We start from the raw sequence: 72,089 nt of genomic DNA, 5'->3' as shown, positions 1-72,089 counted from the left end.
TTTGACTATAGGTGTTTGTCAGCGTTTGTTATTCCAAATCAGCCAATTTATCCGGTGACCATATCACTCAGGCTGGTATGGTCGAATCATGTAACAACATGTCGACCAAACTATCTTGCTCTGTCTCCCCTAGTGAATTGTAAAAGTTAATAGATGTTCATGTTGGAGACACGAGGAGACATTATTAATTGATCATCATCGTTCCCGAGTGAATGCATCTTTCCAATGATTTATTAATCCAATAAATATCATAATTTAGCTGGCTAATGGTTCATTAATCTATCCCCTAATCCATTTGAAAACACTTGTACAAAGAAAGAGCACAAGGGGAGTAATGGAGAACAATGAAGGAGGCAAGGGGAGTAATGAAAGAGTCACCGAGAGACTCTGCCAAGCTGCCATATCTGTCGAGCTTTTCAACCTACTAGACGAGAAGATTCACATGGACACTACAGAGGGCGAGGCCATGAGGAAAGCGGTATAGATCGCGGGACTCCAAGCTCGCGCGCTGAACTGGACAAGAAGACCGAGCTGTTGAAGACCAAGTCCAAACTCGCCAAGATAGGGAAGAAGGCTGACCAGGAGGAGAACTCTGGGTTAGCTTGATTAATATTGTAATGTAGTAGTATATAACTAATCGTATTGTATTGATTAGTATATATTCCCATGTTCCTTTGTATTTATCGCGGTTGACTTTTTGTTGCAACTTTGACAACTAATATTTTTTTGAAGACTAGACTATAATGAACCAAAGTTTAATACTTATGTTTCGTACTCCCTATGTTAAAAAATACAAGGATCTAAATTATTTAAATCTTGTTCAACGCTATAAGGATTTCTATCACCATTTATAATACTACTTGTCCCATTAATCACCCTCTATATAAATTTCTAACTATTTTACCCTCAACTACTATCTCATCTCTAAATATTTCTCATTAAATAAGAGACACATACTCCCTCCATCCAAATAAACCAACCTAAGTAAGGATATGACACAACAACAAATCTAGACAGAATATCTAGATTGATTGTACTATGCTGTGTCACTCTTATCTAGGTTGATTTATTTTATGATAAAGAAAGTAAGTATTTTCATTTTTATCTTAATATCTATGATCTTCGTTCCAAAATATTACAATATAGGAGGATTTGATCTGTCTTAGAACGATGAGTCTTCTGTCCAGGATGCAACATGTTGGGATGGAGGAATTACTAGATACTCCCTCTATCCTATAATATAAGGCACGGTTAAAGTTAGCACGGTCTCCAAAATTAATCTATAACATATAATTTCTCATGTACTATAATATTTGTAGCAACAAAATTATAACCATATAAAAGTAAATTTAAATCTCAATCTAATGATATAATTTTTAACAAATAAAATTTCTTTTATATTATACTAAGTGTTGGTCAAATGTTTTAAATGTTAAATCTTGAAATATGTGCACGCCATATATTATGGGATGGAGGGAGTAGCATATAAATGTTTATATTTTGTAAGTCATGTGACCATGGCTACTATGGATATAACAATTGCTCACATCATGGATCAACAAGAAGACATAAAGATCAAGTCCTCCAAGTGCAGGAATTCGACTCGGCCACTTACTACATTGCTGACTTCAAACAGCCGCCAAATATGCATACGAGCTCCGTTTTGGGTCCACGAGTACTAGATGGAAAGCTCTTGGAGTCGTCTTTTCAACGGATCTAACCTCATTACGAAATTCCATCTTAGTGAGCCGCAATTGAAGAAACAATATGCTGCGTTACCTGTAATGGGCCTATGGGCTTATAACTTTGTCTGGGACCCCGGCCTAAGTGAGGCCCATGTGGGGTGCGTCCCAACCTAGTGGAGAACGAACCTACGGCACCGTTGGTCATCCTCCCACACTATAAATAGCTAGGTAACCCTTCAGGATTTCTTGGGTTTTTGTTTAGATTAAATTTTAGTTTTGCAACTGTGCCGTGAAATCCCGTGATCGGTTAGATCGCCGGTTTGCTAGTTATGCAACCCTAACTTATCATTTGTATTCAATTCCTATCTGTAATTCAGATTGCTTTTATCTTGTTTTTACTTATTTCTTCGATTTGCTTGAAGGAATAAGTTTGATCTGCACCGGCAAGATCAACAACCCACGGAGAGGTGTATCGATCGCTAAGGTGCAACACAACAACGTTTAGTATGGTTGTAGTCGGGTCGTTAACATTTCTCGTAAATCGTAGTTATCATCAACTCACCGAAAGATCGGGCCAACAACAGCCTTGGGTGTCTCGAGTGGAGCTCAGGGTTCATCCGTAAGGGATTGAGTATATAATACATTTTAGTAATTATAGCATCTATTTAAGTATTTAAAAATAAATTGTAAAAATGATGAATGGTAAAGGTCATTGCTCGATGACAAATCTCTACGAGTGAACGGTAAAAACCTGTTTGATCTAAGTAAGCGAAAAAAAAAAAACATGGACCATGACATACACACACGCATAAGTGTTAAACATAAGTTGAATGTGGTACGTATCACTCGTTAGAAAGATTAAATATTAGTCAGCTAGGCGCTATCACTACTAAAAAAATATCCATTAGTGTCGGTTCTTAAGGCCTAATAGGTGTCGGTTTTAGGCCCGACACCTTTTGGTCGGCACCAATGATTTTTAATCATTGGTGCCAGTTCTACCATCAGAACCGACACCTATATAGTATTATAGGTGTCGGTTCCTATAAATAACCGGCACCTATAAGGGGTAAAGGCCGATACTTGTACTCACCATATAGGTGTTGGTTCTTTATAAGAACCGGCACCTATAATAATAATAGAAGCCAAAAAAACGGCGCAATAGAAATATATCCTAAAACACAAAAAAGACAATATTATATTCGCATCCTCCACATCCACATCCTCCACACAAATCACGGAATATTAAATTCACATCTTGCACATCCACATCCTCCACATTTTTCAGATTTCAGATTACATCACAAAATAAATACGGGGCAGCTGTCCAACTGTCATTCAGAAAAAACATACCCTATTCTATGATTCTAAAAACTGCAATCAAGTAATATTGCTATTTGTAACAGGTCTACATCATGAAAAGAATATTTCCAGATTTACTGCATTCTAGCATCCTCATATTGTTTCAGATTCATGGAATATACAGGTTCATGGCATATACAGAACTGCACCATAGTTCAGATTTCAGATTGCATCGAGTTCTATATTAACTTTCCCAAAGCTACACAAAAGCACTTTAACCCCTCCTCTCCAGTGACTCATTTCTATTAATACTAATAGGATATTCACAACTCATCTTCTGCTACTCCTATCCATTAACACAACAACTCATAATTTACAATTAATCTTTCCTGAAAAGATCAAGTTCAGCATACATTTCAGAACAAAAATTTACCGAAATTTCCCATTTCAAAACACACACATATCAAATGATCAAAGAGTGGCTCCCCAATTAATCTGGGCCTCAAAGATCGTTCAGCCAGGCAAGCATATGTTATAATACATAATTACAGCATCAGGCAAGATCGATCACCTTGTGTTGGTTACCGGAGTCGACACAGAGGAACACAACGGTGTTGGTGACCAGGAGAGGGGGTGGATAGCGGGAGGAGGACGTCGTCGGCTCTGACGGGCGGGTGCTGGAGGGCAACGGCGGTGGAGGACTGTGTTGATGCAGAAGATAGGCCAATCAAAAAGAATGCAAAAGAGGGGTCAATTATCCTACAACAAATTATTCCTAGAACAGCTGCTACCAATAATTCGTGAGCTAGATTTGCAAAATTATTCTTAAATTGCATCAACATTTCATCCTAAATGACCAAATGCTAATTTATAGACATCACAATGCTCAGAATCTTGGGGCAATTAAATATTTGCTCATAATTTGAGACATTTCAAAGCTTGTAGGGGAGGGGAGAGGAGAGGGGAACTGTTAGGGTTACGGATAAGGTATACCCTCTATCCTTAGATATACGTTGTATACTGATACGGTATACTCGCGCGTATACGGGTAGTTCCTGTATACGTTAAGGAAATCTATCATGTGATAGAAATAGAATCCACAGATGGAAAGAGTCCTACTCGGACAAGACCGGGTCGTTACCATATCGTGAGGGGTCCGATATCGCTGAGTCCTACTTGGAGATCAACTGACCCGCGGTATAAAAGGGACCTCCTGGGCAGGACCTAAGGCATCGAATCTCACCGCCAACACATCCACCACAGCCTACGAAGTCGGAGTCTACAGGAGCCAAATCCCCGGGTGATCTAGTCGAACCAACTCGACTATGGTCTCGTCGGTATCATCGAGTTCCACTATTCCCTTTGTAATATGTGGTTTCCATCATATAATCCTATACCAACTGGATTAGGGCTATTACCTAACAAGGGACCTGAACTAGTATAATCCTTGTCTTTTGTTTGCTTGATGTCGTATTACGTAGATCCTCGTTCCAACGTACCCCAATACCCTCTATATCCGGTCTACGGGGATCCCCCGTCGACAGTGGCGCGCTAGGTAGGAGGACTTGGTGCTCAAGGTTCTACTACTATGACTTCAAGCCTCCTCGATGACAGCGTCAACCTCCGCATCAACCAAGGAGCTTCAACTTCAACGATGCTGGTGTGGACTCAAGTCGGCGAAATCGTCTTCCCGGTCTACACCACGATGCCGATCTCGACTGGCCCAGTAATCACCGGGAGCGAGAACGACGTGGTTACGACCCCGGTCGACTCCATGTTGAAAGATCCTCCTGCAGGAGCGGAGAACGGAACATCGACAACGTCTGCGCCCGAGAAGGATTCTAACGCGGCCAGTTCTTGTCTTTCCGACAAGAAGCACGAGCCGAACAACTTCCGAGGCAACAAGGACCTGGTGTCCTATTCACAAGACCAAAGGGCACGACTTGCAAGCTTGCTCGGTTTTTCTCGACGTACAAGCTGAAATCCGTGCCTGTAGGGAGCGTGGAATTCAACGTGCTTCTCCCACTCATGATGTTCATTGTCCCATTCACAAGACAAGGACTCACAACCTCTCGAGCTGTAAGGTCTTTCTCAATTCCATGAGGACGTCACATCCTAAGGTCCAACAGTCACAAATCTCTCCTAGAGATGCGGACAAGGAACGAGGAGCGGCGACTATCTCAGATCGATTCGTCGAGGTAATCGATATCGATCCCCACGAGCCATCTGTCTTACATCTGCTCGAAGATCAGGCCTCATCATCAACAAGTACACCACGCAATGTATACGCCATCGGTGGGACCAGCACGTCTGCAGGCGGCAACACGGAAGCAGAGGATCAATTGGCTACGCCGGCCCAGCACATCAGGACCATCAACGCATTACTGAGGGAAACCCCTTATCATCCCATCCTGAATGCTGACCTTGATCAGTGGACAGAACGATTACAGGTATCAGTGGCCAACCTTAGTAACGCGTACGAGGAGTCCGCTGCCAGGGCACCACCAGAACAACCACCGAGCGGCAGCGCTAATGGGGAACAGCGGACGCCGCCTCGTCAAACCACCCCTCCGCCTCACAGCACCAGTGATCTCCGCGACCATCTGAATGGTCACCGAGAAGTGCGACGCACGCGAGACAACGAAAATCATTCCCGACATTGCGTCTCTTCGTGACGTCGCGAGAACGAAGAACAAGGAGGACATCCGAGCGAGAACCGACACCGTGATGATCGCCACAACCACCGAGAACGCACTAGTCGTGAACAGTGGCTGCCGGGCAATACAAGTCGAGGTCGACGCCACGATGACGACGACGATGGACATCAACGTCGACAAAACAACGATGGGCGATGACGAGGTTCATGAGAACCCGAGCGTCATCCTCGGAACCCTGCCCCGGAACCGAGTGATTCGTCATCATCCTCATCGTCTTCATCATCTTCCTCATCGGACCGACATCCACGACGAGCACATGATCGCCGACAACCCACCGCTCCTGGCGGCGGGTGCAGAGCTTTCACTCGTTCTCTACGAGAGGTTCGTTGGCCTAAAAAATTTCGACCGGCAGCAGTAGAGAAATACGACGGAAGCACCGACCCTGAGGAGTTCCTTCAGGTCTATTCCACAATACTCTATGCTGCCGGAGCAGACGACAACGCATTGGCGAATTATTTGCCGGCAGCGTTTAAAGGATCTGCACGTTCATGGCTAGTTCACCTCCCGCCCTACTCGATTTCTTCATGGGCAGATCTGTGGCAGTAGTTCGTCGCCAACTTCCAAGGAACATACAAGCACCATGCGATCGAGGACGACCTACATGCTTTGACACAGAATCCAGGCGAATCATTGAGGGACTATATTCGGCTCTTTAATGAGTGCAAAAAATACGATCCCCGGGATCACCGATGCTTCTGTAATCCGCGCGTTAAAGTCCAGTGTCCGAGATCGCTACACCACCCAGGAGTTGGCGATAAGACGGATCACAACTGCTCGTAAGCTATTCGAGATTGTCGATCGATGTGCTCACGCGGACGACGCCCTGAGACGCAAGAACGACAAGCCGAAGACAGGAGGAGAGAAGTAACCAGCCAAGGATGCACCTGAGTCAAGCAAGAAGAAGAGTCGTAGGAGTAGAAAAACGAAAGCTCAAACAGAGGTCCTCGCAGAAGAGTATGCGGACCCACCCAAACACCTAGACCCACAAGGCGACGACACGAAGAAAATATGGTGCCCTATACACAAGTCGGAGACGCACACTTTGGAGACTTGTTTCGTTTTCAAAAAGGCGCTCACGAAGCAACTGGCGTTGGAGAAGGGCAAGCGAGTACGTGTAATCGAGAAGGCCGCAGAAGCAGCTACTCAGGACTCAGTCTCAGCCTACCCAGACTCCGACCTCCATGTTTCGAACATCTTTGGAGGTTCCATGGCGTACTCCTCAAAACGAGAATACAAGAAAGTGGAGCGCGAAGTATGTTCGACATGGCAGAGGGCTGCATCCAAGATGAAGTGGTTAGGGCAGAAGGTCGAATTCTTAGATGCAGACCACCACAAAACTGCTGTTACTCAAGGGCGATATCCGATCGTGGTCGAACCCACTATTCGGAACATCAATGTCGCACGGGTCCTCGTTGATGGCGGCAGCTCTATTAACCTACTCTTCGCCAGCACCTTGGACGCAATGGGGATCCCACGAGGCGAGTTGACACCCACTGATCAACCCTTCCACGGAATTACTCCTCAGTCATCGTCCAAGCCATTGGGCAAGATTACGCTGCCTGTGACTTTCGGCCAAGCAAACAACTTCCGAATATAGCAGATCACCTTTGATGTTGCTGAGTTTGACACGGCATATAATGCCATCATTGGGAGAACTGCACTCGCGAAGTTCATGGCCGCATCTCACTACGTGTATCAAGTGCTCAAGATGCCTGGGCCGAAGGAAACAATCACTATTCAGGGAAACGCGAAGCTAGCGGTGCAGTGCGACAAGCGGAGCCTCAACATGGTCGAGCAAACTCCCAACCCGCCCGCCGCAGCTGAGCCGCCCAAGAAAGTGAGCAAAACTAGCAAGACGCCGAAGCCAGATGGCGCAATCAAAATCGTTCCGCTCTCCAGTTTCAACCCCCACAAGACTGTCAAGATCGCGGTGTCACTGGATGAAAAATAGGAACTCGCGCTCATCACCTTCCTCCGTGACGATGCAGACGTGTTCGCTTGGCAGCCGTCCGACATGCCGGGGGTCCCCAGGGAGGTGATTGAGCACAAACTCATGGTGCGACCCGATGCCAAGCCAGTAAAGCAAAAACTGCGGAGATTCGCACCAGATCGGAAACAAGCCATACGAGAAGAGCTCGATAAGCTTCTCAAAGCTGGTTTCATCCGAGAAGTTCTCCATCCAGAGTGGCTAGCCAATCCAGACATGGTACACAAGGCCAACGGGAAGTGGAGAATTTGTGTCGATTTCACCGACCTCAACAAGGCATGTCCCAAAGATCACTTCCCTCTTCCTCGAATAGACCAATTGGTGGACTCAACAGCTGGTTGTGAGTTGTTAAGTTTTCTTGACGCTTACTCTGGGTACCACCAGTTCAGCGTGACGAAAGAGGACGAGGAGAAGACAGCATTCATCACGCCATTCGGTGTATTCTGCTACGTTAAGATGCCATTTGGACTGATAACTGCAGGAAACACCTTCCAGCGCACGGTCCAAGGGGCACTTAACGACCAGCTTGGGATCAATGTCGAGGCCTACGTCGATGACATTGTTGTCAAGACCAAGACAAGTGACTCATTGATCGATGACCTTCGGGAAACATTCGACAACCTCCGACGATATCGTCTCATGCTCAACCCAGAGAAGTGCACGTTCGGAATACCATCGGCCAAGCTCCTCGGATTTCTTTTCTCCGGCAGAGGGATCGAAGTAAATCCCAAGAAGATCAAGGCAATCGAGAATATGAAGTCGTCCACAAGACTCAAGGAAGTCCAGAAGCTAACTGGATGCATGGCGGCATTGAGCAGATTCGTCGCTAGGATGGGAGAACGAGGACAACCCTTCTTCGCTCTGCTGAAGAAACAAGACAAATTTGTGTGGACTCAGGAAGCCGAAGATGCGTTCATCGCACTCAAACGCTACCTGTCAAATCCCCCTGTACTTGTTGCTCCCCAACCTAACGAAGAATTATTCCTCTATATTGCCGCCACGCCATATTCTGTGAGTACCATCATTGTTGTCGAGAGAGAGAAGGTGCAAAGACCAGTTTACTACATTAGCGAAGCTCTCCACGACGCGAAGACAAGATACCCACAGATCCAAAAGCTGCTCTATGCAGTAATTATGACATCAAGAAAGCTACGCCACTACTTCTAAGCACACAGAGTCACAGTTGTTTCCTCCTTCCCCTCAGAGAAGTCATGAGAAACAAAGACGTCGTCGGCCGCATTACGAAATGGATAATCGAGCTAAGCCAATTTGATGTTTACTTTGTGCGACAAACAGCCATCAAGTCCTAGGTCCTCGCCGATTTTGTTGCTAACTGGACTATGCCTAACAACAAATCAGATAGTCAGACCGATAACGAGACATGGACAATGGCGTTCGACGGTGCACTCAATAGCCAAGGAGCAGGGGCAGGGTTTATCTTGACATCACCTTCGGGAGATCAGTTCAAGCATGCAATTCACCTCAACTTCAGGGCGACCAACAACACAGCCAAGTACGAAGGACTACTCGTTGGGATAAGAGCAGCAGCCGCACTAGGAGTCAGGCGACAAATTGTGAAAGGGGATTCCAAACTAGTCGCGAAACAGGTGCACAAAGACTACAAGTGCTCTAGCCCCGAGTTATCCAAGTACCTTGCAGAAGTCAGGAAGCTGGAGAAAAGGTTTGATGGGATCGAGGTCCGACACGTATACCGCAAGGACAACATCGAACCAGACGACCTAGCACGGCGTGCGTCCAGACGACGACCATTCAAACCTGGTACTTTCCTGTACGTCCTGACAAAGCCATCGGTGAAAGGGGCAAACGACGAAGATAGCACAGTCGTCCCTGACATCAACTCGGGGGCTACAGAGGCAGAACACATTGTTGCCGACATCGAGACCACAGACGACCGGCGGACCCCACTCATCAAGTTCCTGAGTAGCGACGAGTTGCCCGAGGATGATGCAGAAGCCGAGAAAATAACCCGACAAGCCAAGATCTACTGTATGATCGGCAACGATCTATACAAAAAGGAGCCAAACAGGGTACTTCTCAAATGCATTTCATTCGACGACGGTAAACATCTCCTCCTGGACATACACAAAGGGATCTGTGGGTCACACGCCGCCGGTCGGATATTGGTCGGAAAAGCTTTCCGATAAGGGTTTTTCTGGCCGACCGCGCTCAAAGACGCTTGCGACATGGTTCAGCGGTGTGAAGCCTGTCAATTCCACAGCAAACACACAAAGCTACCAGCGCAGGCGCTCCAGACTATCCCTCTTACTTGGCCGTTCTCGTGCTGGGGGCTCGACATACTCGGACCATTCCCACGAGGACAGGGCGGCTACAGGTTCCTATTCGTGGCGATTGACAAGTTCACCAAGTGGATTGAAGCGACGCCCACAGGGAAAATCAAGGCCGACAACGCCATCAAGTTTATCAAAGGGATATTCTGCAGATATGGATTGCCTCACCGCATCATAACAGATAATGGCCCCCAGTTCATCAATGTCGACTTACAGGATTACTGCATCGGATTGGGAGTCAAGATCTACTTTGCCTCGGTTTCTCACCCTCAGAGCAATGGACAGGTCAAGAGGGCAAACGGCATAGTACTACAAGGGATCAAGACCCGTGTCTACGATAGACTCATATCACACACAAGATGTGGGTCGAAGAACTCCCCTCTGTCCTTTGGGCCATGCATACCACACCGACAACGTCCAATAAGGAGACACCCTTCTTCCTCGTGTATGGGTCAGAGGCTATGGTCCCCACGGAGCTACGACATCAGAGCACACGAGTACAGAAGTACTCCGACGAGGAGCAAGAGGAGCAACGCAGCGACGATGTGAATCTACTCGAGGAACATCGAGAAAGAATTGCCGTCAGAGCAGCCAGCTACCAGCAGGCCCTTCGCCGATACCACGAGAAACGCATCAGAGCACGTACACTTTCGATCGGCGATTATGTCCTCCGACGGGTTTAAAACCAAGCAGGGCGCAACAAGCTCTCGCCCAAGTGAGAAGGACCATACACGATCACGCAAGTCTTGCGGCCAAGTGCATTCAAGATTGCAGACGGCGATGGTCGTGAGTTAGCAAATTCCTGGAACATTGATCAATTACGTAAAATTTATGTATCTCTACTTCTCTACTTACTTAAAAATTCTGTAGTGGTGGCGGTGACTCCAACCCTGGCAGACACGCGTGGTATTACCCATACGATCTCTGCATCCAGCGATCCAGATCGATCCTCCGCCAAACGCTCCCCTCCCACGCGCTCCTGCCCTTCAATCGCGCTCTTCCCCCTCTTCCAACTGCGGAACGGGCCGCCGCCACTCGTCTCCGCCGCTCACGCGAGATCGCTCTCCCTATCCAACCGCCGCCGCCGCCGCTGGTGCTACGGGGTCATCCGCCGTCGCCGCCGCTAGCGCTGGGAGGTGTTCGCTCCGTTGTCTGCTCTCTCGCTCCATTCCTCCATCCCCTCCACTTCCCCCACCACCACCGCCTCCGTCGAACCGCCACTGGCGCAGGGACGACTCCGCGCGGCAGACTCCAGGAATGCCGCGGCCTTCTCCCTCTCCCGCGCAGACCTTCCCGTCCCTGCCGAATCGCCGTTGACCCCCATTCCCTCAAACAATGCCCTGACCCCGATCCCCCTAAACCGCTCGTCTCCGCCCCTGCTGTGGCGTCGTCGTGTCTCTTCCCTTTCTTACTTTGCCCCGACCAGGCCACGGAGCAGGTGAGCAGCAGCGGCCTAGGGTTTCGCCGCCACGTTCACCCCAACTGGTTGCCGCTATCGAAGCAGGCCGGTGAGTGAATCTACCGCAACAGGTGCCACCATACGGTGTTGCTCGCATCTTCCTAAAAAGTCTGGTTCTTGCGGATTTTGCATTCAAGCTGGATGTTGTTGGTGCAGGTTTGCTCCAGTGGCGAAAGAGATGTTGGCTGCGATGGATGAACTACGTCCTGCCGGCATCAAGCGGGCCAACTTCGTGCCAACGAGGACCTCATCGTTGTCCGCCTCACCTGCCTCTAGGCAAGAGGTAAAAATCCAACCCTTTTTCCTCGTTAGTGATTGAAACGCCTGTGAACTGGTCCTTCGGGGACTACTTCAAGGAGGAGACCGTTGGATTTGCCTATGATTCGTGATGAAATTTTGAATTGTTAGATGGATTTAGGGCCAACTGCAATTTAGACAGAAACTACGATAGTTTTTGTTGTGTTTCTTGGGCCAGCTTGTCCTAGGAAACTTATCTGAAAATATAACTCTTACATTGTTTTGATATATGTGAAGGTATATGCCCGATTTCTCTCCAAGTTTGCCTTAATGGAATCAGCCTGTGATCCAGTAAAATTTAACTATTTACTAATGTTTTGGATTCTAAATGAATCGTCCAGTACAATAGATATTGTTGTTGTCGCCTGAAGAAATTATGTGAAGCATATACCCGTACAAGATGTTTGGCATTAGAGCCTACGCTAACCGCCGGTAGCATAAATCTAGTTATATGGTCAAGCGACTGGACAGCGGGCCTGAGAGTCTCTGGTATCCCAGAACATTTTTATTTTTTGTGAACAACGTGAAATGGATCGACGTGCAGCATACGAGAACACTAATTATTACTGGTAGGATTCTCTAATGACAACTGAATACTGTTGTTTTGTTTTGTCTTCATTCTGTGATGTCAAATAGAAATATCGTATACTCCAATTTGGATGTACATGTACATCGTATCGCATCTGTTTTGTTGACCCATTGCCATCACCTGGCAGAAGTAGAAGCTAGCAACCGAAATTCTGGCAGTCGCTGACACCCTTTATCCTTTAGCACCCGAGGTCCTCTACTCCAGTTTGTAAAGGGAGCCAAGGTAACAACAATTTATACTATTCTTTTTACTGCTTTCTTGAATTTCTGGTGTGCCGAATCCTGGACCGGTTATTAAGCAATTTTTGGTTTGTGATGATATTAAGCAATTTTCTGAAAACAAGCAGTTGAATACAAAGTTTGAATGCTATTTAGTTTTTTTTTTCTTTGCATGGAGTAGCTCAAGTATATAACCAGTGCTTCAGTACTTGGTACCTTCTGCATATTTTCTACATGGTTGGTGAGGTTTGTAATATGGTTCACCAGTGAATGACTATACTTACAGAATAAAAGGACAGCGCAAGAATAGTACTGATATATGTAGCTACTAGCTATTTCCATCAAGCTTCGTACTCAACTGCTTGTTTTCATAAAAGATTCTTAATATCATCGGGATCTAAATAACATTTTTGTACTAATCAGGCCCTTGTCGCCAACCTCAGAAAATTGCTTCTTTTCAAATGTATTTCTGATGGGCCCTTGTAGCTTAGACATTTATATTAAATGGAACAGAGTAATTTATTTTAAATGGAACAGAGTAATATACCTTCGTGGAAATTGTTTTTCCAGGTGTCCATAGCTCATCCTACTGCGTGCATTTTTTTTGCTGCATAGGTTTGTTGAGTATAGTATGCTCTGATATATGATAAGGCATGGATAGATAATTGTGTTATGACATTAAAATTCTTGATGTTTATATTAATTGGTTTGTTGAGCTAGGTTTAGGCTTCCTTTATTTTCCAATATATAATCCTATTGATTTCTACCTTATATGTACTGAAAATTAATAGTCATGTACTTCCATTGTATCTTTGAGGAGTCAAAGCTCATGAGACTTGAATAAACTAAGGTGAGTGAAAATGAGTAGTCATATATCTTACAGCGTGTGTTCTGCCAAGTACATGCCAATTTGCGCTTCTGACTGAACAAGACTTGATTAGTTTTTTACTAGTGTTTGCTAATCATCCATGTGGAGTTATATAATCTATCCCTATTTTCCTTTTTACTATATTTTTGCGACTTATCCTGAGTGATGCTTCAATTGTGAAAAGGCTCATGATTTGATAAGGCTTTTGCAGGTAAGCAACAACAATTAGGGTCTAACCAACTTCCCAGTTGAGGCAGTTCAGGTAGGGTAGTTGGTAACAACAAATTTGAGTTTATTTGATTGATTGACGGATGTAAATGGTTGGCAAAGTGTGGGGAAACTTTATATTTATGCAGAGAGTTTGGCTACTTGGGCGCAGAAGCGCATCTGCACTTTTGGACAATTCAATGTTGACATGGAGTTTACGCTAGATAGGAGTCAGTTTGTTGATAGTTGCAAATCATTGCTTAAAAATTATGTACATTGCTTTCCTGTAAAAGACCGTGGCCATCTGTTCATTGTTTTTTTTTTTTCCATTTTCCCTCTTGAATAAAATGACACAGTTCCTGCCCGTTCACTCGGAAAAAAAATGAGTCAGTTTGTTGTTTGGGGTCTTTACATCAATTGGAATACAAATTAATATATAGTACATATCTGTAGTCCCTGAAATGTTCGTAGAAGACTGTATAAATGATGATGGGGATAGCTTAATTTGTTGTTGAAATATTTGAAACAATAAAAATCTCAGATAATTTATTTTATATTTTATTCCGTTGAGATGTTTGAACTGTGCAAAATCGGACATTATATAAACAAAAATGCCCTACTATATTTATATTCTTATGCTGTATTAAGCTCACAATTTTGTTGTATTAGATTGGATCGTTTGAGAACATCTTCACATTAACCATCAATGATTGGGTAACATATGTTATTAGGTAATTATATCCTATGTAACTCACAGTTGCTCTAATTATATCCTATGTAACTCACAATTGCTCATTCCCGTTGCAACGCACGAGCACTCAACTAGTAAATCAATAGTATCCATATTTGTAAGACATCTTACGATTTCAATAAAGTTGATTTTAGGTAAAGATTACGGTCAAAGTGATCCTTCCTGATGATCCCTTACCACGACGACACCTAGAGTTGAAACCTATCCTCATGTCCCTTTACGCTGTCTTGACAAGGCCTCTGAGGAACTTAAGAGAACTTTGGCTGGGGACGCCCAGAGCGGATAAGGCCTTGTCGGATCATGTAGAGACAAACGACCATGTAAGATCTGGTCATGTAAGAGTTCTCGCCGTGCATATTAACCAAGCCGTGCAATCAGAAATTGAGTTTTCCAACTTGACGGCTGGAGGCTAGGGTCAGTGCTTTTTCAACCAAGGCAGGTCAAGAGTCCAAGAGCCTTATCCTCTGAGAACGATTCTCCGACGACAAGCCTGGGGGCTAAGGAGAATGTATTGCTCAAGCGACTGATCGAAGTTGCAAATTGAGAAAACACTCATACACCACATATCCAGAGTAAGAAAACTTAGTTAGATAGATTCGATTCCCTTTCTATTTCATGAGTATTTCTTACAAGTCATAAATATTCCAAAATATATTATATGTTTTCTTGAGATATTTTCTACAGGATATAAAAACTACCAGGACGGCCAACGCCAATCCATGGACCGAAAAACCTTCTCGGCAAGCGGCGCCATCGACTGCGCCAGACCGTCGATCTCCGCGGGAGTCCTCCGAGAACGCGAGAACCCTTCGTGGAGGAACTCGAGGTGCAGATGCGGGCGGTGATCTCGGATGCAGGCCAGCACATGCCCTCCGGCATAGCGGCTCGCGCGACAATACTCCTGCTTCAGGGCCTCGTCGATGCGCTTGCCGATCCCTTCGAGCTGCGCGCAGGCCCGATTCAACCACAAGATGTATCCGGCCGCTGACTCCTCGGGATTTCCGCGAGGGACTCGGAGCTCCTTGCAGACTCCCGCTATTGCTGTACAGCAGCTCTTGAGGTACGAGTTGAACCACACCTCGTGACCTCAGAGAGTTTCCACAGCCTGGTCCTTCTTCACCTTCACCATGTCCCTCTCGAGTTCGGCCACCTCGAGCTTCATCTTCCAATATTGGATTCGACGATCTCGGTTAGCCAACACATCCACGAGGTCTGCCAGGCACGGAAAAGAGAAAGTCAAGCCACTCTTCTCGTCCGAGAACCCGGCTAATTAAGTCAATCCGAGCACAAGGGGTGAAGAAGACCAAGATGCAAACCTAGGGACGTCATCGCCATGTTCGCCTCCTTGGACGGGCTTTGGCTGACCCCCTCCCGCGGTATATACGACTCGAGCGCAAGTGCCGGGACGATCACCGGCATGTCAGGGTGTCCGCGCTGCTGGACATCCTCGACATCGACATCTCTACAACAACAACAAAGTACTCGGAATCACATGCTAAGAAGACAAGGGAAGCAACTGTATAAACAAAAGCAGTTTGAACCTACAAAGTGTTTTACAGCATGCTGATTAAGGGGTACAAGGGAAACATAATCCTACTCTTCAAAAAGGGGGAGAACGGACTCCCCAGGTCACCGACTTCCTCCATCACGCCCTTGCGCGCGTCATCGGAGGCCCCCTGATCCAGAGCCCTCTTGAGGTCCAGATCGGGATGCGCCAGCCTCACGCACGCAAGGACGTGGCACGCCACGGTGTAGATCCCGTTGGATGTCTCCTTGCCGGTCTTGGCTGCGTGCTTGGAGGGGATCGCCTCCATCGCCGTAGCCAGCTCCACGAGTGACGACGTCAGCGAGAACACGTCCGGATTCGCCGGGATGGTAGTCGTTGTAGGCCGGTGTACGAAACCTGCAACATGCCACGGATCTCCGACAGATTGTTCTCGAGCTCCGACATCCGGCGCTCGAGCCCTTGCCGCTGCCTCTCATTGCCGGCCACCAGCTCCCTCATCTTCAGGAGGTCCTCACGAGCCTCCACCAGGTCGCGCGCTAGCTTGTCGGCGCGCTGGTTTGCCAACGACGCCGATGCCCTGGCCTCCTCGATCTTGCGCCCTACGCCGTGAGCACCAGCCTAGAGGATGCGCTCCATCTCCGCTTGGAGCTCCCCCAGGTGAGGGCATCGGCAAGCGGGCCACGAGCAGGCACAAGGCCGACGGCGGGGCTGCTCGGCGTTGCCTCCCGGTCCTTAGTAGCGACCACGACATCTATCGAGGTCGCTGCAAGGGACGCGTTGGAAGTCGCACCGGTCCCACCTTGCGTCGCCTTCACCCGCGCCGCCCTGCGAAGACTTTCATCTCTCTCATTCAGCTAGGGGATCAAGATTTCGTGAATGAAAAGACATCAAAATCATCTACTTACTTCTCGCCGATCGTCACCAGCCTCTGCCTTCGCTGAGGCGGGGGAGATGCATCCGAGGCCTAAGCAAGATAGGACGGTGTGAGGTCAAAACATTCCGACTACGCGTTAAAAGACAAGAGAGGCTTACCGCCGGGTTTGGCGCCTTCCGACGGGTCCTGAGTACGGAGGAGAATTTCCTCCCCTTCTTCGGAAGGTTACTGCCACTCGTGGTAGCGGCAGCAGCGACGTCGGACGCCTCCTTGGTGACGCCCTCCTTCAATGACGCCGCTGCCTGATGGTCCGCGAGCGGCCCGATGATGTCCGCCAAACGGAGAGCCTGCGTAACATGAAGTCACAATGCGATCCCGGGAAGAAAGATGTAAAGGAGTCATCGAGTACACTCACGTTGATCGTAGCCTCGCGTTCAGCTGGACCCTTCTTGCAAAGGGGGACGGGGATGTCGCTCGCCGTCGCGGGGGCACTGATCATCACCTGGCCGACGCGGCGTGCCACGGTGTTGTAACGGACAATTTACAAGCAAATTAGCAAAGAGGATAAATATCGTACTTACGTGACGACGAACGACTAGTTTCCGAGCAGACTAGCAAAGGATAATCTTCTCGCTTACGTGGAGAAACACGACCGTTTTTCAGCGCAAAACGGCAAAGATCAACAAAATTCTAGGGTTGTTAGAACTCAGCCATGAAAACGAAATAGAAAAGAACTAAAAAAGAAGATGAATAGTAGATTGATAAAATTGTTCGGGGGTATTTTATTGACCGTGCACCTGCATCTATATATACAGTAGTCTAACAGTCCAACACTATAAAATAGCAAGATTTAACTGAAAAGGAAACAAACTGGAAAAATAGGAAATATATATCCTGACCACCGCATGCGCTAATCACGCTTCATCACCTGCCAACCAAACGGCACAGATCAAAGCCATCGATCTTCCATGCACGGGTCCCACATCTCGCTCTATCATTTAATTTGCTCGCAACAGCCTCTCAGAAATTAATCCACGCGCATGAACCCCATCTCTTTGCACTTCCGCATGCATAAACCAGCCTAGGCAGCTTAGCCAGCAACCCAGCATGCATGCAACGTCTCCTCCCTGTACACGTTAATTTGCACACGCTATCTAATGCACTGCTAATTCCTGTGCACATATATTCCAAAGCACTCCCAAGCAAACCACATGATAATCCAGCAAACAATTCTAAATAATTTGGCATGCCCAGATTTACTAACTAAAAGCCAAATTATGATGCAAACACCTCTTGTTGAAGATCGAAACCGATGCAGTTCAACCCGAAAGCAAGAACTCGTCGAAACATAACAAAAGTAAAAAGGGTGGCGATGCGCCGAGATTGTATTGAACGTGTGTTAATTTGATTACATGGGGCTTGGGTCTATTTATACCCGAGAATTACAAGATATGTCTATATCGAACACGACTCTTATCCCTAACAAACTCTAAGATACCATAAGTCTTTGCGGCAGACTTTTGCCCGAACATATCTCTAAGGAAATTACATAAAATATCCTAATTAATAAATACAATTGCCTTCTCAGGAGTCTATCCATGTGTGGCAATCATCATGAAGCACATCAACCTAACCCGACAACACATATCACGCCATATTGTCAAATTCGGCTCCATCGGCTAACCTTGTCCGACTCGAACTCTGCCGATCTTAGTCATAGCCGATTTGGACTTCAGTTGATCTTCACTGTTTCCGGAACAATCTCTATCTCGATTTCCATCTCGATTCCTCTTTTACATCCAACCCTTGAATTACCAAATTTGGTCGTTAACAATCGTCCATACCTACTCCTCCATGGGAGGGGGACCCACCTAGCCTGGATCAGACCGCCACCCGTGCCTTCAACCGGAAGCAAGGTGGTTGTGCGCCCCTAGGTGGGGCCTAGCGCCGACCCCCGCATGTCACGGGAGACATTCCTGTCATTCCCTCTTAAATGTATGGAGACTTTGGTGGACTCACCATGCGCAAGGAGCGCACCTGGCAGGGCGCCGATGGAACGGAGCATACCTGCCCCCACTCCGCCTGACATAGAGCGGGACATGGGGGCACTGCCGATTAACAGACCGATCACATACCGGTCAAGCCCGATTGACATGGGTCAATCGGGCGGCGCCGCACGTCCGCCCTCACCGCATTAAATGCGGTGAGGGACGGTTGGGCGCGTTGCGCATTTCAGACGTGGTGGTCGGGTGAGGGCCTCGGGGCAGTTTGACGCACGGGCCCGAGGGGTGTGAAGTGGCACCCCGAGGGCCCCTGGTCACCTCATGACTCCTTGACCTACCCCCAAGGGGGTGGGGAAAAGGCAGGCCACACGGACACGTGGCCAGACGGGAAGGTCATTTCCCTCTACCGTGCGTACCTCCGGGCCCATATCACCGACAGTAGCCCCCGGCTCTACGTCTGACCGTGATCCTTCCAGGACGGTCTGGCGCGGTGCCTCACAACTCCCGTCTTGTGATGGTGGGTCCTGTGGGGACTCCGAATAGCCATCATTGGCACACTCGGTTCAAGTGCCCAACATGATGATTATCCGACTGCTAATAATTGCACCACGCTCGAGGGCGAACAAGGCAGGAAACCCGGGGGTCTGTCAGACCGCGTGTTGGTATTTCTTACGATCACAGATAGAATCCGCAAGCGCACGGATATACCGAAGTAGCACTTCCTCTACGGAGTATTCCAAGGGTATCGAATCCAAGGGAACGTGTGTGATTATTTCTTCCTCCGGTTCATCCAAGGGACAGAAGATAAATATCGGCAAAGGGTAGAGAGTATTTCCTAGTGAGAAACAGTGTCTAAAGAAAGCTTAAGTTTAATCCTAACGCGATACTTCAGGCACTGGCAACTGGCTGTTCCCAGATGTCTCTCTACTACGTACCCGGACAGGGACGACTTAAGTGCTCTTGAGGGCTATCACCACCTCTACACTCACCTCTAACGTACTGTGGGATACGCAGCAACCACCGGAAATTAATTACCCAAACACCGCGTCTACGCAATTAATAACTACTCTAGCACTAGCCAAGCACTAAAGCAATCACTATATATTACTGGACTATAGTCAACAATGATCCCGTATGCTAATTAGGAACTAACCAAGAATAATTCCCACTAAGCAAATCTTAATTACTCAGAATGATATTTCTATTAAAGCAGAGTAATTACCAAAGTACAAGAATAAGGAGAGGATTACCGACAACTCCGGGATTCCTCTGACTTCTTCTACTTTACCCTCTTCCTATTCTAAATATACTATAGAACATATAAAGTAGCTAAAGTAAACTTAGAGCCTCTTATAATTCAGCTCTACATCTTGGTGTGTATTTACAAGTGAGGATGAGAGGGGGGTATTTATAGGTGGAGAAGTGCCTTGGGAGTGTGGAGATGCTCCAAGCATCCAAAGAGCATCTTCTCTCTTGTGTTGCCAAGTGTCTAGGCTTATGACGGTTTCTACTGGTGAAAACAGCCATAACCGTCATTGGGAGGAGGATTGCTACCGGCCTGTGAAGTTTGAGGCCGAACGACGCAGCTAGGGGTTCGGCCGAACCAAATGGTTCGGCCAAACCCTTGCTGTCCCATTTTGCCCCGAATTTTCTCGTGGGCTTTGGTGGAGAACCCCTCAGCCCAAATGTACTTGCAATTGGCCCATTTGAATGTGTTTCATTAGGTTTGTGGGTCCAAAACTCCATAGGCTTGAATATGGAAATTTAATTCTCATCCTACTTCATATATATTTCTTCCCAACTTAGGTAGTTTGTCACCTGCATATGAATATACACCAACACTCGTCGAAATTGTTAGAAATAAACCCTACCACTATGTTGGATGTTTTGTAGTTATGGTTTTTTGCAGGTATTGACGGCCTTAATTTGGTACTTAACAGCCGTCAACAAACCCCCACACTTAGCTCTTTACTCGTCCCGAGTAATGGTTAAGGATTAATGTGGAATAAAATTTTCCAAGATATAATACAAGTACACAAATTATTCTAAGCCATACATGTACCTGTGAACTTTACAGTGTCTAACTTACCATCTTGGGTAATTGATGAATGGAACGGTCCTGACTCAAGTCCTTCTTGTTCCTCCTGTCAATCTCTTGGGGTTTTCATATATTTTCGCAAAGTAGCTATACTCCTCAAATGGCTTTCTCTCAAATCACTCATGTGGTTTGATTTGTGGATCCTCACCAAGGCATATTTTGCCAAATTGTCCCGATTCTAAAAGGCTGTATAGATGGAGCTCGGTAGGGATCAATCGGGGCATACCTGCATCACATATTTTGCAAAGCCAAAATACCGAACCCAAGGAGATAGCAAGTCATACTCTCTGATCAAGAATGTGCATGTGTGTGATATGTGTATGTGTATGGAAAATTGTGTGGATGGAAAAAGGAAAATAGAAGATAACAACTCCTTTGAGATACCTCCTCCTCCAACCTTCTCTCTTTGGAAATTTGAGAGAGTGCATCACTACCTTTTTTTCTTCCCCTTTTTTTTTTCATCATGCCACATACTTTGTATGAGCAAGATTTTTTTTGCTTCCTTTTCTTTTTCATCAATGCTCCATACTTGTATGAGCTAGACTTTATTTTGTCCTTCTTTTTGCATAGCCATGCCTCTCTCTATCTCTGTTTTTCTTTCTTTGAAAGAATTTCGGAGGAAAAGGCATAAATGACATGGAGTATTTATTTCATGGATAATGGATAAAATAAATAATGAATGAGGGATGCTAGCTTCCAGTGTAGAAGTTTAGCATAGTGTGTGTATGTGGAGTGTGCGTGCGATCTTGATCATGAAAGTATGAAAAGCATCTCACACGGGTCACAATAATTTGACAAAGCTCAATGTAATGTCAAGCAGCCTAAACATATATCAGGATTTTGCAATGAGAATCATATATGGCCTTGGTAGGTAATAATATAGTCACTGAGGAGTATTGCTCGGAAAAGTTTTAATTTTCACAAAACAAAATCCGAAGAATCATGACAGTTGTATAGGAATTTCTTTTATCAGAACCATATCACATATATCAATTACTTAGATTAGCAAGGTTCCCTATGATAAATGGTTGTTCACAAGTGACAAGTGTTAGCAAAGAATAAAAAGTGTACATGATCAATCGTAGGAAAATTCTATTTGTTGAGAGTTAATGTTTTGAATTTTTATTTGGAGTCAAACTAAATTTGTATTCAAGTTTTAATATATCAGGATCACATATTTTCTGCCAAGTTTAACTCACAAATAGGGGAGGATAAGGGAGGAGACGCGCAAACCTAACCACATGGCAGAAGGGTGACAGAGCCGAGCAAGGCAAAGGTAGGGCGAACACTTGATTCGGCCGACCCAGCCAGGACTTGGTTCTGACTGCTGAATTTTGTGCGCGGCCGTGGGTCGGTGTTCATCATATTGACATGTTGAGTTGATGCTATTGCGTGTTGGGAGTTCCGAAAAGACTCCCCCACCTTGTCTTTATTCAAAAACATCGAAAGCAAAATGGGCTTCCACCGGGGTAAAGTACCGGTGAGCCAAATTTTATTCAAGTAACTCTAGGCGTATGAAGTGCATAAATTTATTTTATTTTATTTCACTTTTATTATTTTTATTATTTTTATTTTTTTTATGACAACAATGAGCATGGTGGGTTTCCTAGCAGGGCGGATATTTGATGCAATGATACACAGGGTGTTTGAGATTCTTACTATATCGGACTTACCAAGCTTTGAACCGAATCGACTTACTATATCGGACTTACCAAGCTTTGAACCGAATCGACTGTAACAAAGTATTGCATTTGCTCTGCTTGGTTCCCTATGCATCTCTCTCATAAACCAAGGAGCATGGTATGGGTGTTGGAGTTATTGTACACTGCTCCTTAGTTGTCTTTTTTTATTTCCTGCAAAAGGTTAGTTGACAGCAAATACCCGAGGGACTACTAATATTTGAAAATATTTTATCATAGCCTCAAGATTAGTTGTTCACATCCATGCTAAAAAGGAATTGGATTCAAAACTTAATAAGCATGGATCCCATAAAATTGCCATAATTTTATTTTGTCGTTATTTTTTTTCTTTTTACTCGAGAGACTTTTTTTCTTTGAAAACAAAATTTTCTTTTTTTTCTTTTCTTTTTTTTGTTGTTCACTAAATTTTCATTTAAGCAAAACTCATACAGGGCTGAGGTAAATTTACATAACATAACATAGCAAAGGAGCATTTGGCAATATACATACCGTACACCTTGAGAGGTGATATATTTCTCCTTTGTCTGTTTTGACAATTGATTTGTTCCTGGCCCTTGGCTTACCTCCAGTGTGACTCATGCTTGAAGACTCACCCGTCAAATTGAATAATTTCCGGCAGGGGTTAGTCCACGAAGGATATACATCCGAAGTCCGTGAAAGTACTGGCTCTATGGTTCATTTAAGCAAACTTGACACCATGTCAACTTTGATTAAAGCAGGCTATTTATCATAAGCATCATGCTTAATTTGAAAAGCCTATGAATGTTGACCACCACCCAAACCATAGCATACGAAAATGGACTAAGGACGCATAAGCATGTATGATCAAGCCAGACTCAACTAGAGATAAGTATGAGTAAAAGAAATGGTGAATCTTTTTGTTGCATGTCGTATACCTGAGTGCACTTACCGCCAGCATGATGTATATGTTGAAATCTCTGGAGCGGTGGCATGGTCACATTTGATTATTGATTTCTCCTCCGTCTTGATGCAGATTGTAGCGGAGGAAGGCACTTTAACCATGATAACTCAGGCGAGCGGTTTGGTCATGCACACACCTGTGGTGCAATAACCTTGTGTCTTGCAGGCGTGCTCCGTCGGCGCAATGCTGAAGAGACGTAGGATGCATCTCTTTTTGGGCAAGTATGCAAGTGCCAACTAGAGTGCAGCAGTAAACAGCTAGGAAAGAAGAGGGCATCTCCTCTTGCTTGTATGCATGTAGGTGTTGCGGGAGCAAGATGTTGTGCACAGCTAGGAGTGGATGAAGGCTAAGCCAAGGCGGCACATGAGCTCAAGAGAGAGGCTGGTCTCAGCTAGGCAGCATGACCACTACTAGCAAGGTGTATGGCCATATTTTGAAGACTCGCAAATAATGCGGTCTTTGATCTAGATGTAGCCTGTCAACCCTCTTGCTCTCTTCCTCTTCTCCCATCTTTCATTTCTTTTTTATTTCTTCCATCTCTCTTTACTTTTTTTTTTCTTTTTTTTCTCTTTTTGTTTTCAGCAAGGTAAGACTAACACAAATGCAAACCAAGATGGCCTTGGTTGATGGAATTCGTCATGCAAGCTCATCGACCTCCCCCCACATTCGGACTTTGGTGTCGCAAGACATCAAAAACCAATTGTAATGTTGGAGTCTTCATAAAGTGTGTTTCAACACCAAGGATCACCAAAATGTACAGTTGATGTAGCTCCCGAGTTCTTAGGCATCGTACGTCCCTCGTTCTTAATCTCAACCTGAAATAGCTATTGACCGAGAATATCCGAAGGTGCATACTATCCTAAAAACTGATTCTTGCTTTTATTGGAAAGAAAACTTACCAAGATAATGGGGGGTATCTCCCGGCAGTACTTTGTTTATGGTCATAAGCTCGACCATGAAGACATCATGCTGTAAGATCAGTGCCACAACATATACGAGATTTGCAGTATTTATGATAAATAAAAGCATCGATAACCAACCTTCTAAACATGTGAGAGACGAGGCCCGAAGGGTGGTTGTGGTCCTCGCATAAGGAAGTGGCATTAAACTGACAGGACTTTGGGGATTCCTTATTTGAGCATGAATCCTGGGAGATTTTGAAAGAGAAGCTTTCATGCTCATTTGTGGAGTTCTCATCCTCTAGAGTTGATGTCTCAAACTTGTCCTTGGCCTGAAAGTTCTCCTTCTCAAGAGATGCATCGTGCAAGAATGAGGTTGTTTCTTGACAATTGTCGAGAACAACATCTTGATGGCTAGAGGGTCAAGATTCAGGCTTGATAGGAGGTTGTGATGGTGGTCCTTTGGAGTGCAATTCAAGGGTCTCGCCAGAATCTTTTTGAATGAAATGAAGATCATTCTATTCTAGAAAAGATTCATGGGACTCATGACAAAGAACTGCCATTACTTCCTCTATCAGCGTATTTTCGGATATGCAATCGAGAATTTCCTTTCCTTTGGCGAGAGTTTTGTGCATGAATGACCCTCCAGCAGTTATGTCAAGGTAGAATGCAGACTCCCTATCTAAACCTGTATGAAAATGCTGCAATAGCGCGTAATCGGGTATAGACAGGGTTGGACCAGACTGAACTAAATTAGTGAATCTGGACCAGACTGCACCAATCAATTCTTTATTTATCTGCTGGAAACTCAGAATTTCTACACGAAGAGTAGTAATACGGGTTACAGGGAAGAATGTGATGCAGAACTTGTCTCGCAATTTCTCCAATCACCGTTTACACACCCAACGGTAGATGTGTACCATTGTTTTGCTCTCTCATGAAGAGAGAATGGAAACAATTTCCACTAAACAGTCTCTTGCTTCATGCCTCGAATCTTAAGGCACGAGCAAAGTTGTTCGAATTCCCGCATATGATGGTAGGGGTATTCCTGGTCTAAACCAGAGAAAGATTTCTGCCTTACCATACTGATGAATTCAGGACGAATTTCATAGCCAGTTGTTAAAATAGGCTCCGATGAAGGAGGTGGCTCGTAAAATTCGCCCCGAGGAGCAGATAATTGGAAGATAGATCGCTCCATGGTCGAGAAGGATTGAACAGGAATACTTCTTTGGGATAGCAGGGGTAGGGGTAGAATAAAAAGGTAAAAAGGATACGAGGATTAGCAAGGTTCGGAAATAAACAACAACCGTTCCCCGGCAACGGCGCTAGAAATGCTTGTTGGTATTTCTTACCATCACAGATAGAATCCGCAAGTGCAGGGATATACCGAATCGCAAGCGCACGGATATACCGAAGTAGCACTTCCCCTACGAAGTATTCCAAGGTTATCGAATCCAAGGGAACGTGTGTGATTATTTCTTCCTCCGGTGCATCCAAGGATTCACGATAAATATGGGCAAAGGGTAGAGAGGATTTCCTAGTGAGAAATAGTGTCTAAGGAAAGCTTAAGTTTAATCCTAACGCGATACTTCACGCACTGGCAACCCACTATTACCAGATGTCGCTCTACTACGTACCCGGACAGGGAGGGCTTAAGTGCTCTTGAGGGCTGTCACCACCTCTACACCCACCTCGAACGTATTGTGGGATACGCAGCAACCACCGGAAATTAATTACCCAGACACCGCATCTACGCAATTAATAACTACTCTAGCACTGGCCAAGCACTAAAGCAATCACTATATATTACTGGACTATAGTGAACAATGATCCCGTATGCTAATTAGGAACTAACCAAGAATAATTCTCACTAAGCAAATCTTAATTACTCAGAATGTTATTTCTATTAAAGCAGAGTAATTACCAAAGTACAAGAATCAGGAGAATGGTATTTCTAGGATTCCTCCGACTTCTTCTACTTTACTCTTTCCCTATTCTAAATATACTATAGAACATATAAAGTAGCTAAAGTATACTTAGAGCCTCTTGTAATTCAGCTCTACATCTTGGTGTGTGTTTACAAGTGAGGATGAGAGGGGTATTTATAGGTGGAGAAGTGCCTTGGGAGTGTGGAGATGCTCCAAGCATCCAAAGAGCATCTTCTCTCTTGTGTTGCCAAGTGTCCAGGCTTATGACGGTTTCTACCGGTGAAAACGGCCATAACCGTCATTGGGAGGCGGATTGCTACCGACCTGTGAAGTTTGAGGCCGAACGACGCAGCTAGGGGTTCGACCGAACCAAGTGGTTCGGCCAACCCCTTGCTGTTTTGTTTTGCTCCAAATTTTCTCGTGGGCTTTGGTGGAGAACCCCTCAGCCCAAATATAGTTGCAATTGGCCCATTTGAATGTGTTTCATTAGGTTTGTGGATCCAAAACTCCATAGGCTTGAATATGGAAGTTTAATTCTCATCCTCTTTCATGTATATTTCTTCCCAACTTAGGTAGTTAGTCACCTGCATATGAATATACACCAACACTCGTGGAAATTGTTCGAAATAAACCCTACCACTATGTTGGATGTTTTGTAGTTATGGTTTTATGAAGGTATGGACGGCATTAATTTGGTACTTAACAGCCGTCAACACCGCGCCCAGTATCATTACTTGCCGTCGCATCGACTACCTGATTGTCAAGTGAAAACAGGATTATCGGTGGGCCCGCTCGGCCACAACCGTAATCATTGCTCGTCCCGCGTCGATCGCGCCGCTGACAGACGCATTAATCATGAGGCGAGTGGGATGAGTGGGAGCGAAAAACAAGGAGGCGCCTGCGGTTGCGGGAAATGAGGAGGTGGGCGCTGGTGAGGCGAGAATAAAAAGGGAGGCGAGAAGAGAGTTCGTCTCCTTCCTCTCGCCATTCTTACTCTCACATACGCGCTCCTCAGCCCCCAGCGTTCCTCTCCCGGACCACCGCACTTCGTGCACCCAACCTCTTGCTCGCACTCACCCACTGCCATGGCGCAAGACGCCGGCGACGCTGTTCTCCCGGCTTCGCGCATCACGGCGGATAGGCACTTGAGCCTCGTCCGCAGGTTCATGCCGGAGGGCGCCATCGTGAGAGCGGGGGAGTCGCGGCCACGGCCGCGGTACCCGGACCGGTCCGTGCATCTCCTGTCCTTCGCCATGGCGGGGTTGATTCCACCCTTCTCCAGCTTCTTCCACGAGGTCCTAGATTTCTACGAGATCCACGCCTTGCACCTGGCCCCCAACACTATGATGACCCTGGCCATCTTCGCGCATCTGTGCGAGATGTTCATTGAGGTGAGGACGTCTATGCGGCTATTCCAGTTCTTCTTCGTCCCGCAGCTGCAGCAGTCCGCGGTAGTGGGGGGATGCTACTTCCAGCCCCGACCGGCAGTGATGGGGTAGTACATTGAGAGCCACCTCCGCAAGAAGTGGGACGACTGGAAGGATTGGTTCTACATTGCGTTACCCGACCACCACCGCCTTCAGCTCCCCGCCAGCCTGCCTGAGTGGGCGCAGGTCGCGGCGGACCGCACACGGGTGGATGAGGGGCACCGCGCCGTGGATGCCTTGGTGGAGGCGGGGCGCAAGATGCACCAGGCCCGGCTGGCGGAGATCCAAGCGCGCGACGAGACGATGGACTCCATCATGCGGGAGATGGAGGAGGAGCGGCTGGCAGCCCTCGTCGCCTCCAGCGTTCTAGACGAAGTGCTGGGCGACAGCCGCCTGCAGTACGAGGTCCACGCCGAGGACTTGGCGCGGCGGGTTGAGGCCGTCCGCGGCGTCCTCAAGAGCGGCGGGCGTCGGAGGTCGACGCCTCGTTGCGGGCCTGGGAGGAGGCGCTTGAGGCCAAGCGCAATGACATGGACAGGCGCTCGTCGGACCGGGAGGAGCACGCCCGCTCCATCCAAGAATTCGAGGCCACGATCTGCCGGCGGATCGAGGTCCTCGACTGCAACAAACGCGAGCAAGACGAGCGTGACCGGGAGCAGACGCAACGGGCCCATGATCTAGAGGAACGAGCCCAACTACAAGAGGAGCGGGCACGTGCGCTGGGCCAGCACGAGGCCACCTTGGCTGCCCACGAGGCGACGGCGGCCGAGGCCGAATCCGCGAGGAGGCCGCCGCTGAGCGCACCCGAACCACTGCCGCTGCTGAGGCCGCAGTGGCTCGTCGCGCGGAGGAGCTAGGACTCTGGGAGGTGGCGTGGCGGGAACGGGACACCGCGCTTGCCGAGCGCGAGGCCGAGGTCAACTGCCGCGAGGTGGCGGCACGCCGGCTGGGTGACCAACTCATGAAGCGTGAGGAGGCTATCGCTAGGCGCGAGGCTTGCCACCTGGAAAGCGCCTGGGCCAAGCGCGCAGCGATGGCAGCGCTGGCATCCGAGCTGGAGGCCAAGGAGAAGGCGCCGGCGTCACACGGTCAACACGGCGACACCGACCTGGTCGGCCAGCTCACCGCGGCCCAGGATACTATCGCCGCTCTGGGGTGCCTAGTGCAGGACCAAGCCGGGGAGATCAGGGCCCTTTGCTTCGCCAATGACATAGGGCCTGGCCTCCTCCACGACGCCATCGAACAGCTGGAGCGCGCAGAACGCCGGGTAGGCATCTCCATGTGCTGGGACAAGAAGCTCCCATGCACGAGGCCGGCGCTCGCACACCGGCTAGATGAGATGGCAGCGGACCTGGAGAAGCTGGAGGAGGAGGTCAGCACGGCCGTGAAATCGTCGTCGGCTTCCCTGGCGCGGGCCGAAGATTTCCCTCCGGGGACTGAGGCGACGGCCCGAGAGCAGGCTCGAGAAGCAACCGACGTGATCGTGTCGAGCTTCGAGGGGACGGCCCCTCGGTTCAACCTCGCGCTTCCCTCGGATGAAGATAGCGGCAGCGATGGTGGCGGCGACGACAGCGGCGAGGACTGGGACGAGGTCGTCAGCGGCGCCAGACTCAGAGGCCGGGCACCCCATGACTGCCCCCTCTTCTTTATTTTGCTGTGAACACTTGCTGACATTAGGCCTTCGCGCCGCCTCCAACGGATGTAAATAAAACTTTCTTCCTCGCACTTTCGCACTCTCCTTTTTCTTTTTAAACCTTTGAATGCCTGCAGCAAGGGAGAGAGGTGAAATCACTTAGTTGATTCCTTTACAAGTGAATCACTGCTTTTGTTCCTTCGCTCCACCCCTCAGGCTCGTTCGGATAAGTGGCGAGAGGCAGAGCCGTCACCCTGGGGGAGCCGCCTAGAGGGACTGGCTAGGCTGAGGCTACGACGACCGGGGTTCGGGGATAACCGTGTGTAGGTCCTTCCGAGCCTCCTGGGTTCATCGCAGCTCGGGGCACGGCCCGCGCTCGAGCTCCCCTAGGGTGATTTTCAGGTATCCCAACACCACCTAGGGGCCACAGCGAGTGCAAACCACCCCTGAGCCAGAACGAGATTGAGGAAGGGAACAAAAAATCGCACAACAGCTTTGGTTAAGTAGAAGGATTTATTGCTGAGCAGAAAAGTAGATACAAAATATTGACAATGGTAGCCCTTGGCCAAGCCCGCACAGCCCGAGGGGTGTGCGGGGTTTGGCCCGAGCCCCAAAAGCAAAAAACACTCGACATCACGGGTAGAATCGACGAAGATGTTCGATGTTCCAGGGGTTAGGCAGCTCTGTGCCGTCTTCCGTGGCCAACCGAACCGAACCCGGCCGGGGGACACCGATCACTTTCTACGGTCCCTCCCACATTGGTGAAAGCTTACTCAATCCTAAGCGCGATTGGACGTGGCGTAGGACGAGGTCGTGGAGTTGCAGTGATCGGGCCCGGACGTGGCGCTGATGATAGCACGCAGGAGGGCATCGGATAGAGGGTATTAGCCCCGGTTGTATGGTCATGACGGGCTGTCGTAAGGAACTCGACAGTCAGGGGTGGCTTCTCGAAGTACCAGAAGGGCATCGGATAGAGGGTATTAGCTAGTATATCATTTAACTAGAATGTATGTATAATATGTATATTAGAAGTATAGGAATAGATTTTCTTTCTCTTTTCTTTCCACTTAGCTTAGATAATATATTGTGAGAATGAGTAGTTAATGCTTGTGTGTCACTCTACCCTTGGATTATCTTAACCCCTACTTAGAATATGATTATCGCAAGTAATATATAAATTATTAGTCAAGTTCTCTCTACATGATCTTCTCACGGGATAAAATAAATACGATACCCTTGGAATACTCTCGGGTGAAATGCTACAATAGTATATCCGTGCACTTGCGTATAAATTTTGTAACCATAATATACAAGAAGTATTTCTGCGCCATTGCTGGGAATTATATTTCAAGTAATGTTGTTAAGAAATACCAACAACCGCCTCGGCGCCGTACACTAGGAAGAATGGGGTTTCTCCTGTTGCATGGCTTGGAGTGGTCCTATTTGCCCACAGCACCGTGGGCAGCTCCTCAAGCCAAGAGTCCCCGTGCTTCTTGAGGACGTTGTACGCCTTGGTTTTAAGGCCTTTGAGGATCTCGGCGTTGGCACGCTCAACTTGGCAATTGTTCTTGGGGTGGGCGGGCGAGGCGAAGCATAGCTTGATGCCCATGTCATCGCAGTCGGCACCCCGTATCGGGATGTGATGCCTCTGATGAACTTCAGGGCTGAATGCTTGTCAATCTTGATGACCGGGTAAGCTTCGGGCCACTTGGTGAACTTGTCGATGGCGACATACAAATGTTGGTACCCGCCACGGGCCGCTTTGAAGGGCCCCAGGATATCCAAACCCCAGACTGCGAAAGGCCAAGAGAGGGGGATGACCTGCAAAGCCTGGGCCAGCTGATGGGCTTGCTTGGCATTAAACTGGCAAGCCTTGCATCGCCTGACCCAATCCTGGGCTTCCTGGAGGGCAGTTGGCCAGTAAAATCGTTGACGGAAGGCTTAACCGACCAAAGTGCGCGAGGCCGAGTGGGCCCCGCATTCTCCCTCGTGGGCGTCGGCGATAAGTTCTATGCCTTGCTCCCGAGAGATACACTTCAAGAGGACTCCATTGGCGCCGCGCCGGTATAGTGTCCCTTCTACAAGCACGTACCGTTTGGAGATGCGCGCGAGCTTTTCGGCTTCTGCGCGATCCTTAGGAAGAGTGTGATTGTTGAGGTATGCCCGGATGTCGGCCATCCAGGCAACCTGACGAGGGGGTTGGGGTCGACCCCCTCGGGCCCCGAGGCCTATGGCTCGCCATGCATCGGGGTAGGGGTCGAGGAGTCAGGCACCCTCAGGGGGTCCGAGTGCGCCGACGGCTGCGTGAGCCTTTCTTTAAAGGCCCCTGGGGAAGTGCGGCTCGTGCTGACGCGATGCGCGACAACTCATCGGCGAATGCATTGTCGCGCCTAGGAACGTGTCGGAGCTCGAGCCCATCGAAGTGGCGCTCCATGCATCGCACTTCGCGGACGTAGGCGTCCATCTGCGGGTCGGTGCACTGGTACTCCTTGGAGACCTGGTTCATGACCAGCTGGGAGTCGCCCAGAAATAGGAGGCAGCAGATGCCCATTCCTGCCGCCGCCCTCCGTCCCGCTAGGAGTCCTTCGTATTCCGCCATATTGTTCGTGGCTCCGAAATCGAGACGAACGATGTACTTGAGGACATACCCGCTTGGCGAAGTCAGCGCGACTCCGGCCTCTACACCTTGAAGGTTCAAAGAACCATCAACGTGCATAACCCAATGTCTGATGTGGATGTCGGCATTCGGGTCTTCTCCACCTTCAGGAAGGGACGAATCGGGGGCTAGGTCGGAATCGTCCGCCTGGGTCCATTTAGCGATAAAGTCAGCTAAGACCTGACTTTTAATCGCATGTCATGGTTCAAAGTGCAGATCGAACTCAGCGAGTTCGATGGCCCACTTCACGATCCGTCCGGTACCCTCTCGGTTGTGCAGGATCTGGCCGAGGGGGTAGGACGTTACCATCGAAACCCGATGCGCCTGAAAGTAATGGCGTAGCTTCCTCGAGGCCATCAGGACTACGTAAAGCATTTTCTGGGCCTGAGGGGATCGGGTTTTTGCGTCCCGGAGTGCCTCGCTAACGAAGTAAACGGGCCGCTGCACCTTGAGGCTGGGCCGGTCTTTGTCGTTAGGGGTGCCTGCTTTGGGGCACTCGTCCCTCGGGGACTCGGTTGGGCTCCCTACCGCGTCCGCGCGAGTTGCCTCGGGGCCACCGGCCAGAGCCTACCATCCTCCCGTGGTGGTCTCGAGGCCTACTCGGGGGTCGGTGGTCTAGCACCGTACCCTCTGCCGGATGGATCGTGCATCCGGCTGCACAGCGAGGCGGTGCTCGATCACCTCTCTGGGACCCTGGGCATGTACGACGGCTTCCAAGCGAAGACGTCGGAGTTTGCACGTATGAAGGACACGAGTGTGCTTTCCTATTTGGCGTCCAAGTTACCGCCAATCTTGGCGGTCTTGGACGGATCGTCGCCAAGGGGTATCTCCTTGACGGGCACCTCGTCGCCCGAGGTGATCTACTTCTTGGAGGCGCACGATGTGGTGGCCTCCGGGGGTCCGCCGGCCTCCACTGGCTCAGGGGCTGCCGCCAAACTGTCGGCGTAATGCTCTGCACAAGCCAGGGCGATCTTGACTACGCTCGTTGAGATAGGCGTAGTGGGTGGCGGCCATGAACTTCACCAACGCGGGTCTACCAAGGACCGCGTTGTAGGGCAAATTGAGATTCACCACATCGAAGTCGATCCGCTCGGTGCGGACGTTGGTGGAGTCGCCGAAGGTGATCGGGAGCTCGATGTGACCCAAAGGCCACGTGTGTCCCGGTGTCACGCCGGTGATCGGCAGTGACGACTAAAGCTTTATCCCCGGGGCCTTGAGAGCGTGGAAGGCAGCCGGGGAGATGATGCTGAGGCTGGCCCCCCTGTTGATCAAGACACGCTTCAACTTAATGTTGTAGACGGTCGGGGAGACTAGGAGGGTCAGCTTCCCTCCACAGGCGAGCACCGTCAGGTGGTCACTCTGGTCGGAAGTGAGCTTCACCTCTGACCAGCGCTCCCGTCATGCCGCCTCGTGGGTTGGGACGGCAGCCAGAAGCTCACGCCTCAAGGCCTTGAAACTACGACGAGAGGTGTGAGTGCAAGCCCCTCCGTCGAGCGTGGCGACGGTCCCCTGAGGTTGCTGGAACTCTAGTTCCTCGCTATCGCAGTCGTCATCGTCATCGGCGGGGGCCATTTTCTTGGCCTCCGCTCATCGGTTGCAGTCGGAGGTCGCGGGGGCCTTGCCATCCCGACGACTCTGCCGCCTCTCCTCATCAGTTTTCTTGTACCGCTCGGCCAAGTTCTTGACCGTGCGGCAATCAGCGAGGCTGTGCCGATAAGTGTTGTGCACCGAGCACCACTTGTCCGCCGAACGGCTTTCGCCGGGGGTGGTGGCACTCAGCTTGCTGTCGATGGCCTTCTCCTTGCGAGGGGCCCGAGAGGGACCTTCCGTAGCAAGGACGTGGCCCTCGTCATCGGAGTGGGCCGGCTTCCTCTTTCTCCTCTTGTCCTGCTGCTTGGAGCAGGAAGAGGGCTCGGGGGTAGCCACAACCGCCGCACCAAAGCCGGAGGAGTTCCAAGCCCACGCCTCCTCCTTCCGAGCCACCTTGTCTGCCAGCTCGAAAAGCTCGGCGCTGGTCTTGGGCTCCTTGGAGGCGATCTTCTCGAGCATGCGGTTATGCCGCACGCCGCTTCGGAACACATAAACGACCGCATGGGTCGGTATGCAGGGGATGGTGTTGCGGACCTAGCAGAAACGCTGTATGTATGAGCGGAGGGACTCGTCGTCCTTCCACTGCACAGCATGCAGATCCGCCTCCTCTCTCGGATGAGGGCATGTGCCCTAGAAGTTCGTAACAAACTGCTGGCACAGATCCTCCCAGGAGTGGATGGAGTCGGGGGCTGGGTTATGAGCCAGCCTCGCGCCTGACCCTTGAGGGCCATGGGAAAGTAATTCGCCTTGACACGGTCGTCACCCCCCGCAGCCCTGATGATCGTGGTGTAGATCTGGAGGAACTCAGAGGGGTTGACGCTGCCGTCATACTTCTCGGTGAGGTTGGGGCGGAACTTCAAGGGCCACCGGACATTCCGGAGACTCGCCACGAAGGCCTTACACCCGGTCCAACTAGGAAGGGATGTGGGGGCGGGCCGCCTCGCGCACGGGGGGGATGGGGGGCGACGCTCCAGACGAGGAGGCGCCTTCCCCCAGGCGGGCAGCCGGCCCTCATCCCTGCGGCGCTCGATGTTAATCCGAGCGTCGCTCTCCATAGAGATCGTCTTGATGCCCTCGGCTTCCCGAGGGCCTCGACGATGCCGGAGCTGTCGATCGCCTTGAAGCCAGGGCTGACCGACGAGCCCTCCTCCTCGCTACCGAGGAGAGGGTGGTGGGGGTATGCAAGCTACCAATTGTCGCGGGCCGACCATCAGCGGTCAGCTGCCGTTGAGCGGTGGTGACCAGGTTGGCCACTTCGTGTCACGACCGGAAATAACCCAACGGGCGTTCCTGACGTGCGTGCATTAATCCTTGTCCCAGGAGGCAAGGTACACCAAAAGTTGATACAATTTCAGAGTTTAACAAGCGGAAGCGTAAATAGTTAACTTATTACATGGGCAACGAAGGCCCAGCACACACAGAGACAAACGAGAAACAGCGGAAGACTAGGGCGACGACCACAGGCGCTTGACGGCAGGCACGAGCTAGACACCAAAGCCTTCATCTTCAAGGAGCTCCTCTTCTGGGCTTGGGAAAAATTGAGCAAGACTGAGTACAACCACCGTACTCAACAAGACACACCCACAAATGCAGAATAAATGCAAGGGAGTACAAGGGAATTGTACTATAAAGGGTTAGGGTTGCAGTAAACAGCATTTAAAGACATTTAGTTGCTCAGAGCTATTTTGTAAACACGATTCTAGAACTATACAATGTTATTAATCAAGGCCGTGAACCCACACGAACCTGCCTTAACCCAAGGCCTATGATGATTCAGACCGAACTGGCAACCCGACCCTGGGTCCCAGCTCGTCCTAAGCCAACCCAGGCCAACCATTCCACATTTTAGTTGTTAAGCAGGTTTTAAGAATTGAAACACTAACTTGGGTACATTGCTCGGCTTGCCCATAACCGAGGGCGCGGCTATTCGAATAGATTATACTCTGATCAGAGGTGTACATCTTTACCCACAAGACACATCTTCCTCACGTGCAACCACGTGCCACATACCACCACGGTATACAGACGGAAGATGTGACATAGTTTCCAACCCATCCTAGCCATAGACAAGAGTACCGACCCAATCCCACCTACGGCCGGAACCCCCGGGACAGGCAGGCAGGACTGAGCCCCCAGCAGCAGGACACCGGCCCTGTGCCATGACATCTTGACTACCGGGCCGCAGCTCGTGTAGCCTTCATTTGCCCTGGAGAATGTCCATCGACCCCCGACTTCATCCATCTCCATCCGTGTACTTTTGTTTATAACCAGACTGAGCCACAAACTAAGCCTTACCCACTAGACATGTGGAAGTACGGTAGTGCTTTGCAACAGAGGCCCGAAGACCGGTCCTTATATGGCCGAGGTGCCACTATCAAAACCATGCACCCCGAGCCCAGCCTAAAACCATTTTGGGGATTTTGAATAGAAGGAGCGGTGTGAAGCCAATTCCACAGTAACCAAACCATTCCAAAGTGTCCAGGTGATATGAATATTCCCAAAGTCTAAAGTTGTAAAACCACCTAATGTTACCTAATTAAATAGCGAAGCATCTACCTAAAATCATACTAGGGATACCATGAGTAGAGTGTCCACTAGTTGGGGTTTTGTTTATTCTAGGGTGAACAAGGTGATAATAACAATAACAATAATAATAAGGTCATAACAAAGGTAAATAGGCATGGCTAAATAAAACAGTGATAACGCGGGAATTTAAATAAAGCGATAATGCAATAATTTAAATCAACATAATTTTACAAACTGGGATTCAACATGTTCAAAGATGATGTGACTTGCCTTGCTCGCTTTCCCAAACGTCGGATTCAACTTCCACGAAGAGCGGATCTTCCGAAGCTGCAGCGTCTACACGACCAACGGAAAAGAAAAGGCTTTTACTCTAATAAACTCCATATAACAGCAGAAACAAAGCGTAAAAATGGGTTCTTGACTTCTTAAGGAAAAATTAGAGACTTGAACGGTCCAATTCCGAGTTCAAATGGCCAAGTTATGGCCATTTGAAGTTTATATGCTCTTTAAATGGATATTTGCGAATTTCTTCATTTAAATTTTAATTAAAAATCGGATTTATTGCGTCAGCCGGGAGAGAGGACGCGCGGACCGGGTCCACGGGAGTGGGGCCCACGCGTCAGCCTCACGGTCCACGGTGGATCGGGCGCACGCGGCTGACACCGGCCGGCGCCGTGGGTCCCACGCGTCAGCCGCACCCGCGGGCGCGGGCGGCTGACGGCCGGGCCCCACCTGGCAGCCGCGGGGCGCGCCCGAAGGCGGCCTCGCCGGCACGGCCGACGGGAGGCGGCGCGCCCGCGCCCCTATGGTCGCCGGCGGCGGTCATAGGCACGGCGGAGCGGCGGCCGAGAGAGGGGAGGGAAGGGGGAAACGGAATGGTGGTCCTCGGCTCACCCCGGGTCGACGGCGACGACGGGAACGGCGACCGAAGCGGAGAGAGGCGGCGACGCGGCTCGGGTCGACGAGGACGGCGGTGCTCCGGCGGTCGGCGGGCGAAACGGAGGAGTGGACGAGGTCGACGAGAACGCGGCGAAGCCGAAGGAGGCGATGCCGAAGCGGGAGGAGGTCCGGGGCGACGACGGCGGCGAACCGGAGCTCGGCGGCGACGGCGGAGGGAGAGGACGACGGCGCGGGCTCGATTCCGACGGGGAGAGAAAGCGGCGAGTGGCGGAAACGGAGGAGGGAGGCACGGGTAGCGTTTAAATAGGGTTGGGAGTGAGAGAGGGCGGCCGGAGGGGAAGGAAATCGGCGCGGCGATCTCGGGCTCCATTGATGCGCCGGCGAAGTTCGCGGGAGTAAATCCGAACGAATCCGAGGGAGAGAGAGAGGGAAAAGTGGGGAAAAAGAGGGAGGGAATCACGGGGAGTGATTTCCCCCTCTTTATGGCGCGCGGGGACGGCGGGATGCGGCGGATTCGGCGGCGGCGGCGGCACTAGGGCACGAGCGGGCGGCGGAAGCGGCGCGAGGTAGGGGATGACGGGTGGGCCCCACCCGTTAGCGAGGGTGGTGGGCGGGCCCGCCCGTCAGCGGCGCGCGCGCGGGGGAAGGCCGATGGGCCGCGGGGAGAGGAGAGAGAGAGGGAGGGAGCTGGGCCGAGCCGGCCCAAGAAGGGAAGGGGGGAAAGAAGACTTTTTAGGGTTTTTCTTTTTATAAAACCTTTTCAACTTTGTTTATTTCTTCTCAATTATTATTTGTGCTCTGAAAATTCCACTAAAATTTATTTACGCATTTTAGGCTTTTAGGAAATATACAAAAATCCTCCAAGCCTTATTTGACTTTTAAATTTGCACATTTTAATTGTTGGAGGCTTTCACATGAATTTTAATTATTCTCGGCACAATTTCGAGGATGTATTTTAGAGTTGTTTTGGGACGCGACACTTCGTCCAGCCATCGCTGGACGGTGGTCTCCGGCTCCGGGTTGACAGGGGTGCCACAAAAGAGCCCCCACCGCCTGGAGCGTGCCCTGGGGCGTGCCGCAGTCACCGTAGTTCAGGCGATGACGCACTCCGGCGTGGCGCTGAGCTCTCAGACTGATCGGGCTTCTCCCGTCGTCGGGGACTGCGGCGCGGGGGAGACGGAGAGTTCTGGCAACGGTGGCGGGGATCACGGTTCCCACTACAGTCTTCATTCCCGGGAGGAGTGGGAGTATGCACCGCCACCTCCCCATCCACTACCTCCACACCATGATTGTGGAGGATGGAAGGAAACTTGAAGCGGAAGGAAACGGCTTCCCTTTCAAGCGCGCGGATTTCCCCCTACCTGGTGCGCCAGCTGTCGAGGAGTGATCCTCTCTAGCGGGAGGTTGTGAGACCCTCCCCCCCCCCCCTTTGTGAGTTCAGCTAGGGGATAAGGCGCAATGATCAGGAGCGCACTTCCGCTTAGGCTTTAGCCACCAGATTGCTTACGGACTCGTGTGAGAGACAGGGGATTATACAGGTTCGGGCCGCCGGGAGGCGTAACACCCTACTCCTGTGTGTGGAATTATAATGGAGTTCTTACAAGAGATCTCGAGCTCTTTTGAAACCCTAGTTGTTCTTCCTATAAAGCTCAAGCCATCAAGAGTCATCCCTCTTTTCGGTGGTGAAGGTCCTCCTTTTATAGTTCAAGGGGATACCACATGCACCGTCAATACCTACTCCTCCATGGGAGAGGGACCCACCTAGCCTGGATCAGATCGCCACCCGTCCTTCAACCGGAAGCAAGGTGGTTGTGCGCCCCCAGGTTGGGCCCAGCGTGGAGACATCCCTGTCATTCCCTCTAAAATGTATGGAGACTTTGCTGGACTCACCATGCGCAGGGGGCGCACCTGGCAGTTCACCGATGGGACGGGGCATACCTGCCCCCACTCCACCTGACACAGGGTGGGACGTGGGGGCACTGCCACCCGTCCCATCACCTGTGACCTGTCACAGACCGGTCAAGCCCGATTGACCCATGTCAATCGGGCGGCGCCGCACGTCCTTCCTCACCGTATTAAATACGGTGAGGGATAGTTGGGGCGTCGCGCATTTAAGACGTTGAGCAGCGCCTCCTACCCTGCCAACTCACCCCGCCACGTGGTGGCCGAGTGAGGGCCTCGGGGCAGTTTGACGCACGGGCCCGAGGGGTGTGACATGGCACCCCGAGGGCCCCTGGCCACCTCATGACTCCTTGACCTCCCCCCGAGGGGGTGGGGAAAAGGCAGGCCACACGGACACGTGGCCAGACGGGGAGGTCATTTCCCTCTACCATGCGTACCCCCGGGCCCATATCACCAACAACATCTATTGCTTAAATGTAGATCTTTTCTTTACTTTCTTTGTGATCATTTACGGTTTGGCAAGCAATAGTGACCATAATATCCAGCATGATGCAAAAGTTTTAAAAAGTTCAAAATTTTAGTGATTTTTATTATCTTGAATTTTGAAGGATATTACACTGTATAATCGTTAATGGTCACGAAGATGATGGCCTTCACTATGAAGTATTTTCTTAAGTACTCATCCCACACTTTCAATCCCTCTTTCCATAAATCACTCATATCTTCCAACAATGGTTCAAGAAATACGTAAATATCAATACCAGGCTGATGGGGTCCCTGTATGAGGATACAGAGTAGTACGTATTTTTTATTTTGACAAAGCCAGGTAGGAAGACTATACATGGTAAGAAGCACTAGCCAAGTACTATGTGAGAAGCACTGGCCAAGTACTCCATAAGTACTCAGGGCAAACTTAATATTCCGTGGGTCATTAGCAAACTCTCTATACTGAGCATCAAAGTTTATCCACTAACGAGCATCTGCCAGGTGTCGAATCATCCTATCCTTCTTGCGCCCTTCTTGATGCCAATGCATTAGTTCCGCATCTCGCGGATTTAAGTATATCCGTTTAATGTGGTCTTTGACAGGAAGGTACCACATCACAAGCTGCGGGATTTTTCTCTTAGTTCCCTCAGTTGTGTAAGACGGTTCTAGGCCAGTATTGCTATTCGATTTGTACCGGCTAGCACCGCATGTTGGACATTCATCTAAAAAAGCATACTCTTTCCTGTGCAGTATGCAGTGACTAACGCATGCATGAATCTTTTCCACACCAAGTGAAAAGGGACATATGAGTTTCTTCGCTTGATATGTGCTGGATGGTAGTGAGTTAGGCCTCGGGAGCATTTTCTGCAGAAGTTCTTACAGACTGTCGAAACTACTATCAGACCATCTATGTCTCGCCTTTAACCTCATAAGTTCAAGAACTGACTATAGTGTTGTGGAAGCAGGCGGGCGAATTCGACAGTGGTGAGGCCCCCGACCATCTTTGACACCTCCGTTTCAGCATCCTCCGAGGTGCGAACTAAAAAAAAATGACGAATTAGGCCGAAGCACATCTCCGTAAAGGAAATAGATGTCAAAAAGCGAAAGCGAAACTCACGTTCGGTCCCGGCGGGGAGAACAAGGCGAGGAAGCCCAAGCACCTCCTCGCCCGCGTTGACGGAAACCCCCAGTCGCGAGCAAGGGGGGAAATCCGAAGAAGGCAAAACTCCTCGCACAGGTCGCGGGTACTTAGTCGCCGTGCAACCTTGCGAAGGAGGATGAGCCGGGACTCGAGGGTGCCATCAATCTCCACGTTCGGCTTCGCGACGATGGAGATGGCAAGATGCTGAAAACGGAGCCAGTTCGCCTTTTCATCCTCGGCGGGGTAAGGACTGTTGATGTAGAACAAGTTCTACATCCAGTTCCGCTCCCACTTCGCCATAGACGCAGGCACCGGCTAGGCATCCGAATGCTCCGGCCGAAGCATTAAGTTGATGCTGCCGAAAACTGTCTTCCTTGGCCCGGCCGGCGTATGCACGTCTTTGGTTGTGGCGCACGCCGTGAACAAGATGGCGAACAATTCGGCGGTAGGATCGAACCCACACGTTCGGCACATCCATGCGAAGACGGCCAACTTAGGGAAGGCTGACGGGCTAAGCTGGGGAAGCCTGACCTCGTACATCGCCAGCACGGACGCCAAGAAATCGTCGCACGAGAGGTGAAGTCCGGCAGCAAGGAAGGCGGCAAAAACGACCGTTCGCCTGTCGCCAGATGAAGGGACGACGGCTTCGCCCCCACAAGTCACCTTCGCCCCCACAAGTCACCTGACCCTCTACGAGAGCGCCGGAGAGGACGAACTCGGCCAAGTCGGCCTCCTTGACAAGGGACTTGCCAAGGTAGCACGACCACCCTTCACCGAGGTTGCTGAGGTCTTCGCCGGTTGACCCGGCCATGGTGGGTTTGCGAGGAGCCATCAAACCCGTGGCGAAAGCAGAAGTCCGAAGTACAACGGGGAAGTCGAAAGAACAAGCGCGAAGTCACAATGGCGTCGAAAAGGTGAAGCGCAAGCGAGAGAAGAACGCACGGAGTAGGCCTGTGGTAAAAGTGAAAAGCGGGAGGGGGGGTGGGAGGAGAAGCAGTAGCCTAGGGCGGGGTTATATAACCCCATCGCGCGACGGTTCAGCTTCCACCCAACCAGAGCTTGACACGTGTCCAAGGGTAGATGAAACGGTAAATTCCCATCAGGCCAGAGCCGAACAGTAAAAAGCCAGATGCAAGAATGGAAAGGCCCACGGAGCCCATTACTATTCATAGTAGTATAAAGAATAACCCATCCTTTTCGCCGCTCGTTGGCGAACATGGGAAGGAAATTTTCCTCAAGAATTTTTTGTCAATGCGGAAACAAGTTATTTATTTTGCAGGCTCGCATCATGGGTTTCGGCAGGAACATCGGCCAAAAGGGGGCTCCTCGTGGTACACCATTCGACTTGCACGGTCTCGGCCGAAGCTCCCTACTCACCCTTGCCCGTGAGGGGTTTGTTGGAGGTATACCACGGAAAGCCTTCGGCCGAACCTGCCGAAACCAAGAACTTGGGCAACAGGCTCAGACCGGAGGCAACTGGCGAAGATCAAAAAGAAAACCATATGGGCGAAAGCCGTGGCTTGGAATACACCAATTTCGCCAAGCGTAGACCTTGTCGGAAGACCGCACGGGCGAAAACGATGAGGCGAAAGCCTTGCCACAAAGGCACGGGTTTCGCCGAAATACCAAACTTCGCCGTCGGAGGCCCAACGGGCCGCTACGCCTTCGGGGGATTTCGGCAAATAGATGGGGAAGCCATTAAAGCCCAATAGGGGCCCATATGTGTAAAGGACAAAGTGTGCCCTCAATAATGTCCCTATCATAAGCGTAACCATGTAAATTTCCCTGTAAAACCTAAACCATAATAAGGGGAACCTGTAATGGGGCTATAAATACAGGGACCATGTAATAGGGATGCAAAAAAAATTTTTCATTAAGCAATACAATTGTCTTTCTTTTCCAACCACAGTTGAGAGAACCACGCCTTTCGATGTGACGCTATTGTCTATTCGACAACAAAATTACTCATGGTTAACCTGCTCTATACAGGAATATTGGCTCAAAGAAGAACAAGATACCAGATTGACAGCTGCATTGTGCCCGTGCGATGAATTGTACTCGCTGGCCAGTTAAAGTTCTGTTTAGATCAAGCAGTACGTGTGCATATATAAACTATAATGCAGTTTTGGTGTCCTTTATATCTCTATTGGGTTCATATAATTAGTCACAGTGGCCACATAATATATATATATATATATATATATATATATATATATATATATATATATATACATACATATATATATGAACATCAAATCAATCTTACATGCATATACAGGGGCGGAGCTAGTGTATATTAGAGGGTGCCCAGGAACCCGGTTAAAAAAAAAATTTTAGCTACACCTCATCTTTTTTCACCATGTATGTACCCCGCTCAATACAAACTTAGGCATCTGCTGTTGGAATTAATGGATGGGCTAAGGCCCACTCGAAGATTAATTCTTTGGAAAATCACAAAAGCCCACCTCATGGAATGGCATGCATGTGGAGTTTAGTACCACCTTGCTTATTCTAGGAGAAAGGGACCTCCTCAAAAGGGAGGATGCCCTCCTAGCCACTGGAAGCATGTGTGGTGGACAGAAGAGGGGGAACACACGCGCGAGCTCGCTCGCCTCGCCTAACAGGGCCGGGCAGGCGGCGCTCGTACACGACGTACGCGTCAAATGGTTCGCAAAATTGGCTCCTCATCCTTGCGCAGATGCAGCCTCCTTTTGCAGTTTTGTTTTGCTGCAGGAAATTCAGATTTGTTTTGTTTTGTTTTGGAAACATTCTGAAAAATCCGGTGCGTGAAAACGGCGTGGAGTCCAGATAAGTTACGCGCGACTTATCCGGTTCGGTTACGCGGAGTGGAGATCATGCGGGCGCCCTGATCAAGCCACCTATCTCTATATAAACCGAGCCGCCGCCTTCACACAACATACGCGAAATCAATGTAGGGTTTGCCTCCTACTCTGTACTGCGCCGTCGCTCATAGACTACTCTATCCCGCTCGCAGGCATGCACATGCGATTGGGAGAGCAGGTCTCCAGAACCTCTGCCTTCGACGTCCTGCACCGGAAGAAGGCGGTAATAAGGGTTTTGAGAAGCGCTTCGTGCGACTGCTCCCTGTTCGTCCGCGACGGCTCACCTTCCTCTCCACTCGCGTGCTGCGCGCCTTCGTCGACGCCCGCAACCGCGAGTAGTTCCTGCCGAGCAATTGGTCTTTTCGTCACCTCGGTACGTGTTCGACATGTTGCGCATATTTGATCTGTTCATGTTTTACTGCTCAGTTTACATGTGTAGATCTAATGATGCGTTCATACTAGTTTACATTGCAATGTCATGATTTATTTATGGAATAAATTAAATTATTATGTGCTTATAATTTTAACATCTGCATCAGCTTAAACTCAATCTAAAGTAGAGTAAATTAAGCAAGTGGCATCACCCTCCATTTTACTCTAGCTCCGCCCCTGTGCATATACACTATTTAAGTTGCAACTCTGGAGGTCCGAAGAGTTTATTATGTTCCCCGTGCTCCGCGGCGAAGCGCGGGCTTCCTACCAGTAGTTGTATATAGCCTCGGCTGGCAGGACGGTTGGTAGCTAAGCCAACTCATTACAATGGTGTCCCCAGCAGCAAAGAGGATTAGCAGGCCGCGGCTCCACCTCGTTGCCTTGTTCCTCTTGCTGCCGTTGCTTGCTGCTAGGCATGAGGATGTTGTAGCAGCGACGACGTCGACCTCGCCTGCAGTGTCCTTCAGCTTCAACTTCTCCAACATATCCGCCGCCAGACTCGAAGCTGACCTCAGATTCCAGGGCGACGCGACCTCGCCACCGGCAAATGGGCTGGTGAGCCTCACCACCTCCTCCGTGGGTGGCCGGGGCCGGATGTCGTACGCTCATCCGGTGCAGCTCTACGACACACCACCGGCGGCCACGAGGTGGCCAGCTTCTCCACCAACTTCACCTTCGCCATCGTTCCCATCAACGGTAGTTGCAGAGGGGATGGGATGGCTTTCTTCCTTGCCTATTACCCATCGCCTGAGCCGCCAAAAGACTCAAATGGCGGCGACCTCGGCCTCATCGCTGGAGAAGGAGTAACCGGCCAGACCATAGCCACCGGCAAAGACCGTTTTGTCGCCGTCGAGTTCGACACGTTCAGCCGCCCATACGATCCCAGCTACGACCACATCGGCATCGACATCAACACTGTTAGGGAGGCTAACTACACAAAAGTCTTGCCCAGCAACACGACACTGGAGGGGAACATGACAGCCTACATCTCCTTCAACAGCAGCACGTACACGGATGCTGGTCGCCTCCCTGTGGTTCCATGATCACCCTTCTGCGGTTAACGTGAGCGCACAACTGCAAGATCCGCTCACGTTGCTCCCGCCGCAGGTGGCCCTGGGCTTCTCGGCTGCCACCGGCTCATGCGTGGAGCTCCATCAGATAATGTCATGGTCCTTCAACTCAACTCTCGCCCTTGTCAAAGGTATACGTTCGTTTATGCAGTTATACTAGTATTTTATTTACCAATACTCGATCATGCATAAATTTTAAACTTCAAAAAATATGGTCCTGTGCTGTTTTCCTTGTTGTGGAACAAATATATGGTCTAATTTAATTAAACTTAAAAAAATTAATTTCTTGTTGGTTATCACTAATACATATGAAGAAAAAAATATATATGTACGTATAAAAATATAAATAGGTTAATTCAGGAAATAAAAATAAACAATTATTGCACTGTATTTATACTACGGTTGTATTCTTCTACAGTGTATAGGCAAATCTATATCTATATAATCTATATAGTTAGTCCCCACCAAGTGCAATTAGTGTTAATTCTCTCTTCCTACGGCTTGCCACGTCACCCCTAAAATGCTGACCGTTGGAGAGGTGTCACAATTGAAATTCCCATCGTCGAATTGCTTTAGAAAATAGACTTGGTACCGTCTAGTTAACGTAAAAATACAGGCAAATTAACGTTCGATAAGAAATACTCACAAGACTGATATAAATATACTACCAGCTCAATATGACTCATTGACACGTGTAACATAAGTTTGTAGCATATTACTAAGAAAATAAGGAGACAAACAAGGAATTAAGGATATTGCAAATCTATATCATTTTATCCTTGGGGCTGTAGCCTGTAAGGCTGAGAAGCTAATCTGGGTCGACGTGTCAAGTATACTTATGAATTTAATATGCAGTCAACACTCCATTTCTAAATAACTTAATCTAGTACTGTAAACCGAAACATAGACATCTTTATAGATTGGTTATAATAGACAATATGATATCCTGTACTAGATTAACTTATTTCGGAACGGAGGGAGTAGCTAGGTTTGCTTAGCACTTGTTTTAGAATTTTTTTTTTACAAAAATAAAAAATGTAAATTTATTTTCACAGGCAGTACGTTCTAAGAGAGAGCCGCCTGTGAAAATTTTCACAGGCAGTTGTGAAATTCGTCTGTGCAAGTCCTCGATTTTTATATGCCATTAGACATAGGTGGTTTAAACAAACATCTGTGTAGATAGGTTACGTATCACATTCAAATTAATTAATTGTTCTTCTTAATTAGTGAAACATTATATACACCCTCTAAACTGGGATACTGGGGTGGAGTACTAGTAATGCCTAAACGAAATGGTCGCTTCATGGAAGCTAAGTATTCGCACGGTGAGAAAGGCCATGTGGACCAGCCAAACATTACATCACTTCTTTGTAAAACGCCAATTTTTTTGAAAATGACACCGTTGGCTGGAACCAGTGGCTCGCGGGTAGCCTTCCAAGAGGACGGCCACCATGCTAGCTTAGCGATAAGGCACAGGCCATCTGGTCCTGGTGGTAGGCCAGCCAGCCTACTAACTTAGCCTAGCCGGTCCCACTTACTTTTTTTTTCCTATTTTACTTTTAAAAGAATTAAAAACAAAAAAATAAATATTTAGTTTCACTAGTACAGAAAATATTTGTGCAAATGACCAATGTGTAGACCAATAACACATTTGTATACACATTTACCCAGCCGCATCCGCATATACTTTAGAGCCTATGAAAATCGGCTATTTATACAGGTGCAGACTCAACTGCCCGTGGAGGAACCTCACACTGGTGGAGAAATCATCGATCTTTGGTCAGTCGGCCGAAATCCACAGTCCCGGTTCCACTGAAAACCGGGACTAAAGATGATCTCTCCTTAAAAAAAGGGTAGAAACTGCAACAACAAATCTCTCCCGTTACATGAGAGATAACAGCACGAAGGTTTTAAGAACAACAAAAGAAAAAGAAAAAGACTAGGCTTCCAATATTCTTCTAAGGTTCTAGCCATACACAGAGAAGAACTCCAACACACGCTTCTCCAGTAGCTTGCAATAGCTCTTAACTATTTCTTTGTCGACTCCTTTAAGAAGCAAAGACCAAGTCCTTGCCCAATGCGTTCCTATGAAAATGACATGCAAGAAAAATATAGGACTGGAGCCATTAAAGACCACATCGTTCCTATATAACCAAATTGCCCAAAGAATTAATGCAGCTATGCCCACAAACAATATTCTCTAGAGCCTAGGTTCAACACAATTCAGCCAATTCTCAAACATTTGAGACATGCTACACGGTTTCCTAATCCCAAATATAGAAAGGAGCGCACTCCAAATATACGGCCATTGAACAATCAATCAACATTTGAGACATGCTACTGGGCTATATATAGAAGTGCTACTTTGTGACTAATTTACTTAAGTCATGTTAGCTAGGGAATGGATCGACTTTGATTTATGGCTGGATAGTTCTTGCTGTATTTTGGTAGCAATGATGGATGAACATCAATTTAAGGTTGGATAGCTTTTGTGGAATTTTGTTGTCAGAAGCAAATTCTAGGAACATTTGAACTGTAACTATGTGATGAATCCATGATTGCTTATAGCACTTTTTAGCTAGAAAGATGAGCAATCTTAATTATATATGTTGAACTTATTCTGGTTATTGTAACTAGCTAAGATTTCCATGCCATGTACACAATTTTCCCTACCATCCCAATTCCTAGGGAACCTTTGTATCCCTATGATTTTACAAAAGAAAACCTAGGGCACTTTCTATTGCCCCGCACATTGTTTTCCCTTGGAATTGTTTCCTACGAATCTCTCTAGGGGAACAAACTTCCTACGGTTTATTGCCCTTTCCCGAGTAAAATTTTTCTAGGGAACCTGGGGATTTCTAGTAGTGAAGAAATTTTCTGAGAGAGACTGATGAAATTTGACGATGATTTGCTTGTAGAGCGAAACAAAATAGCAGGCCTTCTTCGAGGATTAATAATTGGAGGAGTTGTTGTGTTGGCTCTAGTGTTGTGGATCTTGCTGTCTTGTTGGAAATGGAAAAGGGTCCAAAATTTCTTTCACAAGGGAACAGCCGGCGCCAGGAGGTTCGGGTACCGCGATTTGGCCATGGCGACAAATAATTTCTCGGACGATCAGAAGCTCGGGGAGGGTGCATTTGGTAAGGTCTACCGTGGGTACCTACAGGAGTTGGGCCGTGATGTTGCTGTGAAGAAAATTGTGAAAGAGCTCAACGTAGGACACAAGGACTTCTTCACCGAAGTCACCACCATCAGCGAAGCCAGGCACAAGAATCTCCTTAAGGGGGACATATCCGGTGAAAATAAGCTAAGTGTTGAAAACTCGTGAAAATCATATCTAAAAGTTTTTTAAATTCATGAAAAAAATACTAGAGATAGGTGTAGATATAAAATACATTCTCACCAAATCTCAACTCCAAACTCAAGTTCGTTTATGAGAAACAAAAAAGACAAATTTCAGGTAAATAGTAACAGGACACTGTTCACCTGAAATTTGTCTTTTTTGTTTCTCATAAACGAACTTGAGTTTGGACTTGAGATTTGGTGAGAATGTATTTTATATCTACACCTATCTCTAGTATTTTTTTCATGAATTTACGAAACTTTTAGGTATGATTTTCACGAGTTTTCAACACTTAGCTCATTTTCACCGGATATGTCCTCCTCCTTAAGTTCTACGGTTGGTGCATCCGGGGACATAGCTGGAACATCCTCCATTTCATGTGCGGCTGGTGTTGGAGTATGGAGAAGGAGCTTTTCCTTGTCTACGAATTGATGAATAATGGCAATCTCCATGAGTACTTACACGTGAGTAAGGAAGAAGCAGTACAGTCATGGTCTACGAGGTACGTAGCGAAGCACACGATTGTCAAATATTATGCTATTTCCGTTATCAACATCTATCCTAAAATATAAGGAGTTTTGGTTGAATTGGATACATTCTAGTACTTACTATCTGTGTCTTGTCGAACCTTAAAATTTTAAATCATTAATAGATTCAAATCTATTAGAGTTTGAAATGAAAATGATACCAATACTACATTAGTCAGGAAAAACACTTATATATATTAGTATATACCTAGGCATAAGAATTTGATTCATACCTATACCTAGCAACAAAACAACTCAAATTCAACATTATTTCACAATACATTATTACATACCTAACTAATTATATGTTTGGATGCTATATACCTAGAATCAAAATCTAACCAAAAGATGTTCAAATCATACCTAAACACTTTAAAAAATAATTTCATACTCATTTGAATCTTGGTGCCCGGACACCATGGAGTACCAGTTATATATACATATATATATATATATATATATATATATATATATATATATATATATATATATATATATATATATATATAGATACATACATATATACATATATACATATACATATATACATATATATATACATATAGATAAAGTTGTTTTTCATTTTCTATGAATATATTGGTTGGAAAAAGTAATGTGAGGTTTTGTGTATTGAATATTGTGTCGATACCCAGACGTCATGTAAAAAAATCTAAGCAAAGATCGTTTTAGACAAGGGTGAGGTTGAACTTTAAAATCTTTGATGATGAATCATTTTTAAAACTTTTGTCTTTCAAATATGGTGACTACATATATAGATTAGTCACTTTAATAAAATCATATATTTGTTTAATACTTATATATATATTATAATGAAAAATAATGGTCAAAGTTGTGTTTTGGAGATCGTGCCATTATCCAAAACCACAAGTATTACCAACACGGAGGGAGTAATTGGTTATATCCGATCGATCAGGTACAATATAGCCAAGGGTATTGGCTCAGCTCTATCCTACCTACATCACGACTGCAAGCCATATATCCTGTACAGAGATATCAAGCCAAGAAACGTACTCCTAGACAAAGAATATAATGTCAAGCTTGCCGACTTTGGTTTGTCAAGGATCGCGAAGCTTGACAATGATCCAACGTCGTTGCAAACAACTGTAGTAGGCACTGTGGAAGGGTGTGTATTGACAACTGCTGTAGGACCGGTAGATTACATGGATCCACAGTGCAAGAAAGATGGCAAGGTCAAGTTCAACCCCTACTCAGACGTGTTCAGCTTCGGCCTCGTCCTGTTGGAGATCGCGTGCAAAGACATATCCAGGGAGCAGATCTGCAGCCTGTACCGAAGCAAAGGTGATGTCGTGGAGGCTACGGACCAAAGGGTAAAGATTGTTGGTGACTCTGAAAGGAGGGAGATGGAGAGTGTCATCATCTTGGGGCTCTGGTGCTCTGCTTCTGACACTCAGCGTCGGCCTACCATGCAGGAAGCAATGAAACTACTTCTGGAGCCTGATGCCACCTTGCCTGACCTTAACTTCATCACCAACTCTGCATCAGTCTCATCAGTCCATGACGCCTCCAGGGCTTCTATTGCCAATAGATACGAGGAGGCACCACAGGCTGCTCTTCTATATAGCTAGTAAGAAACATTACTGCTAGTTTTGGCTTTAACATACCAAGCTTTAAGAGATATTATTATTTTCGAACTATGTAATTATTCCGCATCAAAGTTGTATTACGAAGTTAGGCCGTGCGCATGCGCATGTATTTAATGTTGTTTGAATTTTTATTATGAATACTTCTGGGTGGGTGACTGTTTCATAAAATATTTTTTTACTCTATTTTAAAGTTGTTTTTGTCAATAATTTGTTTAGATTGCTTTGAGCGTTGGTTTTGATTTTCGTCTAATAACCCTTCAACGTATAAACTCTAAACTAAAATTACTTAAACCGTGCAGTCTTTCATTTATGAGAAAAATATTGTGGCAACAATAGAGTTGATTCATATGGAACCATTATGTGTACTATGTGTGTGTTTATATATCTTACGTTTGGAGATTATAAATTTTGATTGAAAAAATTTTCTTCTATATTATAGATGGTTTTAAGGATTTTAGAATATAATAATTGATAGAGTTACTAGTACAAGCGCAGCGTGCTAACTGCTACTCCAGGCATGCATCAGTCAGGTCACTCCACGTCTCGTTATCCCGCTCCCATCATTATTAGAGTAAACGATTTATTTTGATAAAAACAACTTTCCCGTTTCTAGTACACTTCCTTCATCCACAAAAGTTAGACATATTTCACATTGAAAAAAGAACGAATTACCCCCCGAACTATCGCGGTCGACCGAATTACACCCCTGAATCCAAAAACCAGATATTATTCACCCTGAACTTTCAATACCAGACGAATTACTCCCTCGATCCAAATCAGAGCGGTTTTGTTCTACGTGGCATACACGTGGCAACCCAGTCAGTATTTTCTATTTTTAAAAAATGTGGGACCCACATGTCCTTCCGTTTCACTCTCTCTCTCGAGGTCACGGAGCAATGCAGGGGCAGGATGTGGGCGGTGGCGCGAGCGGCAGCAGCGAGCCACAGCCTGTGAGGACTGCTACGAAGGTACGTAGCACGTCAGGGTGCCATGTAGTAGTTCTACATACGTGTGTGTATATATATAGATATATATATATATATATATATATATATATATATATATATATATATATATATACATATGTATATATATATACTGATTCTCCCGTGACTCTGCAAGCGAGAAAAATTTAGGAATCGAGCGTCAATCTTGCCGTATAAAATACACAAATACTAACCTGCTGCTTTGGATGACCTGCACTACTGTGACTCCTCGATTTTGCCCCGGCTGCCCCGCTCCTGCATTCAGGCGACTCCAGATCGATGACTTCTGCTCCTGGGACACCAACGGGTGGCAGATCCTCTAGATCGATTACCTCTGCTTCAGTATCTCCGATTGGTGAAGGAGGAGCCATCACTGGAGGAAGGAACAAGCAGATTCAATGATCAGTATAGATCGCTTCTATGATCCTCCACCGGCCGCCGAGTCGCCACTGAATCGCCGTGGGGACAATCCGAGGAGGAGTCGTCGCCTCGTTGCCTCCCAAAACCCAGAAATTTCGTGATGCGCTGTTGGATCTGTTCCGATATTAACGGTAAGATAATTTTGCCCTGAATAATTAATTCCATAATTCACGATATACATACCGGGTCCGCTGAGTCAACACCCGTTAAGGTGTACACGGATTAACTCATATCTGGTTGTTCGGATGAACGGTGGATGCAAGAGGGAGTACATACACCTGGGTGTATAGAACCATTTTCCATATATATATATATATGTATATATATATATACATATATATATATATATATATATATATATATATATATATAAAGCTTAATTAGCTCTGGGGACTGACATAGACTCCGATGGCATCGAGGAGCCATCCACAGCGTCCCCAGAATCCAACGACGATGCAACCCTTTCCAACCGGGATGGAGAATGGAGTCCCTTGCTTGCCGTTGCCGCCGTATGGCCCGTATTTCCTGCCGGCGTTGGTGTAGAAGGTGAGGGAGGTAATCACCGGCTCATCCACGTCCCTGAAATTCCCAACCGTGCCCTCCACCGCTGTCACCTGTTCACGCGCCGACAACTTGATCTGCATATCGTTTACAAGTTTAATTAATTAGCACAGGTTTGATAATTTTTCATGCATCCAGTTAGAAAAGTGTTTCATCTGTGGAGGATATATATATCTTTTGTTGCTTACGATAGTTTTATTATTTTTTTAAAAAAATATTAGATATGATATATAATACTCAACAAACTACAGTTTAAATTCAACTTCTACAAATAAAAAAATAAAGATAGCTGTGAATGTATGTTAACTAATTTTAATTAGTTTAATTTGTTTCTTTTATAACTTGAAGAAGTCGAATTTTACCTTATGGTTGTGAAGTTATATATCTCATATTAAATCTAGTGTTCTAATTTTTTCTATAAGTACTTAGTTAACATGCGTGCAAAGAGTTAATTGTTAAGAGGAATATATATAATCATGGATCGTTGCTTACCTCATCACGGACGGCTATGGAATTGTAGGAAGACGCTTGGCCCCATGGACCATGGTTCATGAGCTTGAGCTGTCCACCACCATGGCGATCACGTCCTCCATGTTGCTGCTGTTGTTGGATGTAGTAGTCGAAGTGGAACAACGCGCTGCTGTTGTTGTTGCTCTCCATGGAGTGGATGGCGCCACTGGAGTGGAACAACGCGATGCTGTTGAACCGGCGAGGGATGGTGGACGGGATCATGTCGAATGGCCGCCCGCCGCATCCTCCCCATGCCCCGACCTGCGTCACCGCCGGTCTTGATCTCGCCGCCGCCGCCGCCGCCGTCGTGGTGATGGCGCGATGATGAGGGTGTTAGATCATGGCGGATGAGTAGAGCTTGTAGTCGCCGGCGGCGGTGGTTTCTGCAGCCGGTGCTGGAGCTTGTCGTCGTGATGATCCGTGATCATCTTCTTCGTCTTCTCCGGTGGCCGGTTTATCCCGCCGGCGATGGCGGCGTTTCCTTGTCCTCTCCAAGTTCTGGCTGAGGCCGAGGCCGGCGAGGAAGGCGAAGGTGTAGAGGGAGGTGCATACGATGACGAGGATCACCACGCTGATCCCGGAGAAGACGTTTCCCATGGCTGAAGGCTGCAGTACTGCACCGATCGAGTTATTATTATTGTAATCGGATTATTGAGAATTCCAGAGCAGAGGCTGCGATTTTGTTTTGCCATAGCCCATAGCTAGCACTGTGTATTTATTGGAAACAACAGGCCGGATTATTTGCTGTCGGGTTGGTCTGTGGCCGCGGTCGAATCGGATTCCGATGGACGTACTGGACTACTCCTACTTCCTCCGTTTCAAAAAAATCCAACCTAAATAGCAATAAGACATTTCATAGTACAATGAATCAGACAACGATAGTTGTTTGTGTAGTCTAGGTGGATCCCAGAACATATCATAGTTCCAGCGAAAAGGCTCACGGGTGAGTGACTTGTCGCGCATTACCAAATTTGGTCACCACGTTTTTGGACTTCTCTTTTGCAATAAGTCTCTTTTGACTCCCTCATCTCATTCTTGTAGTTGAATCGCCCTACTTAACCGTAAAACCAGGTATTATGTCTCACATACATCTTCGAAAACCGATGTAAATTAACTTACTCGATGGTTATGAGAGTGGTTTCGGCTGATGTGATAGTTTGACCGCGTTTGACTCACTGAGTCAATAGGTTGACTCGCTGATGTGACATGTCAGCGATTTCCAACTTATTTCATCTTCTTCCTCACCTCTCCCTTCTGGTCTTCTGTCCCCCTTTCTGTCAGCTCCCCGAGAGGGAAGGGGAGGAAACCCCAGTGCATTAATCGCCACCATCCCTGATTAGTAGCGAAGGAGAGCCAGGGGGGCGTGGCAGAGAGATGCCACTTGTCGTGCAAAATTGCAAATAGTTTGGAATTGGATTAATTAAAGGATTGTACTGACTAGTCACCCGTGAGCCTTTTGCCTTTTCGCAAATAGTTTGGATTAGTAGTACTACTACATATCAGCTTTTTCCCAGCGGCCAAATCGAGTTTTTGCTGATGGCCGGTGGCGCCACCATCAATCTAAGGATAGTGAAAATAACGAATTTCCGCTGTCGAACTTTCCGGCCGCCAACGGAGATCCATTTTCGCAGGTGGGCAAGCTAGGAAGGCCGCCAAAAATGATTTTAGGCGACTAAAAAAATCAGGCTCCCCAAATCCCTGTCCCAAATTCACATTCATCAACACAAATCGCCGTCGTCATCGTCGACGCACGGTGTTGGAGTAGGCGGAAAAGTATACACTGGTGGAGAAACCCTTTTTCCTTCCGGTTCGTAACCTCCCTTTAGTCCCGCTTGACCAACCGGGACTACGAATCCGGGACTAAAGATCGCTATCTTTAGTCCCGGGTGAAATAACCGGTCCGGTTGGTAACATCAACCGGGACTACAGATCGAGCTGCTTTTTTTTTATTTGCATGGCCCTGTTGCTGCATGGTTTATATATATACACACACACACACATATATATATATATGTATATATATATATATATATATGTATATATATATATATATATATATATGTTTCAATACATATATGTATGCATAATATATATATTACATATATTATGCATGTATATATTAAATCACTTAACATTTTATGTGCATATATGACCAAAATATATATTTACACTAAAGTAAATGTGTACATATATAAAAATAGACATGTATTAATTACAATTCATTATGTCCTAGCTAGCTACGACTTCGACGTAGTAGTCGTTATCTCAGAAGCTAACGGCTTATGAATTGTATTTCCATCGTAGTAGAATTCACCCTCGGGATAAAGGACTTGTTCGTTGATGAATCCTATGAGTTGTTCTTGAACCGCCGCGATAAATTCCTTGTGTGTGAGGTTATCCCTCATGTGAATAACCTATATATGAATGTATGAAATTAATCAGTAATGAACAAATCGATACGTACGCAATGAAAGTTGGAATTTATTTATACGTACATCAAGCTCTCTTGTGGTGTATATTTGGGTTGTAAGGCAGTGGCAATACTCGCATACGTAGTAGCGCACAAGTTAGTTCCCTGGTCTTGCTTTGCACACTACATATATATACGTGACAAACGGCGAGAGATTTAATTAATATACACTTATATTTGAATTAGAGATTCAATATAAATGTAGAGCATGTACTCACAGGAAATTTGAACCTCCGCCTAAGTTTTTCTTTCCAATTGCCGCGGACCAAATGACGGAACCGATACCAAGCCCTACATGGAGTTTAAAGCTATGATTCGTAGTAGCAATTAATAGCAAAATTCGTAATAACATTGGAACTTATGACATTACCTGTCTATCAGTTCAAAAACCTGGTCAAAAGTAGACTCATCTTTATTCATTGAGTCATAGAAATTGACTCTGTAGGCCTCCAAGTCAAAGAGTAAAAGGACCCAGTGGAATCTGCAATATGTGTGAGGGATATATGAAAAAAACTGTAGATCTATATATGTAAGGGAACAAACTTTGTTCGGAAGACAGTAAAAACTAACGCTGTGTTGTACGGCAATAGTACGAACCTCTTGTAATGCTGCTCCTTCAGGAGATTGACGAGATTGTCCTCTATGGCTTGCGGATAGTCGGTGATCATGTCGATGTTTACTTTCCGAGGGTCGATGAATCCAGTATCGAAAACCCCCCGCCATCGGGCCCTTTGAATCTCCATTCTACAACGATATAAAGGAATTGTTATATATATGGTGTACATATATATACAAGGAGCTAATTAAAGGAACGTAAGAAATATAACTCAACCATACGTACAAAATCCATGCGCTAAGAATAAATACGTCGAGGGCGTCCAGCTGGTATAGTTCGTAGATATCCTTGAAATTGATCCAGAGAACATCTTCCCCTTGTAAGAAGTCGGAGCTCTTAATCCTCGCTCCGATAATCTCCCTACCGCTTGTGCTCATCTCCATGTACCGTTGATGGAATTTGTACATCTGTGTCGGTAAGGACTGCAGCTACTCAGGCTTGACAAGCGGTTTACCGAGTTCGTACTTGTGTCTCACTTCTACCTTTGGGATTGGTGCGCCTTTAAGCAACTGATCCCTAGTTAGCCCGGTGTTAGAAAGGAATTCTTTTATTCCAATTTCTTGCCCTGTCACCAATGGCTCGACCTCCTGGTTTGATTGCTCTCCAAGCTGATGGACTTGTTTGTACTTTCCATAATATGCTTTCTTAAGTGTTCGCTCATAGTCCGTGAGCTTTATGGCCTCCTTGGCTGGTGCCGACATACTCCTGAAAAACTTCTTGGCACCCGGGTCTATAGGAATCTTCTTTTCTGGACTCCGAGGCTTCAATTGCCTCTTCACTTCTGCTGCCACGTAAGCGTCAAGCTCCTGTTGCATGCAATAGTACGGTGGCTCCTTGTTCTCGGCGGCGTCAACTTTCGCCTTCTTCGTCGCCCTTGTGCGGGCAGGCGGTGGTGCTTGGTGAGTTCTTGACTTGGAAGGTGCTGGAGGACGCGGCGCAGTTGCCTGAGGAGGAGTCGGTGCAAGAGCCTGAGGAGGAGTCGGTGCAGGATCCTGAGGAGGAGATGGTGGAGGAGACTGATGAGGAGGAGACAGTGGAGGAGCCGGAGGGGATGGTGCATGAGACGCCGCTTTTCGCCTAGGGAGGATGATGTAGCGCTTGCGCCATAGTATAATGGCATGGCTCGTGTCGTGTAGATGCGTCTCACCGTCTCCTCCAGGGTAGTCCAACTCGAGGTCCTCGTACGCGGCTTCCACCAACTCAACTTCGACCCTCGAGTATCCTACTGGAATCGGCCTGCAGTGGTAAGTCCCTGAAGGGTCCGTTGGGATGGCCATTTCCGACGCAACCTTCAGGTGATGAGAGGTTATCTATTAGTAATCAACATAAGCAGAAACTTGCGAAATGTACAAGTCCAAAAAACATAGAACTACCTTGATTGATAAATTCTTGAAGAGAATATGCAGCTGATGTCCTCAACGGGGCATGTGGTTTCGTCCTGAGTATGCATGGCGTCCATGCTCTGTGATCCTACCTACCCTGTTGAGGCGCAGCTGCTACGATTTCCTGAGGGGCTGACCATTACAGGAGGAATGTACGGCTGGGGATCCTAGCACCGATGTGCGGCCATGCGTTCATCCACCTTCCGTGCCACCTCCTCTTGTATGCTGAGCTCGTAGCTCGATACCCTGTACTCAAGATCTACAATCTTCGCCTCGGTATCTCTCTTGCTCCTCATCCGACTCCTGTATGTGTGGATGTCCTCCTTGAATCCAATCTTCCAATGAACCATGCCTTTCCCACGTGTTCTTCCTGGATGCTCGGGAGTCTGCAGGGCGAGCGATAGCTCGTCCTTCTCTCTGTCGGGTCGGAACGTGCCCTGCGTAGAGGCTTCCACTGCCTCCGTTAGTCGACTGGCAGCCTCGCGTATCTGATCGCTGAACACCAGGGAGCCATCAACTGGGTTAAGCGTTCCACCGTGAGCATAGTATCAGAACTTCGATCGATCCGGCCATTTACCGGTGGCCTGTTCGATACCCCTCTCAATCAAGCTTGCCTCCATCTCCTCGCAATTCGGCATTGCGACGCTACAGCCGCCTGACCCCAAGTGGTGATGGTACTTCTTCTTGGCGGCATTTTCTTTGTTTCTGACCATCATCGCTTGCCCTTGTTGCCCTGTCTTGTAAGCAGCGAACTCGTCCCAATGATCCCTTAGCTTCGGGAATACGTCGAAGTTCGGTGTCAGCCCCTTCAGGATTTATTTCTTGTAGAGATCTCCCTTGAAGCTCTGGAATTGTTCTGCCATTTTCTTAAGAGTCCACTATTTCACTATGTTCTCCGTACCCGCAGGGAGCATGAACGTCTCGAGCATTGTGGTCCACAGCATCTCTTTCTCTGATTCCGAGACAAAGCTGTCATTATCCCCGCGTGCCCTTGTTCTGCTGCCAGTACACCGCGCTGTGGCGTACAAAATTCTTGGCTGCTTCCGCCGGGGCAGTAGGTCGGCCGTCTTCGTCTACCTTAGTTATGATGTGCCGACCCTCTATATTTTTCGCGGCACCTCGTTGTCCGTGTGCCCTCTTCTGTCCAGCGGAGGGATGACTTCCACTAGCCTCCTCCTCCTCGTTCCCCTCATCGTTCCCCTCCACATCCCTCTCCACGTTCCCCGGATCGTTCAAGTACTGGTTTGGATCCTCGTTCCCCACTTCTTCGTTCCAGTACTGGCTGCTTCCCTCTGCGATTGTATCGTACAGTATCTGTTCCTCATCGCGATCAGCCATCTGTTCATACAAGAAATATTTGCTAAGTCTATAGGGTAAGTCTATAGGTCATATTTGCTAAGCGTAATATTAAAACTCTACTAATCTTGTATTAAAACTCTAACAATCATATATGCTAAGTCTAAGTGTCGTATATTAGAACTCAAATAATCATATATGCTAAGTCTAAGTGTCGTATATTAGAACTCAAATAATCATATATATGCTAAGTCTAAGTGTCGTATATTAGAACCCTAGATAATCATATATGCTAAATCTAATTAAGTTTCGTATATTAATCCTGTAATAATCTTATATTAAAACTCTAATAATCTTATATTAAAATTGTAATAATCATATGTGCTAAGTCTAACACTCACATATGCTAAGTCTAATAATACTATATTAAAAATCCTATAATCTTATATTAGAACTCTAATAATCTTATATTAAAATTGTAATAATCATATGTGCTAAGTCTAACACTCACATATCCTAAGTCTAATAATCCTATATTAAAAATCTAATAATCTTATATTAAATCTCTAACAATCACATCTTTACATCACTTGCCTGCGCGAAATCCTTCGAGGGCTACCTACCACTTCGGCTTGAGGGATGACGACGACGACGTCTTTTCTGCAACATGCAAAAAAATATATTAGTCTAAACGCAAAGGAACATATATTGTATTTCACATTTTCAAGTATATATAATCATATATATGCTAAGTCTAACACTCGTTTAATTATCTCGTTCATACACGTTTCGCTCGCGTTCGTTCTCACACTTTTAGTTGAAGTGCCTTCACGTTCGTTCACACGTTTCGTTAACGTTTCGTTCATGTTTCGTTCACATTCGTTCGCGTTTCGTTCACGTTCGTTCTCTTTTGTTCGCGTTCGTTCACGTTTCAATCACGTTTCGTTCACGTTCGTTCATGTTTCGTTCACGTTCGTTCACGTTTCGTTCACGTTCGTTCGCGTTCGTTCACGTAAGTTCGCGTTCGTTCATGTTCAATCACATTTCGTTCACATTCGGCAATGACGGGGCGGCAGTGGCGGCAGCGGAGCGGCGACGTGGCGGCGCGGCGGCGGCACGTTTCAATCACGTTTCGTTCACGTTCGTTCATGTAAGTTCGCGTTCGTTCATGTAAGTTCGCGTTCGTGCACGTTCGGCAATGACGGGGTGTTCGCGTTTCAGGCAGCGGAGCGGTGGCGTGGCGCGGCGGCGGAGGCATTTTTTTCCAGTCACTTTTTTAATTAAAAAATTGTGGGACCCGCATGTCATACACTTCTTATATACTGGCGGCGCAGCGCGCAGGTCGCGGCGGCGGCGTGGCGTCGTGGCGGCGTGGCGAGCTTGAGGCGGGGGCGGCGGCGTGGGGGTGGCGTTGGCATGGCGGCGCGGCGGCAGCGTGGCGAGCTCGAGGCGGGGGCAGCGGCGTGGGGGTGGTGTCGGCGTCAGGGCCGGCATCGGCGGCGGCGGCCGCATCGAAGTCGGGGCGGCATCGGCGGGAGGCGGAGTCGGGGTCGGCGGCGTCAGCAACGAGGCGGCGGGGGGGGGGGGGTTTGTCATGCCCGAAATTTCTATCCAAAATTTCAAGCGCTTACATGTGCGTTTAACCCTTATCCAGGAATCAGCCGAGGCACACGATAATAAATTGATAATAGAGTACTATCAAACAGGTAATTAACATTCGCAAAATAAATTATTACAGAGGTGGATAGTTCCTCTCAAAGAATAAAATTCTATGCAACGGAAAATAAAAACAAACTACGGAACAGCTATGGCAACTCCACTCTACAGGCAACTTAACCCGGACCAAGCCTAGTCTTCCAGATCATCACCTTCACTGAAGTACTCCTCCTCTGATGAATGAATATTGCAAGAATGAGCATATGACATACTCAACAAGCCACACAGCAAATATGCAAGTGCACAAGATAACAAAGGACGGCATAATAAAGCTCATTTGCATAAACATCATTTACTAAATATTTAAGAGAATAGTAAAATAGTTGAATAATTAAGCAGTATTAAATAAACACCATACAACACACCCGTGTTGCATGGGCCCAACCTCATCTGAACAACCAACCCTGGTGTACAAATCAAACCTCCATACCAGGAATATGCCATTCCAAACCAGGAGTCAAATTAATTATCACAATTACCATTAATGAATAGTGTGGGACTAATCACGAAAAACATTGTTTAACTCACCCATAACCGCGGGCACGGCTATTCGAATAGTTTTACTTTGACCAGAGGTGTACCACTGTACCCACAAGACACAGTTCCACAACATGTTACCATGCGCCTCAATACCACCACGGTACCTCGGAAAAGAACTATGACAATACCCCTCGCACAACACAACTCACCACAGTGCACCGTTCCTGGATCATAATCTCCCCCTCAAAACTAGAGGCAATGGACTCCCCAGCGACCCCCACGGACTTCTCGCCACTTCACAGTCTGGCACACCATAATGAATCATGCTATACAAAAGATAAAGTCGTTGCCCACGCTCGCTTGTGGTTGGCACGATAAATGTTTCACAACAGTAGCTCATGAACCGGTCCTTAATTGTCATGAGCACAACCATCAAAACCATATGCTCACAACCCACCTTTAATCAGGTTTTAATTATCAATTAATTAACATTACACGATTAACCATCATGAGCTACCATTAAATATAACCATAATTAATAATGTAATATGATTTATCCCATTAATAAGCTAATGTTTCTAAGCATATCTAAGCAATTATACATATAGCATTTAGCTGAACCAATCCAATTTATAAGGTCCAAGCTAACCAAATTATAACCCATAGGAAAATAAAGTCATCTTCGGCCATTAATTAATGGGAAAGGCTCACCACCCGATGACATTCGAAAATAATGCATAAGTTGAAATAAAACAATAGTTTTAAACGGGTTCAACATGCTCAAAGGGTTGTTTGGGATCTGTGTGACTTGCCTTGAGCTTCCGCAAACACTTCTGAACCTTCCTCGACGGAAATGCTCTCCTCCGGAACGTCGGAAACTAGAGCAAAAAGACTAAATCAACAAAACAGTACATAAACAAGCATAAACAGTATATGTGGATATTTTTAACATGTAGATCTCAAGTTTAGAAAAATTTAGCAACTTGAACCACTTGAATCGGAGCTACGATGATTTAGTTATGATTTTCCGAAGTTTAACTGATTTGCATCTAATAAAGAAAATCTGGAAAAAAGGAAATATGACGTCACGCTGATGTCATCATCACCGGCATGACGCGAGCGACAACCTCGCCGGCGATAGAGAGGTCGGCCGAGCGATCTCAGGCCATCTACACGTAGAGGACGACGACGCGAACTCACCGGTGCAAGAAAACGCGACGGACGACGACGAACGGTGGCCGGCGCGGCTGAGCGGCGACCGGCGACGGCGGCGGCTAGGGCGGCGCGGCGGCGACACTACAAGGGACGAGAGGGCTCGGGAGTTGAGGCAAATGAAAGAGGACGCCAAGGGGATGCTATATATAGGTTGGATTGAAGAGATCGGGCTCCAACCGAGAGGAATCGAAGCCGGAAAATCTTCAGGTTAGTTTGGAGAGATAAACTCAAACGGACTCGATTTGGTTTATCCGGGAGAAATTAGTCTCTGAGACTTTAGGGGAAAGGAAGAGGATAAGGAGGAGAGTATTTCTCCTCAACTAATCGGACTCGAGGTCGACCGAGAAGGGCGGAATCGGCGGCGCTAGGCGGCGGCTCGGACTCGGCTTGGCCGGCCGGCCGGCTGGAGGTAGGGGGTGGATCCGACATGTGGGCCCCACATGTCGGTGACCCGCGAGAAGGGGGGCGGTGGCTCGGGATGGGCCGGTGTGGGCCAGCTTGGCGCGCGCGGGGAGAGAGGATGTTGGGCCGAATTCGGCCCAACAGCTTAAGGGAGGGTTTTTAAAACTTTTTAATTAAAATAATTCGTGAAATGATGTTTCATTTATTAAAAATACTTCCCTTACTCAAATAATTCCTAGAAAAATCTAAAAAATAGAGGAACAAGAAAAGTATTTAATGAAATTTTATCTAGCTCAATTTTATGTTGAAAATTTTCCTAGATTGTTAGAGTTTAACTTGTAGGCTTTTAAAATAATTTATAAAAAAATGATTTAAAATATGCATTATTAATTTAGGGGATTTTTAGGGCGTGACAGGTTTGGAGAGAGAGAGAGAGGAGAGATCGAGATCGAGAGAGAGAGAGAGGCAGCGGCGGCTCTCACCCCAGAGATGCGGCGGCGGCGTCGGGGACGGAGGCGGCGGAGGCGGCGACAACCGCGAGACGACGGCGAGAGACGATGGCGGCGAAGGAGAAGCCCTAGGCAGTGGCGGCGAAGGAGAAGCCGAGATCGATTGGAGGAAAAACTTCTAAGTGTTGGTGGAGAAGACGAGTGCACCTCGGGCATATATATACCCTGGGATCTTTAGTCCCGGTTGGTGAGAACAACCGGGACTAAAAATATCTTTAATCCCGGTTGTTCTTACGAACCGATCTTTAATCCCGGTTGGTCTTACGAACCGGGAGTAAAGATATCTTTAGTCCCGGTTGTTCTCACCAACCGAGACTAAATATATTTTCCCGCTATTTCCAAATTCTTTTTAAACCCAGTTAGGGTTAAGAACCGGGACTAAAGACAATAGCACTGAATAATGCATTAAAATTATTTTAAGTCGAAAAATTAATGACAAAACCTTCGAAAAATTATTGTTGTCTGTACTAAATTAAGTGGATAATATATAATAAGCACATGAATGATTTAAAATTGTTAAAAATTCTAATAATCATATATAATTAGCATGTGCATGATATTAAATTGTTAAAAATTCTAATTAACATATGTAAATACCACATGCATGATTTAAAATTAATAAAAATTCTAATAATCATATATAATTAGTATATGCATGATTTAAAATTGTTAAAAATTATAATTAACATATGTAAATACCACATGCATGATTGAAAACTTTTCAAAATTCTAATTAGCGTATATAACTAACATATGCATGATTTAAATTTGTTAAAAATTCTAATAATCATACATAATTAACATATCCCATACAACAATTGATTTATATGGATATTCAATACATCCAAAATAGTTTACATCGTGTACACAACAATTACGGCAATACATCGGCGGTGACGGTTGACCGCACGTACTTTCTCCTCACTATTGTTCCTTCCTTGTGATCGCTATATGAGTAAGGGGTGTCTTTATTTGATAGGAGGATGCTAGGGTCAATCGTCACCGTGAAAGGGGGTTGCCCATCAAACTGATCGTAATCCTCGTCAGTCTTGTCCTCTACTCCGACGATTTTTCTTTTGCCTGGGAGAACCACGTGGCGCTTCGGCTCGTCAGGCCCTTTGCCCTTCTTTCCTTTTCTAGACATGTCCGTCACGTAAAAAACTTGCGTTACATCATTGGCAAGGACAAAAGATTCTTCCGAGTATCCAACCTTGTTAACGTCAACCGTTGTCATCCCACTGTCATCAATCGTTATGCCTCCATCAGACAACTTAACCCATTGGCACCGGAACAAAGGGACCTTGAGAGGTCCATAGTCAAGTTCTCATATGTCCTCTATGGCACCGTAATACGTGCCAGTTGTACCATCGTGTCCCATGGCATCGATACGAACAGCACTGTTCTGGTTCGTGCTCTTCTTGTCTTGGGCTCTCGTGTAGAATGTGTACCCATTGGTCTCATATCCCTGGAATGTAGCGATCGAGCCAGATGGTCCCCTCGCCAGGAAGGCCAGTTGTTGGTTAATCGTCTCGTTACCCATGAGATGTTGTCGCAGCCATGCGGGGAAAGTATCAATGTGATGTCGTGTAATCCATGCATCGGACTTACCGATGTTTCTAGCGCGAACTAGAACCAAGTGCTCATCGATGTAAGGAGCCACCAATGAAGACTGTTACAGAACCGTGAAATGGGCTTTACGGAATAAATTGTTGTCTACCGTCATTATTGCTTTCCTTCTGAGAGTCCCCTTTCCCCGTAGTCTCCCTTCATGGCGTGATTCAGGTATCCCGATTGGGCGAAGGTCTTCAATAAATTCTACGCAGAATTCAATGACCTCCTCTGTTCCATACCCCTTGGCGATGCTTGCCTCTGAACGAGCACGGTTACGAACATACTTCTTCACAACGCCCATGTACCTCTCGAAAGGAAACATGTTGTGTAGGTACGCAGGCCCGAGAATACCCATCTCTTTGACAAGGTGACAAAGCAGATGCGTCATTATATTGAAAAATGAAGGTCGAAATATCAACTCAAAGCTGACAAGACATTGCACCACATCATTCTGAAGGGCTTCTAATCTATCCGGATCGATGACCTTCTGCGAAATTGCGTTCATGAAAGCACGTAGCTTTGTTATTGTTGCCCGGACATTGTCTGGGAGGATACACCTTATTATAACTGGTAGCAGTTGTGTCATCAACACGTGACAGTCATGAGACTTTAGGTTTGTGAACTTCTGTCACGCCCAGAAATTTAGCCCAAATTTCCAGACTATTTTGTGTATTAAATCCCTGTCCAGGACCAGCCAGGGTACACAAAACGACAAGTAATATACAGTTCCAAACGTAAATAAAGCGTAAAATACTTACAAAAGAGGCACTTAGTCCTCGCACCGAAACGAAAACAGCAGCAGCGGAAAAAGGCGATCCTAGCGGGGCTTCAGCTCCACTCCACAGGCAAAACTCAACTGGGGTCTGAGCCTTGGTCCTCTAACTTCGTCTTCAGCTCAGAAGCACTACACTTCTGAAAAGGGGGAATAATAGCAAGACTGAGTACAACCACCATACTCAGCAAGCCACACCAACGATGCAGACGTGCAAGGGGAACACAAGGACGGTTTGTGGCTATTTGCATAAAGGCGGTTGTAAAACATTTTATTGAGCAAAACAGTAAAACTGTTGAGTAATTAAAGTAACATTAAATCTCCACTGATCAACGCTACACCACGTTGAACAGGCCCAACCAACCCACCTAAACTACAGTGTATTAGGTCGATTTATTAAGTGTGAGACTAATCACGGTGAATCTGGTCGACCGCCCATAACCGCGGGCACGGCTATTCGAATAGTTTTACTCTGATCAGAGGTGTACAACTGTACCCACAAGACACAGCCCCACGACACGTTTCCGTGCGCCGACATGCCACCACGACATACCGGAAAGAGGCCGTGACAGGACCCTTCGCATAACCCCCTCTAACCAAGCACACCACACCTCAGGTTTCACCCCCACTCCTCGCAAGGCAGCGGGCAGTCCCCTCTCGTGCCTAGGTGAATCCGGAAGCCGCATAGGCCGTCGCAGGGCCCATCCAAACTCCATCACGCCCACCCTTGCCTGGATGCGTCGGCTAGAGGAAAGCTACACTACAAGCCCAGCCGTTGCCCACGCTGGCTTGTGGTAAGTACGATAAGTTCTTCCAGGGCATCCCGCGAACCGGTCCTTAACTGCCATGGGTGCGACCAGCAAAACCATGCACCCACAGCCCACCATTCAGTCGCATTTTAGTTGGATAATTACGACCATGAAGCATGGCCAGGTGTCTCGAGCACGCAGCTCATTCTGATACTAAAAAGGTCTAATACTGTAATTATCCCATCAACTGAGCTAGTGGTAATTAAGCATGGCTAAGCATATAGTTCTAGCTAGGTCACATAAGTAACATGAGCTAGTCGATTCATTACCCAAAGTTGACAAAGAACAGATATCAAGTAAACATGGCACAAGCGAGCAGATAGGTAAACCCTGATCCCGTGTAATTAGCAAAACATGCATATTTATTTGCAAACAGTAAAACATTTGTAAATTAGGATCAAAATGCTCAAGGGGAATGTGTGACTTGCCTTGCTTCTTCACTTGGATCTTCTGTACTCTTATCCTTGCGAACGCAATCTTCCGAAACGGCGGAAACTACACGCTGGCACGCAAAACGAGGAAAAACTCTAATAAAAACCAAGGAAACAGTACATAAAAAGTAAACAAACATGTAGAGCTCAATTTTAGATGAATTTTGCAAGTTGAATGGCTCAATTCGGAGTTCGAATGAATTAGATATGAATTTTAGAAGTTTTGAGCCATTTTAATGGATTTCTACAATTATTACCGATTTATTGCGCAATTATTATTTATTTTTACAAAGGAAATGGTCCTCGCTGACGTCAGCAAGGGGCGGCCGGCGCCGACACGCGGGCCCCACACGTCAGCGAGTCAAAGGGGGAGGGCGCACGGTGGACATGGTCCACACGTGCCTCGGGTGCGCGTCCACCCCGAGGACGGCCCAGATCGGCCAAGGCCGATCGGACGGCTGGGGACAGCCGGGCGGCGCGGCCTGGCCAGCGCTCACACAAAGCTGGCGGCGGCGGCGGCCGGGACCGAAGTGACGGCGGCACACGGGCCGGGCGGCCACCGGCGGCGGCGGCACGGCACGCGCAAGCACGGGAGACGGCCGGCCAAGGGGAGAAAGAGGGAGGGGAGAGGAGTGCTCACCGAGGGCGGCGACGGCGAGACGACCACGGAGAGGCGACCGGCGGCGGAAAGGAGAGGAGGAAGGGGGATGCTCACCAAGCGGCACGGCACCGGACGGAGGCGAGGTAGCGGCGGCGCTCCCCGGGCGAGGACGACGGCGGCGCCCTAACGGCGGCCGACGGGCGACGAGTGACGGCCGGGGGCCTCCGGGACCTTGAACGGGGAAAAGCGGGCTCCCGTGGAATTTCAGCGGCGAGGGGCGGCGAAAGCGGCGGCGGCCTCGGGTTGGCAGTGGAGGTGACAGCTTGCGGTCGATTGGGGGAGGGGAGCGGCCGACAGGCTTGTCCTCGCGGCGGCGAAGCCGGCTGCGGTGGTGGCAGGGTGCGGGAGCGGCGACAGCGGAGAGAGGTGGTGCACGTGGTGGCGGTGTTTTGGAGGCCGGGAGGGGAAAAGGAGTAGGGGCCGGGGTAGAGCTCGGCACAGCGATGCCGATGACACAAACGGCACGGCGCGGCAACCCCTAGGGCGGCAGTAGCAGGCGGCTGGAGGCGGTGAATGGCGGTGGTTTCGGCTTGCACGGTGGGAATGGTGCTGCAGGGGTGGAAGGAGAGGACGGAGCGGTGGACGAGGTGCGCATGGCGGCTGCGGTGCTGGGGAGGGCGACGGCGCAGTGCGGGGTGGACGGGAGCGGCGGCGCGGCGCTGCTGGAGTTCGCCGGAGAGCGGCGGTGCATGGGCTCGGCGCGGGGAGAGCGAGGGAGGGCGCGGCGGCTTGGGGAAAAGGGGGAAAATGGATGAGGGGAGGCCGGGGATTGTTTTTATAGGGGAGGGGAGGCGGGATCGAGCCCGAGAGGGGTGGAAACTGGCCGGCGACGTGGGAGGAGAGAGAGGTGCGGGAGGCGGCGACGTGGCCGGATTTTGCGGGGAGAGGGGGGAAACGGCGCGGACGTGGGCGATGACCGCGTCCACACACGCGCAGGAGAGGGAGTCCCGCGGGAGAGGCGGCGACGTGGGGCGGCTCGGGCGGCCATGGCGGCAGTTGGAGCTGGAGGAAGGGGATGACAGGTGGGTCCACGGGTCCCACCTGTCGGGGAGAGAGGGAGGGAGAGCTGGATGGGGGACGTAAAACAGACTTCACGAGGGAGAGAGGAAACGGGCCGACGGCCCAAGAGATGGGGAGGGAGGCCGGCCGGGAGAGGGAGAGAGAGGGCGCGGGCCGCGGGAGGGGAAGGATTCTTGGGCCGAGCCCGAAAGGGAGGAAGGGGAAGATTATTTTCTTTTCTTTTTATTTAAATTGATTAAATGAACTTTGTATTATTATAATTACTTCTTGAGCTCCGAAAATTCACGGAAAAATCCGGAGAGTATTTTAAGGCACAAAGAATATTACAAAATATTCCCGGCCAATGATTTTTAAGGGAAAATTTTAATTCTCCCATTATTTCACTTGATTAAATTGATTAACTTTTTATTCAATTTCTAGGAAATGCATTATTAAATGATTTTTAATACCGAACGAAAATCGGGGCGTTACAAATCTACCCCCCTTACAGGAATCTCGTCCCGAGATTCTGGGATGGCTAGAAAGAAAGCCGGTGCTGATGGGCGGTCTGACTGATCTGCACCTTGAACTGCCACCTTCTGCTTCGAACTGATTGATTGACTGGTTGATCAAACCTGCACGATTGAACTGGCTGGATTCGACCTTTCTGTTCCTTTGCTTTGCCAAAACTGGACCGACTGGTTCTGCTTGAACTGACCCAGTCTAGGACTGCGGATGCTCCTGAAACTTACTCAGCTTGGACTGAACTGTTGAGGTTAGCAATTTTGGTAACCTGAGAATTCACCACGCTGGCTATAAGAGGATGAAAATGGAATCTGGCATTTATAAATCATTTACCCTATGTCCGCTTGGATTGGTCCCAACTCAAATGACAAGTAATTCTAGGAAACCTGCTTGACCTGTCTTTCGTCTGAACTGCAACCATCCTCGATGCTACTTCTCTAAGCTGAACTGTTGCCCTGGCCTCACGGGTGTACATTAGAATTGAACCTGTTGACTTGAGATTGAGAGACTCTGCTAGTGGCTCGCAACGGACTCCTTTAATTACTAACCAAATTGCTGCACTGGGTTGAACATTCAAGTGAAATGCCGACGAGGTAAACCAAAACTCATCTCTGAGACCTACCCCCCTTACAGTGGGTAGTCTTACTTTCGCCTGACTGAGAACCTTTGAACTGTTGTCCTTGAAAAAATGACCAACATTTCTCGGATTTACAGATGCCCTGACTTTGAAGACTGAAACTTCATCGGTCCATCAAATTGAAGCAATGGCGATGCGCTTTCATCCCGACAAGATTTGGAACTTAAGCCTTAGTTGATGATAGGAAATTCCACATAAAAGTGACTCTCATTTAGCTCATGGACACACTGACTCTTGACTGCAACACACATCTGCTGGAGTTCTTTCTGCTACACTTGACCTTGCATCGAGCTTTGCATCTCCCGCATCAATACATCCATCATCTAATCTTGGACACCAAATGTTGATCACGAGCAGGGTTCTTCTGGCACTGGGATACCTTGTAGCTTTCAACTGAACCATTGATTGGTGACTTTAATTGATCTTATCTCTGACACTGACCATCCGCTGCCAGGACGGAAGAGAGGTGGAACAGAGGGGTTGCTAAAGATAAGGTACTAAACCACTTGCCTACTGATATGTTGTGAGTAGACTTTTATTCTTCAAGTTGCTTAAGCAAACAACCTAGTATGGTCGCATCCCCACCAATGATGCAAACCATACCCCTACACACAAGCAAACAACACACGATCTAGAAAGCTAACGGAACTACTCTTCTGGGAAAGATTGGGTTTAGGTCATCTCCGAGAAAACTCCACTTGATCTTCGCAGAACGACGACTCTGAACTGATCTTCTCGCTCCTTGCACGAAGCTTGAGGCTCGAATTGACTTGACTTCCGAACAGACATGAAGCTGACAGCTGGTCCTCTAGGTTTGACAACTAAAAGAATTGGAGAGATTGGGAGGAGAATTTTGAAAAACCGTTTCACAAAGAAATGCCGAAGGGCGAGAGGAGACAATTTGCAAGTAGGGTTTTCAGAAAACTTGTCCTTAGGGTTTGACCATTTGGCTCAACCTATAGTCAAGTTGGCTCTGATACCACTTTGTCACGCCCAGAAATTTAGCCCAAATTTCCAGACTATTTTGTGTATTAAATCCCTGTCCAGGACCAGCCAGGGTACACAAAACGACAAGTAATATACAGTTCCAAACATAAATAAAGCGTAAAATACTTACAAAAGAGGCACTTAGTCCTCGCACCGAAACGAAAACAGCAGCAGCGGAAAAAGGCGATCCTAGCGGGGCTTCAGCTCCACTCCACAGGCAAAACTCAACTGGGGTCTGAGCCTTGGTCCTCTAACTTCGTCTTCAGCTCAGAAGCACTACACTTCTGAAAAGGGGGAATAATAGCAAGACTGAGTACAACCACCGTACTCAGCAAGCCACACCAACGATGCAGACGTGCAAGGGGAACACAAGGACGGTTTGTGGCTATTTGCATAAAGGCGGTTGTAAAACATTTTATTGAGCAAAACAGTAAAACTGTTGAGTAATTAAAGTAACATTAAATCTCCACTGATCAACGCTACACCACGTTGAACAGGCCCAACCAACCCACCTAAACTACAGTGTATTAGGTCGATTTATTAAGTGTGAGACTAATCACGGTGAATCTGGTCGACCGCCCATAACCGCGGGCACGGCTATTCGAATAGTTTTACTCTGATCAGAGGTGTACAACTGTACCCACAAGACACAGCCCCACGACACGTTTCCGTGCGCCGACATGCCACCACGACATACCGGAAAGAGGCCGTGACAGGACCCTTCGCATAACCCCCTCTAACCAAGCACACCACACCTCAGGTTTCACCCCCACTCCTCGCAAGGCAGCGGGCAGTCCCCTCTCGTGCCTAGGTGAATCCGGAAGCCGCATAGGCCGTCGCAGGGCCCATCCAAACTCCATCACGCCCACCCTTGCCTGGATGCGTCGGCTAGAGGAAAGCTACACTACAAGCCCAGCCGTTGCCCACGCTGGCTTGTGGTAAGTACGATAAGTTCTTCCAGGGCATCCCGCGAACCGGTCCTTAACTGCCATGGGTGCGACCAGCAAAACCATGCACCCACAGCCCACCATTCAGTCGCATTTTAGTTGGATAATTACGACCATGAAGCATGGCCAGGTGTCTCGAGCACGCAGCTCATTCTGATACTAAAAAGGTCTAATACTGTAATTATCCCATCAACTGAGCTAGTGGTAATTAAGCATGGCTAAGCATATAGTTCTAGCTAGGTCACATAAGTAACATGAGCTAGTCGATTCATTACCCAAAGTTGACAAAGAACAGATATCAAGTAAACATGGCACAAGCGAGCAGATAGGTAAACCCTGATCCCGTGTAATTAGCAAAACATGCATATTTATTTGCAAACAGTAAAACATTTGTAAATTAGGATCAAAATGCTCAAGGGGAATGTGTGACTTGCCTTGCTTCTTCACTTGGATCTTCTGAACTCTTATCCTTGCGAACGCAATCTTCCGAAACGGCGGAAACTACACGCTGGCACGCAAAACGAGGAAAAACTCTAATAAAAACCAAGGAAACAGTACATAAAAAGTAAACAAACATGTAGAGCTCAATTTTAGATGAATTTTGCAAGTTGAATGGCTCAATTCGGAGTTCGAATGAATTAGATATGAATTTTAGAAGTTTTGAGCCATTTTAATGGATTTCTACAATTATTACCGATTTATTGCGCAATTATTATTTATTTTTACAAAGGA

At 47.7% G+C, this 72,089-nt stretch overlaps 1 protein-coding gene, 2 long non-coding RNA genes and 2 pseudogenes across 4 annotated transcripts; 2 read left to right on the top strand and 3 right to left on the bottom strand.

The window, feature by feature from the left end:
• The first annotated feature begins 10,937 nt into the window (after positions 1-10,937).
• LOC136355926 (uncharacterized) lies at positions 10,938-13,999 on the top strand. 2 transcript variants are annotated; one of them, XR_010740517.1, is made up of 5 exons: positions 10,938-11,505; positions 11,613-11,739; positions 12,470-12,564; positions 13,640-13,690; positions 13,785-13,999. It is a non-coding gene; the product is annotated as an uncharacterized lncRNA (long non-coding RNA). The 2 variants fall into 2 exon arrangements; XR_010740516.1 differs by having other exon boundaries at positions 13,640-13,860.
• Positions 14,000-44,080: 30,081 nt separating this feature from the next.
• LOC107278550 (L-type lectin-domain containing receptor kinase IX.1-like) lies at positions 44,081-50,471 on the top strand (annotated as a pseudogene).
• A 1,730-nt stretch (positions 50,472-52,201) lies between these two features.
• On the bottom strand, positions 52,202-53,114 carry LOC107276558 (salt stress-induced protein-like). The gene is made up of 2 exons (XM_015779192.3): positions 52,875-53,114; positions 52,202-52,459 (listed from the first exon to the last, which is right to left on the bottom strand). Exons 1-2 carry the CDS (start codon positions 53,112-53,114, stop codon positions 52,202-52,204), a joined length of 498 nt encoding a protein of 165 aa, XP_015634678.1.
• Positions 53,115-55,129: 2,015 nt separating this feature from the next.
• On the bottom strand, positions 55,130-58,698 carry LOC136355976 (uncharacterized; annotated as a pseudogene).
• Positions 58,699-60,315: 1,617 nt separating this feature from the next.
• On the bottom strand, positions 60,316-62,496 carry LOC136355994 (uncharacterized). The gene is made up of 3 exons (XR_010740615.1): positions 62,053-62,496; positions 61,665-61,730; positions 60,316-60,545 (listed from the first exon to the last, which is right to left on the bottom strand). It is a non-coding gene; the product is annotated as an uncharacterized lncRNA (long non-coding RNA).
• Between the last annotated feature and the right edge of the window lie 9,593 nt (positions 62,497-72,089).

Source organism: Oryza sativa, chromosome 4 (assembly GCF_034140825.1).
Source record: "Oryza sativa Japonica Group chromosome 4, ASM3414082v1".
In the NCBI taxonomy this organism is placed as follows: Eukaryota; Viridiplantae; Streptophyta; class Magnoliopsida; order Poales; family Poaceae; genus Oryza; species Oryza sativa.
The sequence above is the reverse complement of the archived record's forward strand: the minus strand, read 5'-3'. Positions and strand labels throughout refer to the sequence as shown.

Excerpts from the sequence above, each read along its gene's own strand:
- LOC107276558 (XM_015779192.3), bottom strand. The coding sequence starts at position 53,114 with ATGATCCCGTCCACCATCCCTCGCCGGTTCAACAGCATCGCGTTGTTC. Across the intron at positions 52,460-52,874 it reads CCATAGCCGTCCGTGATGAG|ATCAAGTTGTCGGCGCGTGA; the intron begins GTAAGCAACGAT and ends AACGATATGCAG.